General features: G+C 42.3%; 1 protein-coding gene and 1 long non-coding RNA gene across 9 annotated transcripts; one reads left to right on the top strand and one right to left on the bottom strand.

Moving 5' to 3' along the window:
* Window positions 1–38355: 38355 nt before the first annotated feature.
* On the bottom strand, window positions 38356–62373 carry ZNF326 (zinc finger protein 326). Of its 8 annotated transcripts, none has more exons than XM_053250464.1 (12): window positions 62212–62373; window positions 58746–58866; window positions 56388–56793; window positions 53794–53989; window positions 51451–51485; window positions 48795–48879; window positions 46621–46735; window positions 44864–45011; window positions 44191–44290; window positions 43517–43647; window positions 41515–41610; window positions 38356–39053 (listed from the first exon to the last, which is right to left on the bottom strand). In XM_053250464.1, exons 1-12 carry the CDS (start codon window positions 62225–62227, stop codon window positions 38883–38885), a joined length of 1620 nt encoding a protein of 539 aa, XP_053106439.1. In that variant the 5' UTR covers window positions 62228–62373; the 3' UTR covers window positions 38356–38882. The 8 variants fall into 8 exon arrangements, with proteins under 8 accessions (XP_053106439.1, XP_053106440.1, XP_053106441.1 ...); XM_053250465.1 differs by having other exon boundaries at window positions 46639–46735; XM_053250466.1 differs by having other exon boundaries at window positions 53860–53989.
* A 124-nt stretch (window positions 62374–62497) lies between these two features.
* LOC128325067 (uncharacterized) lies at window positions 62498–66609 on the top strand. Its single transcript, XR_008307243.1, has 2 exons — window positions 62498–62633; window positions 65732–66609. It is a non-coding gene; the product is annotated as an uncharacterized LOC128325067 (long non-coding RNA).
* The last annotated feature ends 5480 nt before the right edge of the window (window positions 66610–72089 follow it).

Here is a 72089-nt window from a genome sequence, read left to right as displayed (position 1 = left end):
CTTGGACAGAGTTGTCAGCAATATGCAGATGACACTCAGCTCTATCTCTCCTTGTCATCTGATCCTAGGGAGGCAGTGGATGTCCTGAATTGGGGGCTGGAGACCATAATGGGTTGAATGTAGGCTAATAAACTGAAACTGAACCAAGATGCAGGTAATGTTGATCAGTAGGAGAGCCAATCGGGATGAGGAGATTTTACCGGTTCTGGATGGGGTTGCACTCCCCTTGAAAGAGCAAGTACGCAGCGTGTGGGTATTACTGGACCTGGCTCTGCTTTTGGAAGCTCAGGTGGAGGCGGTGGCCAAGGATGCCTTTGCACGGCTTCAGCTAGTGCACCAGCTGCATCCCTTTCTCGAGAAGGCAGGTCTGGCCATGGTTACCCATGCCTTAGTCACATCATGGCTGGATTACTTTAACACACTCTACATGGGGCTGCCCTTGAAGAATATCCGGAAACTGCAGCTTGTGCAAAATGCAGCAGCTAGGGTTTTATCTGGAGCTGCCCAGTGGGATCACATCACACCCATTTTGAAAGAGCTGCACTGGCTACCAGTTTGTTTCCGGGTCCAATTCAAGGTGCTGGTTTTTACTTTAAAGCCCTTAACAGTTTGGGCCCAGGATACCTGAGGGACCACCAGCTCCCAAGGGTTGCTGCCCGCTTGACAAGGTCATCTGAGGGGGCTCTGCTCCAGAGGCCAACAATGAGGGAGTCTCAGTTGTTGTGCACACGGGACAGGGCCTTCTCTGTTGCTGCCCCCAAACTCTGGAATGCTCTCCCGGTGGCTATTTGCTCTTCGGTCTCCATCAAAGTTTTTAGAAAGCATGTTAAATCTTGCCTTTTTACCCAGGCTTTATATGATTTTCTCTACTGCTGCTTCTTTGTATTTTGTACAGTTTTTATGTTTGTATTTTAAATCGTTTTAGTCAGATTTGTTTTATATTTTAGCTTAATATTTTAATTGTGTCATTTTTTATAGTCTTGTTTTTAATTTTTGTGTAAACTGCCATGGGATTGTTTTAATGAAAGGCGGTATATAAATTTAACAAATAAATAAATAAATAAATAAATAAATAAAATGTAGGAGCCCATAACACAGTTTCGAATTCAGAGCTGCCATCAGGACCATCTGGGACTCATACACTATTTATAATCAGCCACCCAGCTGAATACAATCCCTGACTATATGTTAGTCCTCTCTGGGTTCTGCTGCCCTATCAAAACAAGACAATTGGTTACAGAACTCCCTCCAATTAGATCAAAGCATAGCCACAGGGCTTGATGCCAACCATGCACCTGACCAAGCACAGTACAACTTTAACAATGACAACAGGTGAATAGTAGATCAGCTTTTGAGTTACCTTAATCTCTGTGATGATTAAGAACCAGAACTGGTCCATCCATCTTGTACCTGTTCACCTTTTAATATGTTCACACTTTTAATTATCCTCCACTCTTTCTAGTCCTTGTGGTAAGTGCCAGCAATAGGGGTATGCACAAAACTGGTTTGCCTGATTTGATTTGAGTCCAAAGTGGACTTGAACAGAACTGGGCATGTTCGGTTTTGTGCCACTGAACAAACCCCCTGGCTTGGCTCGAATTTGAGCCAGTCCAGGGGTTCTAACTAAAAAAAAAATAGAATCATTCACCGGCCATTCAGCAGCCATGGTGGGGGGGTTTCTGCAGTCTCCCTCTCCCCCTCTGCCCTTTCCCAGTCCTCTAAGGGCCATTTGGGGTCATTCCAGCCCTTTACCCAGTGGCGGTGGCCATTTTGGAGGCTGCCCTGCATGCGCCCAGGCAATTTGCGTGGCCTGGTTCATGATAGTCTCCAAAATGTCTGCCACCGCTGGGGAAAGGGCCAGAATGGCCCAAAATAGCTCTTAGAGGACCAGGGAGAGGTTGGAAGGGGGAGAGGGAGACTGCAGAGACACTCCCCTATGGCTGCACCCGCACCCCATTGGATCTGCCAGTGAGTGATTCTTAAAAAAACAAAATCCTAATGTTAGAACCCCTGAACCAGCCCTGAGCTGGCCAAGGGGGGGGGGCTCATCTTGAGGTCAAGCTGAACTGTGCTCGACTCAAGGGTGAGCCCTTGAACTGGACCAGTTCAATGGTGAACTGGCTGTACCTCGAGATGGTTCGCATAGCCCTACCCAGCAACTGTTTTCTCTATGGCACAATTTTTTAAAAAAAATTAGTTGGTTGTTATACACATTTTAAATGAATCTATTTATCTATGTATTAATTTATCTTAGGAATAGTCAAATGAACATCTACTTAGGAATAGTTACATAAACATCTTCAGTCATTCCTTAGAGATTAGACTGAGCACTCCGTGGTACTGCTACATCATCAAAGGGAATCGGCTATCAGCCTACCTGATCTAGTTCCTGGACAAGATACTTCTTGGGAAGAGAAAGGCAAAAGTGTGATCAACAAATACATAACCCTTAAAACCACAGCTCAATGAAAAATGACTGTTTTCTGCATTATACACCACATCTATCATATGAGATTGATTTTTAATGCAAAAGAGTTAAAAAATATGCTTTCCTTTCACCAATTGTGATAGTGACTTAATCCTGATATGTCCTGTATGATTTCATTGCTTTGCTAGCTTACAAAAGCACACTTGGATGAAAACACTCAACACACACACCCAACAGAAAGTCCAGAAAGAGGCTTCTTTCTGTAACTGCAAGTAATAAGATGCAGCAGATTTCCTGTCTAAATGTGAAGTTTCCTCTTCCCTTATCTCAGCTGAGTGCCTGAACTCCACTACCTTAGTATACTAAAACTGACAAAACTCTGAGTATCACATATTTCTCAGTTATCTTGAACTGATCTTGTTAGTGCACATTAGAACTTGTTAAAGATTAATTCTTAAAGCATACTCAAGCTTTCTTTTCCAACAAAGCAAACATCAATTATAGACTCACACATAAACTTTGCCCCTTTCTTGAATACTTGCTGCCCTTTATAAATCTTAGATTTCTTCCCCTTGAGTGTGTTCAAAGGAGAGATTTCATTGCCTCCAGGGGTTGTTAAACTGATTGCAATACCACGTATTTAGAGCAGTTCAGTGGGAATTAAGCTGGTTCAGTGCTGTCAGACCTAGAATATAGCTGTCAAATAGCATTACACGTAAAACACCCTTGATAAGAAATAATGACCAAACGTCAATCTGTTATTCACTGGCGGCACTATAGACTTGGCTGGCCAATGAAAAATGCAATATTTTGCACATTATGGCAGCCATGCTTCAGAGGCATTGCATCACTGGCAAATGGTTCTATTCCACTTACATTTTTAAGCATTACAGTGTATAACATGATCTGAGATGCTTTTTCCCAAGCCAGCTGCTGCAAGACATCAGACCTTAAGCAACTGTTCCAGTGTCCATATAGAAGCTTTTTGAAATACAACTTCAAATTCCTCTCCCTCAAAAAAAAAAAAAATCCAAAAAATGAAACACATTGGATCAAACTGAAATTTTCACCCCTATAAAACAACCTTTTAAAATGGTAATGTTGCAGTATGGTCCCCTTGTCTCTGATATTTTTCCAGAAATGCAAGGCATTATATTTGAACTGAAACAAAAGAACCAAGGCTGCAATCTAATGCACACATTTCCATTGAAAAACTTACTTAGTATAACTGTGTAAAAATGTTTTTGCATCACCAATAGCTTTTTAAAATGGCAATTTAGTGTCCTAAATACAAATTTCCCAAATTAAATTAATAGAAATCTAAACATGTGCATGCTGGTGTTCTACAAAGATCAGAACTGTATCTTGAGAGCACATTTGAATTTGATGAACTATTAATTCATACTGTTCTTTCCATTCATATCAGTACCTACACTGATATTGATAATGAGTTAAAGAAATCTCTGGCATCATTACCCAGCCTATATACACGTTCATTCAAAAGACAAGAGAACAATATCACTTGGGTAAAAAAGTGGGGAGGGTTCATTATACAGGTATTGTTCGTTGGTTTTGCCTGTTGGGACAGAGATAGAAGTGGGACTGGGCAGCTCCATATTCTTGGCAATTGAGAAATTTTATTTTCAAAATATCATATGTATTTACCCAAGAGCCATTAATGTCTCAGGAGTAAATGAAACATTTACAAATACTCAGAAATATTAGTAAAATATGTAGAGTCTGCATTCTGATTGCTATTTGTGTTCACAAGGGATTCCTGTTGACAACCATGAAAGCCAATGGCACAGATCTTAGGCCAAATGGGATTCAGTCCATTGAAAACTACCTCTTAACTGTAGGATACAAGCCACGGGAAATCATATATATGGCCAGCAAATGAAAAGCACCCTGTTTTTGCTTCATATGTCAATAATGTCATATTTTTGCTTCATATGTCAATAATCCAAAGTGGCTCTTGTACAGGCGAAAGCTATCTTCTCCACCCCACTTTCTTACTGAAGCCTGCAGAGTGGCTGCAAAAGCTGTTCCCAAGAGTCAAGGGATCTTTCATAGCAATGTGAGATGTGATACGGGTGCCTGCAGGAGAATGCCAAGAAAACAGGCAGACCATGGCAGAACCCTTGTGCTGACCGCAGGCTAGTCTAGCTGTCGCCCAACATTTCAGGGGTAGTGGGTGGGATCTAAGTATGGTTCTTTTAACATTTACAAATTGACTCAGAAATCACACAGAATTTTAAAAAAAACCAAAAACCAATAGGATTCAAAGATAGATAAGCAAAACAATCTTCCTCAATTCATTTCAAAGGGGTACATCTGTGAACATGTTCCCAGTGTCCCACCTACACGGCAACACCAGCAGAAGATCAGTGCTAGTGCAAGCAACTCTCAGCATAGCTGCAGCCTCCTAAGATTGGGAAAGTGTTACTGAGATGGGGGGGAGCCCCAGCCAGTGGCTGTAGGCTCACCTCGCAGAGTTCCACTTTGTTTCTGGGCTCTCCCCTTCCCCCAGCAATCACCTGCAATGTAGTCCTTGGCAGCACCTTTTCAGAAGGTGAGCGGCTGCAGCAGCATCAAGAATATCTTGTCCTTCCTCTCTTCTCCCATTGGTCTCGTTGTGTATGTGAGCCAGTGGATCCTGCACTCAGCTAAAATCCAGAGGTTTTTCTCATGCTGCACAATCCTATGCCTGTTTGTTAGCAAGTAGGCCCCATTGGGCTAAACAGGCTTATTTCCATTTAAGGATGCATAAGCTTTAATCCCTTGGTCCACCACATCAGCTACAATATGGTGGATTCATGCCATGTTTTAACGGTTTTTCCCCCAACATAAAAGCAGATCTGAGCCCTATGTTCCTCCCACAGATGCAAGCTGTGGGATTCTTCGGATGTTCTTGAGTTTACTTTTACTGTACTATTTTATTTCTGAACTCACACACTTCCCGCCTAATGCAATTTGCTCACTTGTTTTATTTGGTTGCTGATTTATTTGCTGAAGACCAAATGACATGTTTTGCTAAATGCATTGTTAAGAGGCGGGCTTAAATCAGGAAACGTTTCTTATTTAACAAAATGAAGTCACAGAGGGCCCAGTCTGGATCAAAACTGTTGCATGTAGGGTGAGGGATTAACCTTTTCCCCTGACCTATTTCCCACCTGCTCTAAAGTATCTATTTGCTGCAACTGTACCAAATTTGGTCCAAATCTGTTCCTACTTGAGCCTCAAACATTCACATGTCTGCCATCCTGATTTTGATGACAACATCGCAAACTAAGCCATTGAGGCATCTCTACAGCTGTAGCAAATTTGGTTCAAATCTGTTAGTCAGTTCACAAGTTAGCCCTCTTGTGCTTCAAACGTTTACACATCTGCCATCTTGAATTGGGGCAGATGACATCATTACAAACTACACCACTGAGGTGTCCCTATGTGTCCCTCACTACAACTGTACCCAATATGGTTCATATTAGTCCAGGCATTGTGAAGTTGATAGAGGGACACATACGCAGATGGACTGGGACACGGACACACACACACACACACACACAGATGGCTGATCTCATAAGTTTACTTTCCTTAAGGAAAATAGGCTAAAAAGAGTCATTTCCAGAACTCCTGGAATAAGTGTACCTCTTAACGCATTTATAAGCACACCTCTTAATAACACATTTGCATAACATATAGTTTTGCTCTACTTTATTTTACTTGCTCCCCCTGTTTAGCCAATTGCCATACTTTTCTTGCTTTCTGGATTCATATACTCATTTTCCCAGCTTAACTAACTTGCTGACTCATTTTTCATGCTCACTCAATCATCTGTTTTAAAAGTTGATTATTCACTTATTTTATTCCCTATCACTTTATTCATTTATCACATTGCACAAGTTACTCACATAATAATTATATATGGTTTACAGTTCCTCCCCCAGAAGGAACAGGTACACAGCTTGGGAGTACTCCTGCACCCAGGCCTCACCCTGGTATCTCAGGTGGAGACCATGGCCAGGAGCACTTTCTATCAGCCTAGGCTGATTCGACAGCTGTGCCCATTCCTTGAAGAGAACAATCTCAAAACAGTGGTGCATCAGCTGGTAACCACCAGGCTCAACTACTGCAATGTGCTCTACGTGGGGCTGCCTTTGTACGTAGTTCAGAAACTGCAGTTAGTTCAAAATGCGGCAGCCAGATTGGTCTCTGGAGTAACCCAGAGAAACTATATTATGCCTGTCTTAAAACAACTGCACTGGCCGCCAATTTGTTTCTGGGCGAAATACAAAGTGCTGGTTATTACCTTTAAAGCTCTGAATGGCTTGGGTCTGGGTTACCTTAGAGAGCGCCTTCTTCAGTATGATCCCAGTCACTCGTTGAGGTCATCTGGAGAGTTCTGTCTCCAGTTACCACCGGTACGTCTGGAACTCGGAACCAGGCCTTTTCTGTAGCTTCTCCTGGTCTATGGAATGCACTCCCGGCAGATATCTGCAGTTTAGGCTCACTGCCGGCCTTTAAGAGAGCCCTAAAAACTTATTTGTTTGGCCTGGCCATCCAAGGCTTGGAAAGTGTTGTTGTTTTCTAAAAGTATTTTAAATGTTTTTAAATTGTTTAAATTGTTTTTGAATTGTTTTTATATTGTTTTTAGCACTATGTTTTCAATTGTGTGTTTTAATGTCTTTTAAAAGCTGTTGTACACTGCCCAGAGCCTCTGGATGGGGTGGTTTATAAATGTAATTAATAAATGAATGAATGAATGAATGAATGAATGAATGAAATCATACCCACTATATAGAGTCCCCTATTAGGACATCATTGTTGGGGCAAGCAAGTTTTGTCCCTCCTGTAGTGTCCTCACATATGAGGACCACAGCCATTTATTTTTTTATGTGGTAGAGAGTAAAATGTGCACATTGAGCTCCTACCCCCATTGGGGTAGGAGTTCAACCTACTGCTGGTGACCTCAGAGTCTAGCTTGCCTCCTTTGACACATACAACCCCATAGAAGCGACCAAGAACTAAACCAACCCCTTTGTGTATAAGCACAACCCCTTCATCTGCATATCTCTGCCCTGAATTCTATTTCTTGGTGTGACTATAAGCCCATTCACATGTTATGCTCAACATTTGAGCCCAATCCAGACATTACGCTGTACAAATATGTCTGGACACCTGTACATTTGTTTGTGTGAATGACATAAATGCATTCATTTTAAAACTGGGTACAGGCCCCTCAAATGCATGGTGCAAGTAGGAAGTGTACTGCTGTACCTGTGTTCAACATAATGCGTGAATAACTGTATCTGTGTATAGATCTGTACCTGGGTACAATGCACACTCATATGAGTGTTGAACATAATGTGTGAATGGGGCTTCGTACGAGCGTACCCAGGTACAGATCTGTATAGATTTATACCTGTACCCAGGTACAGTTATTCACATGTTATGTTAAATGCAGGTACATCTGTATACTTCCTAGCTGCACCGTGCATTTGAAGGGCCTGTATTCAGGTTCACTTTTAAAATGAACATAGGTACAGACATTCACACAAACACATATACAGGTATACAGACATCAGTTCACTTGCATAGCATAATGTCTGGATGGGAGCGCCATTAGGCATGGACCTAGAGGCCCAGGTCCACATACCTATTCTCCTAGAAGGCCCCAGGATTTTCCACAAGGGAAAATAGGATCCCTTTTATATTTCTGGGATGGCTTGGCTTAGAGTTCTGAAATTTGGTACAGATATAGGACAGGCTATCAGGACTGTGTTTTGATTTTGAAGCAGATGGCTCTATTGGTTGGTTTTTAATTATTTATTGATTTTTTAAAAACTTCAAAAAAGTCAAAGTCCTATAAGTGGCTTGTTTAAGGGCTGGAAATTACAAAAACTGAAGCCAGCCAGACACAGACACAGACACAGACACACACACACACACACACACACACTCCTGGACCTTATGTGAAGGAATCTGCCCTTTTACCCAATCCTTTACATTTCCAGAATGGCTGCTTAGAGTTCTGAAACTGGGCACACATGAAGGTCACACACATGAAGGTCAGCCAACTTAAGGAGGATGGGCAGGGAGACAGACTCCTACTTCTGAATGCTCTGCCACTCGCATTGCACATGAGCTGCATCCATGGTGAGCTGAAGCCCTCCATCATCCCACAATGCACCACGCCAGGACTACAGTGCATTGGGGGATTTCCCCACGGGCAGGTGCCCTTGCTGCCCAGCTCTGTGGACACCTGGGCTGCAGGTAGCCCAAGCATTCACACACTAGGGAGTGAGTTAGAAGGGTGTGCTTGCACCATGCAACCTCACTGTTAGCCTGGGTACAAAACCCAGGCTACCCCACTGCAGAGCACCGGGATCCCAGTACTCCCCATGACCAGCCCTACCTGGATAGGGTTGTGCAAGCCCAGGTAGAGGCAGGACTCTGTGTATCTTTATTTCAAGGAAATTGGTCCATCCTGTGATTTTTAATGATTTTTCTCCTACTGCCAAAAAGAGCTCTCCCTAACCATGGAGTACTTCACATGTAGTAAGAGTGGAACTGTTACATCAGAATAAACAAACATTTTTTAAAAATACAAACAAATGCACTATGCACAAGTTGGTTTGTGATCCAAACATTCTTCATGAGAACTGTGAATCAAGGGGCATGTGTTGTGGTTTTAATTTCTCTCTCTCCTTATGAATGCATTATATGTCCCGGTTGGTTTTATGCTTGAACTGTGGAGCAAGGGACACGTGTTGTGTCCCAGTTAGTTCATGAATGGTCAAGAAGCGATGTGAATCCATTGGGGCTTGCATACTCTTTTTTCTTTTGGCAAATGCACTCTGGCCTAAATCTGTGGGTTTGTGGTGAAATGTGTGTGTGTGTGTGTGTGTGTGTGTGTGTGTAAAGAATGCTTATTTTGCGGGGTGGGGGGGCATAAGTTCATTAGGTCTAGGGTTAAAAATTACCTAGCTGCATCTCTGTGTCTGAAATGGGCTAGTACTGATAAAATTTAATCCCACAATTCAAAACCACATTACAATCCTGAAGTTCAATAAAAGAAAACACACACCCCACTTCTTCTCCACTAAACTCCCATTTCCTTTGCAATGCAAAAGTGCAAGCAGACAGAGTTGCTTAAATAACAGTATTATAACTGCTTGGTTAGTAAAATAACTGCACTATCTCTTGTATTTAATGAAGCAAATTCTACTCTCTAATGACTAACATTCATTATTAATGGCTATAGTACTGTAAAGGATATTCCCTTTTGGAAGAAATCATAAAAATTAGCCTCCACTTAAATCTTTTTTTCTCTTTTCCCCTTTAACCATTTGTCAGGTCCTTCTGTGGAATGTTTACTGTTCAGACACTGATTGTGGAATAGTGTTTTGTTTTGAAGCCAGGCTCTTTTATTTCAGAAAGCACTTAAGGTGCATGGGAATAGAGAGTTTGGCCACTGAATAATATGAATAATTTCACACTGCTGGAGAAGTAACAAGAAGATATCCAAAAATCAATCCTATGCCGGAGGCAAGACTTTGTCCTTTTATTTTAAAGGATGCAGGAGATAGAAATACGTCCAGAATCGTTTTGCGGAATGGTGGGCAATTCACCAAGCACTGCTGTGGTACAATGCCTGTTCATTTTGATGAGGCCTGTTGCACAGCGTATAGCCTATATGCCAGCCCCACTGAAATGCATGCAGGTTACTCAGCAGCAGGGAACCAAAGATTGCCCCCACCGTTTCTGTTCTGCATCAGTCAGTACAGCCCTTATATATAACTGGGTTTTTATTTACACTTTGCAACATACCAGTTTTTCTTCACTGATGTATCGAATGGCTAATACTATCTGGCTTTGGAAAAGGATTTTGCTAAATGGCACCCTTGTAGCATCCATATTTGAAATATTTAAGCATGATCTTGGCTAAAGCTTTTAGTTGGTTAATTTTTCAATTGGTAAATTAAGTGCTACTAGCCAATGTGACGCAGCTTTGTGTAGTTAAGAATAAAGTCCTATTCTCGATTAAACAGCGGGAGATGTGTTTTTAAATGGGGCTTTGCTGCCCTCTGCCTACCATGTTAAGAAATACAAAACGGATAAGGACAAATGTACTGGAGCAACAACTTTCTGTTGGTGGAGGAAGTAAGGTTGCGGTATCATAGACTGAACTTTGGCCACTGGCCTTTTTAATCTCCAGCTAACCTGGAAGAAAAGGCAGCTGTGGATCCTCCTGCCTTGCCCTCTACAATCCCATGGGTGTCCCCTCCCTCACCTGTTGCGCCAAGTCTCTAGGTGTGATGTACAGCAGCCTAGGAAAGCGGTCAGATGACAGAACCACTGAAGAAAACGGCAGGAGGAGGAGCCATCAGTGCCTTTCTGCCACACTCACAGTGGGTTTTAAGGTGAAGACAGACATAATATAAGATGAGGGCCCACAGTATGTTCACAGTGCTATGAGGTCCCCTTCAACACTGGCCTGTCAAGTGAACAGACCAGCGAATCAAATACTGGTTCACACCGCTTGGCCTTAGTCAGCCTTACCCACTTCCTCCATCACTACTCCCACGTCCTCCTCTCCTTCCACTAGCTGGGCAAAGTTAAAGGTTCCCCAAGGAGAGATGAAGTTGTGCCACTTATATCTTCGTCACCTGGCTATGGAGTACTTTGCTAACTGTCTTCAGATAGAAGAAGTGGCAAGAGCAGGTCAGCTGAGCATGGAGTGGCATGGCTGAAGAGCTCAAACCAGGGTTTGACTTGCTACTACACTCCCCGAGTAGGTTAGTTGTGTACATGGGCTTTCACCACAGTGGAAGAATGCAGTGTGAACCTTCTTCCTATATTGCATCTTCAGGCTGAATGTGCAATGTCCAGCATCAGTGGTGACAATCCTGGCTGCAAGATGCAAGTTTTCAAGTCTCACAGGACATCCCACCCCCCACTGCCAATTCAAACAAATAAAATGATCAATAACTTAACATGTCAAGCGACTATTTCATCCATACCTTATATGTATCAGATGTGATTGGTAAGAAGACTGCAGCAAACCAGGCAGTTAAAATGCCAAATTAAGGCCAGGAATCCCAGCTTCAAATTCCCACTTGGCCACAAGGCTTGCGAGGTGATTGTGGGCCAGTTACTTTATCCCAGCCTAACCTACTTCACAGGGTTGTAGGAGTAGGAGTTGTAGGAGTAGAAAGTACTAAGAGGGAGCAAACCATGCACACTGCTTGAAGCTCCTTGGAGGAAAGGCAAAATAAACTTTTTTTAAAAAATGTGCAGTCAAAGATGAGCAAATTCTTGTTCTGCTCAATAAACAGTTCTGCATAAAAACAAATGTGGGCCCACAGAGGTGGTCCAGTATTCCCTCTAACAGGGATTCCCAGATGTTGACTACAACTCCCATAATCCCCAAGCAAAGGCTATTGCAGCTAGGGTTGCTGGGAGTTCTAGTCAAGGACATCTGGGAATGCCTGTTAGAGGGAACACTGGGTGGGTCCAGTAAAAATTATTTTCTCTTCCCCTGAGACCAGCTGTATCAAACCACTGATGCTCAGTAGCACTGCAATGTCTCCCTCATGCCTGTCCCCGCCCTCTTACTGCATTGCTTCACTGGGGCATCAACTCTGGACCTTCCATCATATGCAGCAGCCAGCAGATGAAAGGCCAGACGTCCTCCTCTCAGGCACTCAGATTTGCAAAGAGCAAGAAGGAGGATGAGGAAGTGGAGCCACCAAGTGGGCCATTCCAGCCTTGCATTGGGTAAGACATAGGGTTGCTGCCACAACCCCCAGAATAGCCGGGTATTTCGCAGAATTTAGGTGTGTCACTTGGTGCCCGTTCAGCCGGTTCCCTAGCCCAGATTCCCAGCTTTCATTTTTAAAAAGAAAGCTAAGCTCTAGCCCTTCCAGAGGAACAATTAGGGAGCAAAACATGCAGTCACTCTTTTTTGACAAAGTTGGCTGAGACAAGTGTAAGCAACTGTTGTCTCCTGTTTTTGTTTTTTCCAGCAGGAGATGCCTGGAGGCAGGCTGCTCTTAATGTACATCAAAAGGACAAAGCAAGTGCCAAGTACCTGCAATGCAGTTGGTTAGGCTTTCCCCACAACTGCCTACCTTCCAGCAGTATAATCCTATACATGCCTACTCCATTGGTTTCAATGAGACGTTCTCCCAGGGGGGAAATGCTTGACTAACAAGCAGAAGGTTGCCGGTTTGAATCCCTGCTGGTAACACCTCTATTGGGCAGCAGCAATATAGGAAGATGCTGAAAGGCATCATTTCATACTGCGCGGGAGGAGGCAATGGCAAACCCCTCCTGTATTCTACCAAAGACACCCACAGGGCACTGTGGGCGCCAGGAGTCGAAATTGACTTGACGGCACACTTTACCTTTTAAGTGTGTATAGAATTGCAACCTTAATTGGAAAACTCAGTGCATTTTGGGGGGAGGGTTCTGTTGCTGCTGTTAATATGTCAGACTTAGTGTAGTCTTTATGTGTTTTCCACAGGTAGGTAGGTAGGTAGGTAGGTTGGGGTGTGGTGTGGTGTGGTGTGGTGTGGGTGTGTGTGTGTGTGTGTGTGTGTGTGTGTGAGAGAGAGAGAGAGAGAGAGAGAGAGAGAGAGAGAGAGAGAGAGAGAGAGAGAGAGACTCCATTAATTCTCCCTCCCCACCATCGTTTCCCAGCCTTCGTGCAGGACAAGGGAAAGGACAGGGAATTTGCTAATAGGCTGCATTTCCTTCAGCATAAAAGAGACAGTATTAAGCACCCTTTTCAAGAGTGCTTAAATGGGTGCTCAATTTTTACAGTTTTCAGAGTTTTGCAATGGGTGGGCTACATTAAAGTATTCTAAATCAAAATGAGTCATTTTGGTGTTACATTTTGTGTGTTGATCTTGGGATGTAAAGGCTTAAGCATACTGAAAGCTTTGATCCCTAGTGTCAGTTTTGTAGAGGCAAGCATAGGCTGTAGTGGTGGTGAAGATGCACTGAAACAGCCCTGCTCCTCAGCATAAGCTTTGATTGAATATCTTCCCTAATAAATAGCATATTTAGGTATTGGAAAATGGAGTGGGGTGACGTCTGTAGCTGGTGAGAACTCCACGACACTACTGCTCACAGCTATGGTAATTAAAGGTAAAGTGTGCTGTCAAGTTGATTTCAACTCCTGGCACCCACAGTGCCCTGTGGTTTTCTTTGGTAGAATACAGGAGGGGTTTACCATTGCTTCCTCCCGTGCAAAATGAGATGATGCCTTTCAGCATCTTCCCATATCACTGCCGCCCGATATAGTACCAGTGGGGATTCGAACCAGCAACCTTCTGCTTGTTAGTCAAGCATTTCCCCGCTACGCCACTTACACAAGATTAAAAACTGAACTGACATATTGGGAAATGCTGGAATATAAAGTCTGAGTGTTTGATGCTGCTTGAAATGGTCAGGTAGAAAAATGCTTCCCTGTTGGTGGTAGATGTCCAGAGCAGACACAAGTCAGCTGGACAGTGCATCAGTCAATCTGCATAATATAAAAATTATTTGCAGCATAGATTCCATAATATGCAAATTTGGTAAAATAATTTACATGATATTTTTAACGTGCTGATGCTCTTTTTTTTTTTTAGCAGGGGGAGTGGTGGGACTCATGGCAAAAAAGATGTTCTCTTAAATACTCAGGGCCTAAGCAGTTTGGGGTTTTATAGATAATAAACAGCACCTTGTATTTTGCCCGGAAACTTATCTGCAGCCAGTGTAGGTCTTTCAAAACAGGAGTAATGTGGTCTCTCCGAATGACCCAGAGACCAACTTGGCTGCCGCGTTCTGAACCAACAGCAGTTTCTGGACTATGTACAAAGGCAGCCCCACATAGAGCACATTGCAGTAATCCGGCCTAGATGTTACCAGCAGATGTACCACGGTTTTGAGGTTGTTCATCTCAAGAAATGGACGCAGCTGGCGTTATCAGCCGAACCTGACAAAAAGCACTTCTGGCCACTGCCTCAACCCGGGACACCAGGGAGAGGTTCGGATCCAGGAGCATCCCCAGACTGTGTGCCTGTTCCTTCTGGGGGAGCGTGACCCCATCCAGAACCAACAGATCAAAATCATCTCCCGAGTTTCAACCCCACACAATAAGTACCTCCATCGTATCTGGATTCAGCCTCAGTTTGTTATCCCTCATCCAGACCATTACTGCCTCCAGGCAGCCATTTAGGGAGGTTGTGCCTTCTCCTGATGATGTTGACATGGAGAAATAGATTTGGGTGTCATCAGCATATTGTAACACCCTGCACCAAATCCCCTCATGATCTCTCCCAGCGGTTTCATGTAGGAGGAGGGCTGGTCTTGTGGTAGCAAGCATGACTTGTTCCCATAGCTAAGCAGGGTCCACCCTGCTGCATTTGAATGGGAGACTTGATGTGTGAGCACTGCAAAATATTCCCCTCAGGGGTTGGAGCCGCTTTGGGAAGAGCAGAAGGTTTCAAGTTCCTTCCCTGGCTTCTCCAAGATAGGGCTGAGAGAGATTCCTGCCTGCAACCTTGGAGAAGCCACTGCCAGTCTGTGAAGACAATACTGAGCTAGATAGACCAATGGTCTCACTCAGTATATGGCAGCTTCCTATGTTCCTAGATGTTAAACAACATCGGAGACAATACAGAGCCCTGAGAGACACCATATGAAAGTTCAGATTTTGAAGAACAACAGTCTCCAAGAGACACCATCTGGAATCTGCCAGTGCGGTAGGAGTGGAACCACTGCAAAGCAGTGCCTCCCAACCCCGATCCCCTCAGACATTCCAGAAGGATACTATGGTCAATAGTACTGAAAGCTGCCGAGAGATCCAAGAGGACCAACAGAGTCACACTCCTGTCAATTCCCAATTGGAGATCATCCATCAGGCTGACCAAGGCAGTCTCCACCTCATAGCCCACCCAAAAGCCAGTTTGAAATGGATCTAGATAATTCATTTCCTCCAAGACCACCTGGAGCTGGGAGGCCACCGCCTTCTCAATTACCTTGTCCAACCATGGAAGGTTGGAGACAGGCTTGTATTATTTAACTCGGAGGGATCCAAGGCAGGCTTCTTCAGAAGCAGTCTAATGATTGCCTCCTTAAGACAAGGAGGCATCCTGCCCTACCTCAGAGAAGCATTTATAATCTATACCAGGCTCTCTACAACAGCCTCCCTGCCAGATAGTTTAAGCCATGTTGGACAAGGATCAAGAGGGCAGGTGGTAGGCTGCACCATTCCAAGCAACTTGTCCACATCCTCAGGAGTCACAAACTGAAACTGATCCAGGGTCATCACATAAGAGGAGCTGCTAGACACCTCGGCATTATACTCTGTAACAATTGTGGAGTTTGAATCCAAGTTGGCCTGAATACGAGAGATTTTGTCCACAAATAATTCTTTAAAAGTGTCACAGTGAGTAATTGTTGGTTCTAAGTGTTGATTCAATAGGGAAGGGGTGCACATTAGTTCCTTAACGACCCTGAACAACTCTGCTGGACTTAACTTGCGGAGGCGATACAGGAGGAAAAGAATAACTTCTTTGTCACAGGTATTGCCTGAGCATAGATCTTCAAATGCTCTCTATGTAATAATCTGTCGGATTTGAGTCAAGTCTTCCTCCACCTGCACTCTAGTTATCTACCTCACCGCTTCAGCCCTTGTAGTTCTTCCATATACCAAGGGGCCCATTTTGAAGTGAGTCGGAGAGGACATTTAGGAGCAATCGTGTCCCCTGCCCTGGTGAGTTGATTATTCCAATTCTCCACTAGACTGTTGACAAAGTCACCAGCAGAGCCAACACTAAATCCCTCCAAGGCTTCTTGGAACCCTATTGGATCCAGTAACCTTCTCAGGCAGACCATCCTAATGGGGCCCCCGCCCCTGCGGAGGTGGGAAGTGGTCGTGAGTCCAACCTTAACCAGGTGGTGGTCCATCTATGACAAGGGGGAAATCACAGGAGTCCCCACCCACAGAACACCACCCTGTTCAGAGAAAGACCAGATCAAGCATGTGACCAGCAATATGCATCGGTCCAGAGACCACCTGGGATAGGCCCATAGTCATCATGGCTTCTATGAACTCCTGAGGCGCCCGAGACAAATTGGTCCCAAAGTAAACATTGAAGTCCCCTGGCACTTCAATGAGACTCCCACGCCAAGTCCAAGTCCGTCAACTCAGTTAAGGACACCATTGGGCAGCGGGGCTATCGGTACACCAACAGAAGTCCCAGTCTATCCCTGGTCCCCAAACTTAGGTACACACATTCAGTATGGTCAGACACTTCGACAGGGGTGCTGGCAAGGGACATATTGCTCTTGTAGACTACAGCCACTCCACCTCCCCAACCACTTCCCCTCCCCTGCTCCTCAACCGAGTACTCTGGAGGAAGAAGCCAGGACCAGACTGGGCCACCAGCCTCCCCCAACCAAGTCTCCGTCATACATATCAGATTGGCCCCTTCATCCAGAATCAAATCATGGATGGTTTCAGGTTTATTCTGGACTGACCTGGCATTACAAAGGAGCAAGATGAGATTTTGTGGGTGGTTAGCATTGCTTTCCAAGGTCAAAGACCTGGCAGGACAGCCAGAAGGGGAGACAGCAGTTAAATTTCTGATTTCCCTTCCCCTGCCACGGCCTGCTGACCTGCCAACATTACTTCTTCTATTCCCCAGCACCACTGGAATAGCTGCCCCATAATCAGTGGATACACCCCCTGTCTCCCCATCCCCAGACAGACCCAGGCACATTAAAACTCAGCTCACCCAAGATTTCAAAGAGAAGCCCAATTATAATACTCGCCCTCCTTTACACACCCATGAGGGATCTTGAGCCAAACAGCCTGGCCCTCACCCTCATTATCCCCCAAAGTGGCTCCCCCAAAGGGGCGACCTCCTTTGGTGTCGCCCCTTCAGTAGCGACCCTGCCGGTGGCAGGTCCCCCACCACAGGCATTGTTCCTATAAAGCCCAAAGCTGAGCAGATGACCAGAGGAACTGATGAGTCACTCAGGAGCTGGTCCCAACCCTGCACACACTCCCCACAGATGTTACACAGAGGCAGCAGGCAGCAGCCCCACAGGGGAAGTAGGAGCAGGCAGGTAACAGCAGAAGGAGCCCACAGCACTCATCTGGTCTCTTGCTATAGTTAACTCTGGAGTCTACTTAGCTAGAACCCCCTGCCTAGGCGGGGAAGGGTGGATCTAATACCCATTCCAATTTGCATTGTTTATATCCAAATCTAGGGGTGACTAACCCACTACCAACTAAGTGATTCCCCCCCCCCACCGCTCACATTGCGGTGCAGCTCCTGAGCATATCCAAAGTGCAATCTCCAAGCCTGGAGACGCAAGTGCCAACAGGGACGCTCCTGGAAACTGGGTAGAAAAAGCATGGCTGGTAACAACACTGTGCCTATAATTAGTATTCAGAGAAGGCATTCTTCAAGAGGAAGATGTAATGGCACACTGTACCACTGCAAACCAACAGACATTGTTATTTCTCTCAGGCTTTCGAACTGAGATTCGTGCATTGGTTCGGCGCTGTGGGGAGGGGAGGGAGATCTTTAACTAAAAGGAGAGCAGGTCCTTACCAGCTCGCTGCTGCGTGCAGCTTCCTGCTGCGGTGGGTGGTGCTTGTCTCAAGAATCTGTACACGGTGCCAGCACACACATGGCATCCTTGCATGCATGACCATGACCACCATGTTGACCACACAAATGGTGCCCATGCACACACGGATGCCATGTGCATGCTGGCACTATGTGAAGGTTCTTGGGACAAGCACTACTGCAGCAGGAAGCTGCATGCAGCAGTGGAGAGCAAATAAGGGCCAGCTCTCCTTTCATTTAAAGATCCCACTCCCCGCAGTGCCGAAGCAGTGCACGAAACTCAGTTCGAGCATCCCTATCATGCTCTTCTCATTGATTTTCCTAGCTTAAAACGTGAATAAGGGGACATATTTATGACTGGTATCCAATGCTTCAAGAGAAGTTCACTTTTTGATAACTCCACTACCGTTCTCTAGGGCATCAACAACTGCCAGCACTACAGAAGTTGCACACAATACAGTCTCCATGAGGTATTTGGCTGCTATTGATTTGGCTCAGTTTTCAGCAGATAGGAAGGAATTTGCACAGGACTGACTGGTTAGCAAATGCTCTGGGATTTACTTTTTTCCATGCCTTGTAATGTAAATCTGGCACCCTCTGCTCTGCATGTCATCCTGAAGGCCAGTTTCTGCTACAATTTTTATCTCTAACTTGCAGAGAGAGGCTGATCTGTGTAGGGAAGGGAGTTGTCAAGTTATTGAGACTAGTTAGCTTTTTAACCTCCAGACAAATTAGACTTGTATGCCTAAAAACAAACTAGATTTCACAGATGTGAGGCTTGCCGTGCAATTCTATGCAAGTTTCAATGGGACTTGCAGCCTAGTAATTGTGTTTAGAGAATTAAGTCTCACTTTTACAGAACAGAATCAAGTTTCCCTAATCACATCATCATTTGATTCCTGGAGAGAGGGGTGAGGAGAGGGTTGAATGACCTTTGGTTCTATTTATTTCATTCTTTGACTGGGAAGCCCTCTTCATTCTTGGACTTGCCTGAAAGTCATTCCTTCTTTTATTTTATTTATTTTTTAATAAGAATTTTTATTAAGACGTAAACCAAAGGAGACAGAGACAAATCACCATAAAGACAATATAAAACCAATCATTTTTCATAATGAAAAACCTCATTTTTCTAATTAATTACATCAGTAAAGAAAAGATATCTAGAACAAGATAAAGCAAAAGAAATTCAGACTCTTAAAGTTGTAAAATCTGATCAGCTTCTTGAAAGTTACATATCAAGAACACTATAAGTAAAATCCAGAAAATGGGAACAAAGTTTGACCATAACAGATATTATAATTTATAAAGGGTTCCCAAACAGACATGAATGATTCAGTAGATATACCATGTAGATAAGCCGAGGCTTTCGGAACTGAAGCATAGTCCCACACTTTCAAAAACCAATCATTTAAGGAAGGGATTTCCAAAGTACACCAATTAGAAGCATATATAATCCTAGCCACTGTAATCCTATATAAACACAATTCGTTTAATTTGCCAGGAATATAAGGTTTTATCATACTTTAAAGAAAAATTCCTGGAAGAAAGGGAATCTTAACTTCTAAGATTTGTTCAATTTTCATATGAATTTGTTTCCAAAACTGTTGAGCTTTACCGCAACTTCACCACAGATGGTAGAATGAGCCTGAATGTGAGTTACATTTCCTACATTTCTTAGAAAAAGAATCATCTATTTTATTAATAGTCAAAGGAGTTATATACCATCTGAAGAACATCTTATACCAGTTTTCCCTTAGATTGGTACACAAAGTAAATTTCACATTCTTTTTCCATTGGTATTCCCAATCAGAGAGATTGATCGATTTATTAAAGTTCTGCATCCATTTTATCATACATTCTTTTATCTGCTCATTCTCCATTTCATACTTCAGTAATAGCTTGCAAATTCTGCCTAATAAATGATCAGTGTTTCATGTGATTAATTATTAAAAGTCAGTTAGATATCTAAGTTTCCCACCCTGTAACTGTAACTCTTTCTGAACTATTGAGCTGATCCGAGCTTGTTGGAACCAGGATGATTGTTGAATTGTTTGCCCAGAGGAAACTGGTTTGTCCAGAGCTAAATACTGGGCCAAACTTTGTAAGGAGTATAGACCGCCTCTCCAAAAATTATACTTGGAAGAAAATTCTTCTTCATGGAAGTAAACATTCAGTATTGAGGCCAAGGGTGATAACCTAGCACCTATTCTTTTCTGATATTTATACCAGACATTAAAAAGACTATGTCGGATACTATGTTGTTGTATCTCCAACTCTTTCCTCGAACCAGAAATCTATAAGTAATTATGCAATCCTCTAGTAAGACCAAATTCCTCCATACGAGTAAAACTTCCGTAAGGGGATAAAATCCATTTCGAGATCCAAGTCAAGCTACTACCGTGATAATAAAGTTTCAAGGTAGGAACACCTCTTTCTTTGGAATCTTGCATCACCTTAAATTGGATCCTGGGTTTTTTATAATTCCAGATGAATGAATTGATCTGACTCTGCCAATTATTCAATATCTTGTCATCTATCTTTATAAGGATCATTTGAAAAAGAAAGTTGATCTTAGGTAATATGTTCATTTTTACTGCAGAGATTCTTCCAAGTCAAGATAGAGTCAGCCTCTTCCATCTATCCAGATTAGGGATGTGCAAACCGGTTCGAACTCAAACCGGTTCGAATTTGAACCAAACCAGCCATCAGGTTTGAGCTGCAGGTTCAAATTTGAACCAAACTGGGGGTGGTTTGATTTGAACTTGTTTGAACCAGTTGGAACCTCCAAAATGTGTGGGATGGTAGCTGGCACACATGGGTACCTACCACCCAAACCCCAAAGCAATCGGACACTCGTACAATTTTTTATGAATTTTTGAAATGTATTTTTATTTTTCTCTCATAGCGTATAATGGGACTCAAACCAGCTCATTATTCCCTATTGTGGAGCACCCATGGCTGCCAACAACCACCCAAACCCCGAAGCAATCATTCACTCATACAATTTTTTATGAATATTTGAAATATTTTTAATTATTTTTCTCATAGGGTATAATGGGACTCAAACCAGCCCATTATACCCTATTGTGGAGCACCTAGGGGCACAAAAGTGGGGTGGGTGGCAAGTACCCAGGGATGCCTACCACCGACAAAACCCCAAGGCAATCGGACACTCCTCCAATTATTGGTGAATTTTAAAAGTATTTTTGAATTTCTCATAGGGAATAATGAAGATTGCAGCAAATGTATAGCTTCACATCGGGGGCAAATGGGGTGTCCTAGAGTGGATTGTGGTGGGTGGTAGTGCCCAAGGGGGGCAAGGAAGCTATCAGAATTATTTGAAAGGAATTGGGCAAAAGGCTGATTTTAAAGTGATTTTTGAAGTTTATGCATCTTTAAGATTTTTTTCTATAAAGAAGCATGGAGGTGACAGCAAATGTATAGCTTCACGTCGGGGGCAAAGGGGTTACCTACAGCAGAGTGTGGTGGGTGGTAGTGCCCAAGGGGGGCAAGGAAGCTATCAGAATTATTTAAAAGGAATTGTGAAACGGGCTGATTTTTAAGTGATTTTTGAAGTTTATGTGTCTTTAAGGTTAGCAGATGAGAGTGGATTCATGGTTTGTCATTGAAAATCTCATATGCTACCTCATAATCTCATAATCTACACTCAGAACACTTCAGAAACAACAAAACCCAGTACCCCAAGGGTTAGCAAACCATGGGGGTGGTTGGCACCCTCTGTGCACTACACCACCACTCACTCTGGGCCACCCCAGCACCCCACAAGTGGCTTTAAGGTTTTTATCCATAGGGAAGAATGGAGGTTTCAGCAGCCCCATAACTGCACTTGGGGGGGGTGCTGGGGTGGCCCAGAGTGAGGGTGCCAACCAACCCCATGGGTTGCTAACCCATGGGGTGATGGGTTTTGTTGTTTCTGAGATTTTCTGAGTCAATACATCATCAGCATATAGTTTTATTTTATGTTCACAATCACCTATTTTGATACCTTGAATCTGCTGTTCTTGTCTAATTTTAGCTGCCAAAGGTTCAAGAGCAAGTATAAACAGCAATGGAGAAAGCGGACATCCTTGTCTAGTACCTTTATTGATGATACATTTTGAAGACAAGGATCCATTGACAATAATTTTTGCTGATTGCTGTTGATATATACTACGAATCCAGGATAAAAAGTGAGGGCCACAGTTCAATTGCATTCAATACATACCTTATATTATCTTTCATAAGTCTTTTCAGGATAAAACCAGATTGGTCAGTATGGACTATTTCAGACAAGAAATTTCTTAATCTTGCCACCAAGATTGAAGTAAAAATTTTGTAATCCATATTTAAAAGGGATATAGGTCTGTATGATTCTGGTTCTGTTAGGTCTTTCCCTTCTTTATGAATTAATTAAATGAATGCTTCTTGCCGAGAAACCGGTAAAGTGTAATGAGATAATATCGCATTCATTACTTCTGTTAAAGGTCCAATTAATTTGTCCTGAAACATTTTGTAGTACAATGAAGATAATCCATCTTTAGCAGGGGGAGAGTAACTGGCCCTGCCCCCACCCACCCCCAGCACAGTACCTCCAGTGACTGTTGCTGGTGTCTATCTTACATTTCATTTTAGATTGTGAGCCCTTTGGGGACAGAGATCCATCTTATTTATTATTGCTCTATGTAAACTGCTTTGGAAACTTTTGTTGAAAAGTGGTATATAAATATTTGTTGTTGCTGCTGCTAACCAAAGTAGCCACACCCAGTGCGAGTGCAATAGCATGAGTCTGTTAAAGATTAAATATCTGAACTAGATTTGCATTAGGCATAACTATTCAAGAGCAGAAATAAAAACAATGATAATATTTCAGGTCTACGTTATATGTGTGTGTGTGTGTTGGTCACAGGGCAGCTTTTCATATTCATTTCTCCCAACTGTTTTTATAAGAGTTGGGAAAGGCAGGTTTCTTGCCTTTAACTGTAGTTCTTTGAGTCACCTTCTGTGCATTCAGGGGTGTAACTACCATTGGGCAAGGGGAGACATTTGTCTCCAGGCCTGCTGCCTTGAGGGGCGGCCCAGAGGCAAGTCACATGATCATCATCTGGGCTCCGCAGCGCCCACGCTTCCTTCGGTGTTTCGGAGGTATTCCTTTGCTCTCTGTCTCTCTCGAGTCCCCTCCCTCCTTTCCCCATCTCTCTTTTTCTCCTCCTTCCCGACCCCATCCTGGCCCCGTCCAGCCTGCCTTCTCTGGCGTCGGTCAGGGCTCCCATTGGCTGGCGAGTGGATGTGTCAGAGCCCTCTGCACGTGGATGCAGAAAAAGCAAGCAAGAGAGATTGCTGTGTATGAGGGATTCCCACTCCACGTTTATCGAGGCCACTATTCCCACATTCCCGCCGTGCTGCTGGTTTAAGCGTCTGGCCACTGCTTCGTTTGTAGGCAGGGAGGGTGGCTGGCTGCTGTGTGTTTGTGTGCTGAGGAGGACAGACAGACATGGAGCCTGACTCCTCAGGTGAGCGCTGGGTCCGACGGGCTCCTTTCTCCATTTTCTTGGGGCAGTGGGAGAATTGAGGGGCTTGTGCTGCTGCCACAGCCAAAAGGAACACCTGGAACTGTGCTTTAACAAAAGCCATTACTGCATGTTAGAGAGCCTCCAGTTTTTTGCATTTCTTCCTAATAAACACACGGATAATTTGTGGGGGGGGGGCGGCGGGGGAGAGGCAACAATATGGTCTGTGTATGGCCACTCTCAGCGTTTTTACAGAGGTAGCAGCATGGTGGCGGCCGCAGCAACCCTACCCCGCCTCCCTCCCTCCCGCACTTGCTTGCTTGCTCTCCCTGGGCATCTGTGCCTTTCCTTGCTCTTGGATGATTCCTCTCTTTCTGGTTTAAGCGTACGTCTGGCCACTGTTTTGTAGGGAGGGTGGCTGCTGTGTGTTTGTGTGCTGAGGAGGAGGAAAGACATGCAGCCTGTCTCCTCAGGTGAGCACTGGCTCTGATGGGCTCCTTCCTGCTTTTTCTCGGGGCGTGGGAGAGTTGAGGGGGCTTGTGCTGCTGCCGCAGCCAAAAGGAACGCCCAGAACTGTGCTTTAACAAAAGCCATTACTGCATGCAAGAGAGCCTCCAGTTTATTTGCATTTCGTCCTAATAAGTAAGCAGATAATTTGTAAGAGGGGGTGGGCAGGGAGGCAACAACATGGTCTGTGTATGGCTGTTCTCTGCATTTTAACAGAGGCTGTGGCTCATGGACTTTTAAAAGTAATATAGGACCTATTCTTTTGTCTCCTGACAGAACTTCCGGGTTATTTTTGATGATATATTTCCCCACCCCCTCCGCCTCCCCCGAGTTAGGTTGGTAAAAAGTAATGGCAAAGACTTCATTACATTTCTAACTCAGATCAATGGTTTAGACTTCATTACATTTCTAACTCAGATCAAAGAGCCCCTGGTGGCGCAGTGGTAAAACTGCCGCCCTGTAACCAGCAGGTTAGAAGTTCGATCCTGACCAGGGGCTCAAGGTTGACTCAGCCTTCAATCCTTCCGAGGTCGGTAAAATGAGTACCCAGAATGTTGGGGGCAATATGCTAAATCATTGTAAACCGCTTAGAGAGCTCCGGCTATAGGGCAGTATATAAATGTAAGTGCTATTGCTATTGCTATTGCTATTAGTTGGCATTTATTGTATCTTCCCATTCCCTTCTCTCTCACCTTAATGAGTTCATATTTAATTTCCAATAATATTTATAATTCTAAAAGGGACAGGCTTTATCTGAAATATTACAGAGGGCTAACATGTTTCTTTTTCTGTGGTAATCTCTGCTTTCTATACATTTATGTACTACACATGCTGACTATAGAAATCATCCTTTTAAAGAATACTTCATTTACACAAAACACCAATTCAAATCTAACAGGGATAAATACTTGTCTTTCTCTAGTACCAGTCAATGACTTACATCGTCCACAATTTACAAAACCTTTTAAAAAATAATTTAGGATGATGTTCTATTGTGGCACGTAGGTCTCTCTCTCTCTCTCTCTCTCTCTCTCTCACACACACACACACACACACACACACACACACACCTATTATTTAACTATGCTTTTTGTTACCACTATTCAGCCTCATTAAAGATTTCTTTACCTCATGAGCTGAGCTTCAGTGAGGAGGGGGGCATTTTAAAATCTCATCTCTGGGCCCAGTCCAACCTTGCTATGCCCCCGTGTGCATTCACACTTGGGTCTGTGCCTGCGAGAGCCATCTTCTGGACCATTCTAAAGCTTTGCCATATAAGGAAAAAAAGAGCAGGAAAAGCTCCCCCATCTGAAAGTTTACCTACAGTAATTCCCTGTCTAAGCAACCACCACATTCCTGAAGGACCAAAGAATATTGATATCTGCCTACAGTGGGGAGCCCGGGTGGTTTGTGAAGACGACCACAGAAGTCCACTCAAAGAACTACGGTTACAGGCAAGAAACCTGCCTTTCTTCTTTGTGGTCTCTGTGCATCACATTGGGGATAACAGCGAGCATATTTACCTGGATGGTGGGTGCAGACTTAGTGGAGAGTAAAACCCAGGACAGAAGCATCAAAGGAAGCCTGAGATCTCGAATGAAGATCCAGAGCGTAGTGGAGAATAAACGTGGCCGGACAGGACCATGTGGCTGCCTTGCAAATGTCACACACACACCCTTGTAGAATGCCATGGAGATTGCCATAGCTTGGATAAGCATAGGCCAGGGTTCCAAGGCAAGCTTAGCTGGTAGGACAGTGATATAGTTGCCTTGACCCAAGCGGCAATCCTCTGTGCCAAGATTGGTTCCGATTAGAGATAAACAAGGACTGCAATTTGAGAAAGGTCTTCATTCTATTTAACTAAAAGGCCAATGCCCTCTGCACATCCAGGGAGCCTTGGTCGGCCTGAACAGTGCCTCGCCATCAAAGGGTAAGTCCTCAATGTGTGCCCTGGCCTCTTGAGACAGAGAAGACCTCAACCAGGCATGCCTCCTCAAAAGAGATTGCTGTAGACATAGAGCGAGATCTGTGATCTGCACAATGTCTAGAGGCATGTAATTGCTGCTTAGCCACACAGAGGCCTTCATTCAGAAAAAAACAGGGCAGCATCCTTCTGGTCTTGTTGGAGTTGATTGAGAAATGGTGCCAATTTCTTTGGATGAAGTACTGATAGCATGCCCTGCAGGCTTGATGGTTTGCAAGACATTCAAGAAGCCTAGCCGCTGAATAAAACTTTTTGCCCAACTTGTCTAGTTTCTTCCCTTCCTTTTCACAGGGGGTAGATAATAGTCATTGCCTGTTTCGAGTCTGGGCAGACTCAATGACCACAGAGTTAGGCACAGGATGTTTTGTCAGGAAACCAGTATCTCTCTGCTGCACTTTATACATGGGTTTTTTTTTCAATTTCTTGGAGGTGGCTGAGATAGATGCAGGCTTTCCCCAAGCTACTCTTTGAGCCAGTACAGGTATCAGGGGTAATGCCACTGAAACATGGGTGTCAGCCTGGATAAGATCAAAAATTTTGTCCTCCAGAAGAGGTATCTGCTGATGAATCTCAAGGCACAAGGAAGAGGCCATGGGCATTAACTGTTCTGAATAATGCTTGGACTCTTCTGGTGACTGGTCTTCTATGTCCTTGGATGTCAAAGTATCTGAATCCACATCAGAGATAGAACCTGAGACCTCTGGCAATGATTTAGGAACAGGATGGTTAGCCACAGATACAATTGGAGGCTGTTGTGGTACCACATGAAGCGCAACTGGAGTTGAATGGAGTGCTGGTGGAGGTTGTTCATTGCATGTGGGAGTCTGGGCCCATGTGGATTCAGAGATCTGTTTTTGATCGAGACCGAGATAGGGATCTAGAGCGGGTCCTAGACATCGACCTACGCCGAGACCTGTACTTATTATGAGAGGAACAGTGTGTCTCCCTGTTGTGGTATTGTCACAACATCCTCTGTCCACAAAAGCATAATGTGATAGATACCACATGGACTAGTGTGGTTCCAGTTGGTAGATATCATAATAAGGGGCAAAATGATGTCTAGATGCTCTTAGCCCTCATGATCATGGGAAGAATAGCCATCCTCAGGAGAGGAAGAGTATCTTGAGTGAAGAGAAGTGTGCCTTTCCCTTAGGGAGTAGGAGCCGTCTCGTGAATGTCTGCATTTCTTGTACCCCAGTTTGTCTGGTCTGGGTGATTGGCTGAGGCTTCTGTTTCATGAGTTGAACGAGAAAGATTGTATGTTTTTGGGAGAGTTCAGTGGGTCAGCACCTAAAGTAACTGAGTCAGAGGGCATGTATGGGTCCTCAGATAAGTTCCCCTCAGGGTGCTGGGACAAAACTGGAGCTGGTGCTTGAAGAAAAGGTGCCTCGGGGACTACTGGCTCCACATGCTGCTGCTTTTTCTTTTTATGTTGTGACTCAGCAGGGGCAGGCTGTTCTGGTGCTTTCGGTTTCTTTTTCTGTTTCGGTACTGAAGTCACCGGTACCGTCAATAGCTCTGGTGCCATGGCAACAGTGATCTTTGTTGGTTTAGCTTCCACAACCAGGGGCCCCACCCTCCTCTTAGGCTTTGAGGGATCCCTAATAGGGGAGGATGGCTCTGCCCCCCCACCAACTCAGGGTAGGATGAACAAGCACAGCCATGTTAGGGATCAGCTGCGGTGAAGCATTAGAACCCGATGATTCCAGCATTGGCTGCTGCTTCAGAATTGAGGGTGTGGCACAAGCTATCAGCATACTTGCCGAGGCTTGAGGTGGGAGTGCTGTGGGGCCCGATTGGGCATAACCTGCAGACTGCATATCAGCCCCAGGATGAGGAGTGTTTAAATTGGGCGTGCTGGCAACAGAAGAGCTCGCTAACAGAGCCCTCTCCCACAAAAGAGCGTAGAAGCACACTGCCCAATTATGACGGGCCTGCTTGGTGAATCTCCAGCAGATAGAGCAGGAGTCAGGACAGTGTGATTCCCCTAAGCAAGAGAGGGGCAGGGAATGACTGTATGCAGGGGTGGGGATCTTTGCCAGGCACTGGGCACAACATTTAAACAAAATTCTTGTGGCCATAAGAGGTCCTGGGGAAAGGTGGCCTGGGGGGGGAGGGACAAAAAAGAGATCAAGATGCATAACTGATAAGAGTAAAGAAATGAATGAGAAGGGTCTTGTCAAGCAAGAGAAAGTCACTGAGGTGCAGCTATGGTGGTAAATGGCAAAAGACTGAGGGAATGAAGTAAGATGTCAGATAGAGGGAGCTTTCTCCCCAATCTTTTTTCCTTATAGGCAAAGCTTTAGAATAGGCTGGAAGGTGAAACCCAAGTGTGATGCACAGAGATCACGAAGAACTAGATGAGTCCTATACCAGTGGTTCCCAACCTGGGGGCCTCCAAATGTTGAACAACTCCATCAGCCCCAGCTACAGTTTGTGGCTGGGAATGATGGGAGTTGTAGTTTGGCAACATTTGGAGGCCCCCAAATTGGGAAACACTGCCCTATAGAGAAGTCTAGCTTCATACAAAACTCTCAAAAGTTTTTGCCATCCTTCATACAGATCAAACTAGCATCTTATTCACATATTCAGAAAACAGGCATCATCTTTAGCCATTTTTGCCCACTTCCCTAAAAGCATTCCACAAACTGAGCAGGTTATTGGGTGCCCAGGGCAGGGAAGAGTTAATATCAATTTTCAGTTGTCTAACAGCCACAGAACTGTGAGAAGTAAACTTGAAACAGTTCTGCACAGAGATTCATATTATTATTTCTTGTTTACACAGTCAGACAGGTGTTATTGACTGGTTTGTTTTATCCAGACATCGAGTACTTCCCAAGGACCTGGGATGGCTGAATTTTATTGTCAATTGTTATAGATATCGTCACAGAACATAGGCTGTTCCCAGTAAAGCTGCTTTTTGTAATTGGCTGATGGTGATTTCTGTGACCCCTATGGTGTTGAGGTGCTCTTCAAGGTCTTTTGGAACTGCACCCAGGGCGCCAATTACCACTGGGATTATTTGGGTCTTTTTCTGCCACAGCCTTTCCATTTCAATTTGTAGATCTTTGTATTTGGTAATTTTTTCTATTTCTTTTTCTTCTATTCTGCTATCCCCTGGTATTGCTATGTCGATTATTTTCACTTGTTTTTCTTTCTTCTCAACTACAGTTATATCTGGTGTATTGTGTGGCAGATGTTTGTCTGTTTGTAGTCGGAAGTCCCATAATATTTTTACATCTTCATTTTCTTCAACTTTTTCAATTTTATGGTCCCACCAATTTTTGGCTACAGGTAGCTTGTATTTTTTGCAGATGTTCCAGTGTATCATCCCTGCCACCTTGTCATGCCTTTGTTTGTAGTCAGTCTGTGTGATCTTTTGACAACAGCTGATTAGGTGGTCCACGGTTTCATCTGCTTCTTTACAAAGGCGGCACTTGCTGTTCGTTGTTGACTTTTCTACTTTTGCTCTTATTGCATTTGTTCTTAGTGCCTGTTCTTGCGCAGCCGGTATTAAACCCTCTGTTTCTTTCTTCAAGTTGCCATTTTTAAGCCATTGCCAGGTCTTGGTGATGTCTGATTTTCCAGTTATATTGTGCAAATATTGACCATGCAGGGGCTTCTTTTTCCATTTTTCTGCTCGGTTCTTGACTTGTTCTTTCTTGTAGGCCTGTTTTGTTTCATTGGTGTTGAATAGTTTCGCATCATTGACCATTTGAAGTGCATCTTCTTCACTGTCCTTGATTTATTCTTCAAGGCCTCTTTTCTCCTCCTCTGCTGTTTGATGGACTTGCAGCATTCCTCTTCCACCTGAGCTGCGAGGGAGGTACAGCCTATCTACATCACTGCGGGGGTGCAGAGCATGATTGATGGTCATTATTTTCCTGGTCTTACAATCCAGCGTCTCTAGCTTTGCCTGGGTCCAGTCTATTATTCCTGCAGTGTATCTGATAACAGGTATAGCCCAGGTCTTTATGGCTTGTATGGTGTTCCCGCCATTGAGTTTGGACTTCAGGGTTTTTCTAACTCTCCTGATGTATTCTCATGCCATTTTTCTTATAACTTCAGTGTGTGCGATGTTATCAGCCTGGAGAATGCCCAAATATTTGTAATGTTCTTTCTCTTCCAGGTTCTTGATCTTGCTTCCATTGGGCAGTTCTATTCCTTCTGTTTTTGTTATTTTCCCTCTGTTCATTATTAATGCAGCACACTTGTCTAGTCCAAACTCCATTGCTATATCGCTACTGAATATACGGACAGTGTTTAGCAGTGATTCAATTTCTTACTGGGACTTTCCATACAACTTCAGATTGTCCATGTACAGCAGATGGTTTATTTGACTTGATGTTTTAGATGTTTGGTATCCGAGGCCTGTTTTGTTTAGTATTTGTGAAAGTGGGGTCATGGCGATTACAAACAACAGAGGGGATAGTGGAAAATGGAAAATTTCCCTTGGAAAATGCCTCTTCTCATGCTAACCTGTCCAAATGTCTCGCCATTGATTGTTAACTGTGTACTCCACATGCTCATTGCTTTTTTATAAATATCTGAATGTTTTTGCTGACACCAATTGTTTCTAAACATTTTAGTATCCATGTGTGAGGCAATGAATCGAAGGCTTTCTTGTAGTCAATCCATGCAACACTTAGATTTGTTTTTCTTCTCTTGCAGTTTTCTAAAATCATTTTGTCAATCAGCAGCTGGTCTTTTGTGCCTCTGGTGTTCGGACAATTTCCTTTCTGTTCAACTGGAAGCTGTTTGTTAGTTAATAAGTCTTGCATCACTTCATCTGCTATTATTCCAGTTAATAATTTGAACATGGTTGGCAGGCAGGTTATCGGTCTATAATTACTTGGAACTGCACCTTTTGCTGGGTCTTTCATGATGAGATGAGTTTTCCCAGTTGTTAGCCATTGTTCAATATCACCTCCTTGCAAAATGTGATTGAACTGTTTTGATAGTTGTTTATGAAGGCTTGTTAGGTGTTTAAGCCAAAAGCCATGCAATTTATTGTCGCCTGGCGCAGTCCAATTTTTAATTTTCTTTGCTCTTTCACTTATTAATTCTGGTGTTATTATTAGATCTTGCATTTGTTGGTTACATTTTTTGACCTCTTTCATCCAGCCTGCTTTTTTATTATAATCTATTGGATTGTCCCATAATTTCCCCCAGAATTGCACTGTTTCTTCTTTATTTGGTGTTTCTAGGTTTCTTGCAGTTTCTCCTTCTATGCTTTGGTAGAAACGTCTCTGATTTGACTGGAATTGGAGATTCTGCCTGTGTTGTGTAGTTCTGGCTTCATATCTGCTAATCTTCTTTGACACTGCTGTTATTTGCTGCTTTATTATTTCCAGGACTTCTCTAATTTTCCTTGAATCTAGGTGGTATTTTTGGATCAGATATTGTTTGGTGTTTTCATTCTTCAGCTTCTTGTCTTTCATATCTTTCAATTTACTAGCATCTGATCTAAGCCTGGAGATTTTATTTTCTAATCGAATCTTCCATTTAGGTGATGTACTGCTTTTTTTTTTACAGGTCCACTGATCTTATATCTGAGCTCTTGTGCTGTTATTGTTGCTGCACTGTACGTTAGTTGGTTTGTTTCTTGCAAATTATTGGTTGTTATTTCTGCAAGTGCAGCATTGACATCTTTTAATGCCTGAGCAAGTTGTTTTTTGGCAACTTTAGAGCTGGAAGTCGAACCCTGGTGGTTGTTTGGTTCATGTGCTCAGTTATTTTTTGCTTTAGTTCTTGTTGCTTTTCTGTTAAACGGCATTCGGGTTTTTGAGGTGAAGGCAAAGGTGCGGTTGCCTGGTTTTGATTTTGAAACTGTTCAGCAACAGTGGCATCCTCGATTTCCAACACCTCCTCCACCTGCGCCTGAGCAACTTCTTCCATTGGTGGTAATTCTTCTTCCATATCTTGAGCCTGTGTTGCTCTTTGCAGTTCTTCCAGCTCAACTCCTGTGAATACTTTATTTCTTATTATGAATCTTCTCTGGTCTGCTAGCCTTTGTTCTGTTATCTCTGTATCTGGATGCTTCTCTTTCCAAATTTGGTACATTCTTTTTAAATAAACTCTTCTAGTTGGACTAGACTTGTAATAGCAGATCATTATTTCCTTGTTGGCATTTTTCGTATATTTTTTTTGGTTAAGCGACGTTTCTTCCAGTAACTTTGCTGTCTTCATCCCTGGTTGCTCAACTGAAGATCCTGAGTCCTGTTGCCCACTTGCCACCAGATGTCCAGGGACTATAGCACCTGGCACGGTCCTTGTTGACCCGGGCGACGACCGATCCAGTATAGATTTATTAAAGTTATGTCTCACTATATTGTTGATGGGAGAGGCACTCTTTGTCTGGCTCCTCTGGTGAGACCTGTCCAGTATGGTTGGACCTCTGGCATAGCGCTCACCTTCCTCAGAGCACACAAGCCCCATGCCAAGGTAGTGCCTCACTGGGGGCATTTTATTTATTTATTTATTTATTTATTTATACATACATACATTTATATCCTGCTCTTCCTCCAAGGAGCCTAAAGCGGTGTACTACATACTTGAATTTCTCCTCACAACAACCCTGTGAAGCAGGTTAGGTTGAGAGAAGTGACTGGTCCGAAGTCACCCAGCTAGTTGCATGGCTGAATGGGGATTTGAACTCGGGTCTCCCCAGTCCTAGTCCAGCACTCTAACCACTACACCATGCTGGCTCATATTTCATCATGCTGGATGATCTGTGCCCCCCCCACACACACACGCCCCATTTTTTTCATTATACAACTAATAATAAGTTCGTGCTATTGAAATGAAATCCTATTAACACTAATCTGGAATTATTTAATCAGCAAATGTTCTTTATGCACCACCCTCAGGCAAGCATTCATTATGTTTGGAAAATATTAACTTAGTTGGTAAGTTGTTTATGCTAGCAGCCTGCAAGAAAAGACAAGCGAATAGAAAGGGGAAAGAAATCAACCATGAAAGAATGCACAGTTACTTTCTTGAAGGTAAATTAAATAACCACTACTAATTCAAGGGGAAAGAATAGAAGAATATTGCCCAGAAATTACAACTTAAAAGGTGTAAAATGAGTAGGTGGTGCTTTCTTTGATGGTAAACACTTTTTACATACAATTCTTTTGTTGAAAAACCATACCAGAGAGAGGCAAGGAGAGGAGAGACTGACTCTAAAAAGGAAGCCCCATTTTCACAACATACACATTCCAAGCCCTTCAGTGAAGGAGAAATTAAGGGATCCATAGAGAAATTATGAAAAAGCTGCCCTCCAAATTGCTTAACTTGGAATATTATGTCTTGTGTCTTTGAGGCAGCAAGATGAAAGAAATTAACAGCATTATTCATGGACTACAGGTTTAAGCAGTGTCCTAAACTCTGAAGCCAATTTTTCATAGTACTTCTCTGAATGGGAAGAGAATACCCTTCCAAGTATACAGTCTGGCTACCCTCACAGTAAGAAAGAGACATCCATGTTTAAGCATTTCAAATATTTCTCCAGGAAGAACATAGTACAATCAGGAAAACTTGGGAGCAAAATAAAAATAATTCCTATATGACTACTGCCCGATATAGGTGTATCCCATAGTCTGGGAACATACCAGCGGGGATTCGAACCAGCAACCTCTTGTTCCCTAGGCACGTTACTTCCCCACTGCACCATTAGGTGGCTTGGGTCAAATTTGTAGTGGTCTTTTAAAAGCTTTTAGAAGTTTTAACACAAAAAACTACTGTAGAATTTTATCGATGTCAGGGGAATTGAAATAAAAATCAGCAGCAATATGCTCCAACGATTACTCCATGGAGAGTATAACCATTGGTTTGTTACCCTAACTCTAACCCTTTCCGCTGTGCAGAAATAACTGCAGTTTTACCCTGATCGTTTGGGGGATAGGGATAAATAAGAGGCAATAACACAGCTGTCTATGAGTGCAACAATGCTATCGCCTATTTTTCATCTCTAGGGTTTGCCAAAAAATCTTTATGAGCATTCATCCCGAGGTGGTACCGATGCCCAAAAATTGTAGGTCTGGCTTGTGGACTATTTCTGGTGCATAATGCATGCACAGATCTGCAGACCTATATTCAGCTATCAAAGTTGCATGTATGGTTTTAGAACATGATGCCAAAATGAACAGATTGCCAACACGAGTAGCGCTGTCGGCTTCAACCCTATATTCAGTGGTACTCAGTCTAATACCACAGCTTGCACTGGAGGCAGTCTTCATCCTTTCCCTTATCAAGAAAATGAAGCACCATTTCAAGGTGCTTTTAAAAGGAGTAGCAGTGGCCACCAGTGGCATAGGGAGGGCATTGGTGGCCCATGCTCTTGTGGGCAGCCCCCTAGAAGCAGCAGCAACAGCACGCTCCCTACCCTGATAGTGACACATCCCCTCTTCCTGCGGTGGCAGCAGTTTCCCCACAGACCCCCACGACGATGTGCCCTACCAGCCATATGGTGTACCGCTGGGGATGCGTAGTGTATAGGAGGAGGAGTCTGACAGCAGAGCAAAACAGCCCCAGGAGTGGCTGGCCTGCAGGTGATGAAAGGCAAGCAAAGTGGCCCCAAAGGCAGGATGGCACAGGTCCTTAGAACCTATGCACCCTCTTCTAGCTTTGGCCCTGGTGGACACTTTTTGGTGCATGAAAGGCAGTTAAAATACGACATTCTACAGCAGTTCAGGAGAACCGCTCTGTTTGCAAAGTATCTTTAAATACATTAGCTGTGCACCGTCCAGAGCCTTTGGATGGGGTGGTATATAAATGTAAGTAATAAATAAGAACATTATATAGTGTTAGTAAAGATAAACTCTCTGCCATTTTTGAAGTGTACTGCTGCTTAGGTTGGGGGCTGTAACTAACAGAAACAGCTTCATCATGCACAAGTTCCACTGAAATTCGTGGGGCTTTCGTCATGACTAACTTGTCTCCATAGTGATTTGAGACAACGGATTTCAATAGTGCTTAGTGATGACGAACTAGTCTGTATGTGGCACATTAACTGAAGCATAGTTTATGCAGAAACCTGGCTCCTCTAATACGAATGTATACCACAGTCACGATGGTACTCCAAGCAACTATCACTCCAGTATGGAAAGGGGTTTTCTGGAGAATACAAACAGGAAGCATTAGATAATTACATCTTGGGGATTGCCTACTTCTCTGAGCTTCATCATTTAAAGTGACACAGAGTCTCACGATTGGTCATTCTATCCACCCCACAGGGGCTGTCTGGAATTACAGATCAGGGACCTTATTGTCATACCCCAGCTGCTGCACAGAGCTGCTAGAAGAAAAGAGATTTATGAGCATTTCAGCAGCATTGAACCAAGGCTACAGAAGCTGTACAACTGGGAGTACAGTGACTCTAAATCTACAGGCATTATGCAAAAAGAAAATGCAGAGTCTGGTACCAAGGGAGTCCTCTAGGAGCAATAGAACATTTTTGCCAAATCTCTAAAGAATAAATTTAACAGTTATTAGAGAACACCACCCTGTTATTGCAGTTGCTGAACTTTACATCACAAGAGAAGATGCAAGGGATTTTCAGGAAGACATCTGTCATTTAAGAGTGTCAATGACCTCAGCACAGACAGACAATCCAAACCCCCAGGGGTGGAAACAAATTAACCCCTTAGTGGATAGTAGGACAAGAGCCTTAGCACACAAAAGGTTTCCAGAAGTTTCAAAAGCAACACACTGCATTTAGCATGACAGAGAGAGAAGTGATGATTTGAATGAAAGTCAACACATACAACAAGCAGGCATTTTACATAGTTGCTAAAGTTTAGAGAAGAAATGCTTTTTTAAGACAGTTGTTTAAAGATGAAGTTTCAAGTGCATCCCAATTACAGCAACAGCAGTTATTCCAGTAAAGACTAACAGCTGTACCCTAAACACATTTAACCCTAATCTAGACAAACGTTATCTGGCAGCAAAGCAGTTTCTAGAGTGTGCCCTTTCCGATGGCAAGCCGCAAGTCACATGACCAAAAACTCAGATAAAAATGCTCCTTGAACACAGAACTAAATGCAGCTGAATGCCTGGATACAGCTTGGCCCATCTCCCTGGTATCACTTTTAAGTGCAAATAGTATAGGGATGTGGGGCTGGGAAGAATTAAACTATTTAGTCAACAATACCCAGTCTGAAATTGTACTTTTTATAGTAAGAGCTGTTTATATAGCCTGGACCCCCTTAGAAGCAGCTTCTGGAATTATCTGCACCTGCACTAGAATGGTTATACACCTTAATCAAGTGGTGCTCTAAGACTTCACTAACATCTCACTCCTGTAGTGTTTCCCACAAAGCAGTACAAACAGCAGTACAGGAACCTGACAGAACTCCTGGGGCAGGTTGCACACGTTACAATACTGCTCACATGTGAAATAATCCATGCAACCTGTGCAGAATCGTAATTTAATAGAGGTGCTAAGAGGACAATGTGATACAGGAGCAATTTAAAGTTGACTGCAGGGCAATCAATCATGTGACTGCAAATCAAACAGAGGCAGGGCAAGTTAGCAGAGATTGGTAACAATGCACTAGTACTACCAGTTAGAACCACCAGCCACAGCAAGTGACTTAAATCCACAGGCTATATGGAAATACTGATCTTAGCAGTAGAATATTCCGAGTTGAGCGAGAACCATATGCAAATAGCACTCAACACCTCCACCTATGAGGGCTGCCATTAACAAGTTTGTGCCATTGGACTAGTTTAGCACAAAAACGCCAATACCCATTTGCAGCGATGGAAAGGACTGAGGGAGGACTAGACCTCAGAGCAAATGCTGGGTGGGTGGGCGTTTGCTAATAAGGGGGAAAGCCCAGGAAAATCAGAACAGAAGGACCAATCCAGAGGACTGGGTGGGAACTACACTCACAGCCACCAGCAGAAGAGAAAGCTTTGTTCTGTTCCAAAAGTGCCGAGGAATCTGCTGGCTGAGAAACTGCTGGGAAATTGGGAGACCACAGCCTGGAGACAATAGAAAGGCCCTTGCCTGGGAGTAATAAGATAGGGATCAGTCCAGTTACACATGCAAGGGAAGTCACTTTCCTTTAATGTTTTGTAGGAGCCCCTGGTGGCGCAGTGGTAAAACTGCTGCCCTGTAACCAGAAGGTTGCAAGTTTGATCCTGACCAAGGGCTCAAGGTTGACTCAGCCTTCCATCCTTCCGAGGTCGGTAAAATGAGTACCCAGAATGTTGGGGGGCAATATGCTAAATCATTGTAAACCGCTTAGAGAGCTTCCAGCTATAGAGTGGTATATAAATGTAAGTGCTATTGCTATTGCTAGTGATGCGTGAAACGATACAGGTACAAAACAATTTGTACCCAAATCAGGCCGATTTGGGTGATTCATAGACAAAACAAATCACCCCAAATTCGGACCTAAAAACTTGAGATTCTGACCTCCATTTTGTGGCTGGGCTGGGTAGTAGTGCCCAATGGGAGGAAGCTACCACCTAAATTTCAAAAAAAATTGGGCAGAGAGCTTAAAGATGCACCAACTCCACCCCTTTGCCTAGTTTCTTTGAAATTTGGGTGGTAGCTTCCACTCATTGAGCACTACCACCCACCCCACTCTTTTGCCCCCGGGACCCCTTTGCCCCGAATTGATTTGGAAAATCCAGGTACAAATCAAATCTGAGGAGATTCAGAGGGGCAGATTCGGACCCAAAACTAATCAAGGGCGATTCAATTCGGATACAAATCAAAATGAAAAAATCAATTTGTGTACATCCTTATTGTGTTGCTTGAATCTGAGTTGCCTGATTAGTGAACACTTTTCTCTTACAATCTGCTCTATGTAAAGAATTGTTCTTATTGCATACCTTTTTCTTTTAAAGGTGGTAATAAATCATTGATGAAGTGTGCCACTCTTTATTTTGCATCTGCCTTAGTCATATGCCTTTGGAGGACTAGGACTGCTCAGCTCTTCTAGGGAGGGTTTTGCCACTTTACCCCCCACCCCTAGAAATCTTATATGGACGAAGTAGTTTGTCTCACATTAAAATAAAGTGGATGGTGACAACCTACTGTGATTCCTTCACAGTCAAGGATTCACCCCAGTGCATTCCCCACTCCTCCTCTGGCTATGACACCATTTAAATGGCAGAGTCAGAAAAGTAGTGCAACTACCTTGACAGTACACATACTGTTGGTGTGCAAACACTCATTGCATCATTCTGTTTAAAATCAAATATGCCAAAAACCATAATCTTCAGTCAAGGAAAATCTAACAAATTCTGTTGGACCTTAGCTTAAAAATGACATGACACTAAGATTTCTAAAAGATTTTATTGCTACAAACATGTACATTGTTATCACAAAAAAAGCTACAAGGTATATCAACGTACTTTACAATGAGTGATGCAGTCCAGAAGACAGCCACACTCACAGCATAATTTGTTTAAAGTTTACGCATTCTAGAACTAAGTATGCCATAGTAGTAACACAGCATTTACTTGAACTACCTCTGTGTTGAAATGATTGAACTTTCTACTTGCACTTTATTAATATCCAATTCTCAACATCAAGAAGGGAAGCTCAATGCTTAAAAACATACACAGTACTTTATCAGTTCTAACAGCTGGGTTACTATAAAAACCTAAACTAAAAACTGTTTTACCTTCATTATAAGCAAAGCTGAAAAACAAATTACATAAACACATTCTTCAATTTTAATGGAATGCATGCACAGGGTGGGGAGAACATAAGCCTCTTATTTTTTAACTATTAAAAATGTTACACTTAGCCACCTTAACAAAACAATACATTTTCCTCTACTTGTATTAATTTGTTGTATTCAATTATCTTCTGTTTGGTCAAGAGTGAAGTCAGTTTGTTCTTCAGCTTCTGCCTCTTCCTCCTCCTCTGCTGCCTCCTCCTCTTCCTCCTCCTCCACAGGTTCATCCGCCTTGTCTTCTTCTGCTTGCTGCTCTGGATTCTGATCAGTAATTTCAAATGGATTTTCACCCTAAAAATACATTTTAAAAACAATCTTAGAGAAAGCATGTTAACTGGGTAAAGTGGCACTTTTTAAAGTGGTGGCTCTTTAGAGGTAGAGGGAGAGCAACTGTCCCTATTCAACCCCAGCACAGCATCCCTGCAGTGGCTACCTCATTTGTTTGTTTTTAGATGGTCAGCCCTTTTGAACAGGGAACCCATCTTGCTAACTTTTCTATGGAGACCGCTTTGAAGTTTATTTAAATATTTCTTAATCATAATAACATGGTAGGCTGCATGTAAAGTTTACAAGCAGGGACAAGCACAAATTCTACTCTGTAACATATATTTTGTATTTAAATCTAATAAAATCATACTTCATAAAACTCTATATAGACACCAAGCCATCCAGCAATTTATAGCTACAATTAAATGGTATGCATGCAGCAATCAGTGGCTGATATTCATTGCAGACTAACATGGGCAGTACTAACCACGTGTGCTGCTGTGGGTGTCTACAGTAATGCCCATGCTGTTGTGCAAGAGCGTTCTTGCATCAATACTGAAAACAGCATAATAGCCGTTGCATGATGCTACATCAATTAAACATTTGATGCACCACAGTAGTAGTGCACAGTAGACACAAAGTTGTGCCTCATGTGGTTCTGCTATGCCTAGTCCTGGATCAGTTCAACAAGGCAGCACTGTTATGGACTGGCAGTGCTCCAGGGGCTTTAATTATTTTATTTATTATTTGCTTTTCTAGCCCACCCCATACCCAAAGGTCTCAGAGCAGGTTACAATAAAACGAATATAAAACATAATTAAAATACATCATAACATCAAAAATACAGTTAAAAAAAAATACAGTGCCTGAGAAGGGAAGAACCACGACATCTCTAGTCAAAGGCCAGGTAAAGAGGTGTGTCTTCACCATTCTCCTTAACGTGCACAATGTTGGAGCTTGGCACACCTCAGAGGGGAGAGCATTCCACAACCTAGGGGCCACCACAGAGAAAGTCCTCTCACGTGCCCCTACCCCTTTAACTGCTGACAATGGTGGCACCACCAAGAGGGACTCTCCTACAGATCTTAACTGACGGGCAGATCTATATGGGAGAAGGCGTTCTTTCAGGTATTTGGGGCCCAGGTTCAGGGCTTTATAAGTCAGTGTTAAAACCTTGAATTGGGCTCGGTGGCTAATTTCCAACCAGTACAGTTCCTTTAAGACTGGCGTGTTGTGCATCTGGCCAGAAGTGCCCATCAGCAGTCTTGCTACTCCATTCTGCACTAGTTGCAGCCTCCGAACCGTCTTCGGGGCAGACTCACATAGAGCGCATTACAACAGCGCTCCAATCTGGAGGTTACCAGAGCATGGATCACTGTGGCCACACTATCTCTGTCCAGAAAGGGCCATAGCTAACGGACAAGGCTGAATTGAAAACAGGCACTCCCAGCCACTGCTGCCACCTGGGCATCCAGCGACAGCAATGAATCCAGGAGTACCCCCAAGCTATGCACATGTTCCTTCCGGGGTACTACCACCCCCTCAAGAATAGGCTATCTCCCCACTTCCTGGACTCGAGAGCCCCCGACACATAGCACCTCCGACTTATCTGGATTCAGCTTATTTATTTATTGGTCCACAGCCAGCCCATTAGCGCCTCCAGGCAATGGTCAAGCACCTCAACCGTCTCTCCTGGTTGAGATGGAATAGAGATATAGAGCTGAGTGTCATCAGCATACCGATGGCACCTCACTCCAAATCTCCTGATGACCTCTCCCAGCAGCTTCATATAGATGTTAAAAGCATAGGCTTTACAGACAACACTAATGGTTCTTTCTTGTGGGAAGCAAGAACCGACTACCTCTCCTTATTGCTCTGCCACTCTACTGCTATTGCTCCACACTGAACTCAAGACTCATTCCTTCTAGTTAGTCTAATGAGGTCTGGCTTTGTTGTAGACATCTGAAATTTGAATGACTTAAATCAGGGCTGCATAACTTTGGCTCTTGGACTACAACAGCCATCATCCCCAGCCACAATGGCCAACAGCCAGGGATGATGGTCGTTTGCTTAAACTTTAAGTTCTCTTCCAAGCTAGAGCTTACACAGCTTCAGCCTTCAAGCTGAACTATCATCATCCCTAACTACCAGCCACTGGGGCTGGGGATGATGGGAGTTGTAGTCCAACAGCTGGGGGGCTTAACTTGTGAGCCCTAGCTTAAACTGTTAGTTCTCTGTCATTTCACTCAATTTAGAGTAAATTAAGATTGAAGCTAAATGATACCAAGTGATGTTGAGAACTGGCACTCTAGATGAAATTCACGTTTCTGTCCGTGCCTAGAAGCACTTGGGAGCAAATTGTTATAACTAAAGGATGTAAAGATTATTTATCTTACAAAGAATAAAGTTGACAGAATACACAGGAGCCAATTTTATGGCTTCATATCAGTGACTGATGCTAAAAAATTCTATGTTGCAAGCTTACCTTGACATAGCGCTCATACCGTGCCTTCACAATTGGATTATTCAAGATGCTGGTAGCAGTTAGTACACTCTCTCTTTTAATTTGTTCTTTGTAAGTCTGTGAACAAGATTATATTGTAAAGCAAATATTACAAAGGGACAAATACAGGTAGTGACAAATGCTGTATTAGGCGGATGCATTTGTTACTGAAGATTTTTTAAAAGGAAAAGAACGTTCAGAAGAAGCTAAATCATTGCTGACAGTTCTATGTACGAATTTAAACATTAGTACAACCACAAGGCTATTGCTTTGGTCTCTATGTAACTTGTTTTTCTGGTGGATTTTCAATACCACTGAAGACTTCTAGTTTTCCAAACACTACAGGGCAATTTCCTTTTTAAAATTCTAAGGAACTGGAAAAAGCTCTTTTAATCTAACAGTATCTCAAATAGGCGATGATGGTGGGGGCACATCATCTGACCCACTCTGCACTTCCACACACCAAACACTCAAACTCATTTTAGAAAAGAGCCAAAACCACTTGCATAGGTCCATCCCACCCACCCCACCCACCTAAAGGGTTTTTTTAAAATTAGTAGTACCTTTTTGCCACCCTCAACCATCTAACAGGATTACAGTATCCCCGAGCAAGTACAAGCCATTCTGCAGCCCTGATGCAGTGAACTTAAAAGATATATGCACCAAATGCTCATTCTGTGCCATGGGTAAAAATAAGACAATCTGCCTCAGAAATGGTAAACTTTTGATGCAAAAATTGATATGTACAAAAATGCAGCTCAAATTTAATAATTATTCAACAAGGAATTAGGATTCTTGGATAAAATAATTTCCTGATGCTATTAGAGCTACTCCCAATCAACAGACATCTGGCTTGTATGATCACCCCTTGGAATTGGGGTAGACACACAGTGGGAGGATGAGATCCCTCTCTTCCTCAGCATGCAGAGAGGCAGTGCATCCATGGCTGTGTATGCAGCTGCATGTGTGGCTACTCTAGGTTAACTTCCATCACTATTTATAAACAAAGTCTAATTAATTCTCTCCACCTAAGGTTAAGGTAGAGAGGCTAAGATTAATTCTTACCTCTCTTTGATTTTCAAATATTTGGAGATATAAAGCAGGATCAGGTAAGGTGACAAAGCAAAGATGTAATCAAGGAGTAGTGCTAAACACGATTCCGGCATTAGTGTTCAATGAATATTTTTTACTGATTTCCAGCCTTCCCTTCGTGATTAGGAAACTGGCCCAATTTAAACACTACACAAGTGGTGTGGCCAAGAATAGAGGCTTTCCCTGCCACAGTTAAACTGCTCAATCTATGTGAATGTCTATTCATATAAGAAATACTGCAAACTGCTTTGGGACTGTGTTAGTCACACTACTGTGGCTTAAGGATGTGCACAAGCCTGCCCGGAGGCCCTTTTACAGGCCTCTGAACAGGTTCGAAAGAACGGTGGTTAAGCCAGTTTGAAAGCGGGGAGGAATACCTTTAAGGGTGGGGGAGGGTGCTCTTACCTCTCCTGCCGCATTTTCCCTGCCGGCGCTGCACTTTAAGAAGGTTCGGCAGGGCGGCAGTGTACCTCCCAGCCGCCCTGTTGGACCGAAAGTGACTGGAAGTACCCGGCACGCATGTGCACGTCACATGCACCCAACGTGCGCTGGGTACTGCAGGTCCGAAGAGGCAACAGGGCGGCACCCACCGGACCCCTTTAAGGTATAGCACCAGCAGGGGAAAACCAACAGGAAGGGTAAGAGCAGCCTCCCCTGCCCTTAAAGGTATCCCCCCCCCCCTCCACCCGCCGGTTCTGTGCACATCTCTACTGTGGCCACCCACACATCCCCAGTCAGGTTGCTTATGTTTGCATCTGGACTCAATACATCAAAACGGTTATGCAACCTTATGAAATACTCTCCCTCTCTTGTGGCGGTCTTAGTGTTGCATAGAATGCATACTACCCATTCCCCTATAGCTTCAGTAGTTAACTGGATAGCCAAATCTTACCTGCTTTCCCTTTGCATGCTCAGGAGATTTTAAGTGCTGCTGTACAGAGCTATGCAGTGCTGGAACATACACACTGCATGCAGAGCAGAGAACTGTCTCAACCTTCATCATATGGTCATCGGCTGTAACACCTGGCAAATACAGATGTTTCAGTATGGATGAACAAGCATGCCAAGGGAAAAACCCATGGAGTAAACCATAAAGATGATATAAAAACAAAATATATGTGACCAACAGCGAGGCAAAGATAAGGCATTTAAGTGTATATTTCCAAGTTCAATCAAACTATTGCTTAATGTGAGAAAGGAATTTGATAGAAGAGAGGTAGAAGTTGGAAGGGCGGTATAGAAATTGAAACAACAACAACAACAAGTAGTAGTAGCAGCAGCTCAGCATGGAAGCTTTGGCCAGTTGCTAAGCTGCTGGAAGTGTAAGTTGGACAGGACATCAAGTGTGGGGAAAGATGGGTGGAAGAGAAGGTGCAGGAAAAAAGAAGTGGATCTGGGAAGCATTAAGCACCTCATCTGCTGCCCACTGCCGTCTCTGAACTGCCCCTTCCCCCTTTGCAGCAAAATGACAGTCACGGTTTGGAAACATGATAGGCCATGTAATGTAGAGTTCCAGGCTGAACTTGCATGACCAAACAGCTCTGACGACATGCAATTGACACTTGCCTTCCATTACATCTTTCTCAGTGATCTGGGCAGCTTCCATTTGGCTAGTGGTCTGCTGCTTACGCATAGCTGTCTTCTTGAATTTATTCACCATACATTCCTAAAATGCAAGTAACATACCAGTTTTAACTAATCAGATGTCATCTTCATTAATCCCAAATTCACCTTCCATACTTTGAAGCTATCAGATTTGCTGGCCAAGATCCAAACTGTGAAGTTAAGTTTGCTGAGCCCGAGGAAAGTTCAGACGTTTCCCTAAGTCAGCAATACAAACTGCACTGCAACTGCTTTTGAAACTGCAAGGAGTTTCAAACGCCATTTGCAATATAGGAGAGTGGTCAGCTATGCAAACTCAAACATTCCAGTGGGCATGCGCAAGCTCCCTGCACAAAAACAAGCTGCTCTCTGGATCCTGGTAGCCATCATTATTCCTAGTCAAATGATTTTGGTATACATGCAACACAATGAAAAATGTATTCAGCAGATATTCGACACTATCCACATTTATGTTTAGAAATTTGTCTGCATCACTTTTTTTAAAAGCGATCAAGCTGCTCTTTGTTTAACTTCCCCGTTTGAAGACTAAGACCATTGCAACTTTTTGTTTTTTTTAATGAACCAGTGTACTCATCTACAGCCACATTAACAGGTCTTACACAAGATAGCTACTTACATGCAGAAACTCCATCACAACTTTGTCAAATTTGGTTTGTTTCTGAATGTGATCTAAGGTGTCCTGGTGAACAGCACTTTCCAGATGAGCTTCAATATCTTTTTCTTCAAATGTCCGAAACTTACAGAATGAGCAGGTGAATGCCATTCTAGCAGAAGATATATGCATATTATTTAGATACATAAGTTTTCTTAGAATCAGGTCATATTTAAACTTGTTTCATTCATATCAAAGTCTATATTTTAAAATGTCATGTTTCTAGCACAAATAATGTAAATAGTACAAACTGATTTACAATATATTTTGTACTCCAAGGATGTTATCCATAGCACACTTACTTGGGAATAAATCCCACAGAACTCAGTGGGACTTATTTCTGAGTAAAAATGCATACAATTGCACTGTAGGACTAGGTTCCAAAGACATCCACACACAATTCCATGAACTCCTGGGGCTTTCTCCACCATACCACACAGCAAACTGCTTTGGAAGCCGAGAGGAGTTTCAAAATCAGCCTTAGGTAAGGTATAGAGTTTGTTGTATGAAAAATTACAAAGATCCCACTTGATATATGTTCTTTGGACCTTGGGATGTTTATAAATATTTTTTTTTAAAGGTGAGGAAAAAGTTTAAATCTTTTCGACCTTGACAATAAAGGCAAGCATTAACAGTAGGAAAACATGGGGTCCTTGTCTTTCCAGGCAATGAACACTACTTGTTTTCCTCCACACTGGGGAAACATAACACCACACCAGAATTTGAGGTTTTCCCCAAAACAATCTTTTTTAAAAAACCTAAAGGATCAACTATGTAAAGGATTAAAATACCCTTTACATAGTAAATAAAGTGTGATTTTCAGCTTCAGAAGAACTCTTCTGCTTTTTTCATCTTTAGAAGAACTATCTGCAGTTTTCACAATTTGGAAAAAACCCTACAAATATAGGTTAAGAAAATTCTGTGGCACCCTAAAAAACAAAATTTATCGTAGCATATTTTTATGGACTATCCCACACTTCATCAAATGCATCTTCTTAGTTGGCACTAATCCACAAAAACTTATACCACAATACATCTGTTAAGATTAAGATGCCACAAGTTGCTGATTTTGTTGCAACACATACAGTTCCCCCTTCTGAGCCCAAGAAAGGTACAGAGTAAAAAGCATTTGCACCTAATCATGCATCATAAGCACAGGGTCACTATACAGTAGAAACTAACAACTAGTGTTACAAGTTGACTTAATATCCATTTGCATCTTGTTATGTAATCAGCTAAAGTTTGAGGGGTTTTTTAAAAAAACACAACACTTATTTGTATGCTTAGCTTGTCAACAGAACACACAGATTGTGATGAATGATTCAAGCTTATGTGGAATGAAATATAATGGCAGGTAACATTTCAGTATTGAATAAAAAATTTCTTGTCCAACATTCAGCAGAGTAAAATGCTAAACATTTTAGTATCACATTAAATTATCCAAAATGCTGTGTTAGTTCATCTCATTAATCCCTACAATCAGGTAGGACCATTTTATTATTCCCATATTGCAGCTGAGAGATTGAAAACTAGCAGCTTTTATTAAAGTTGCAACAAGTTCATGATGGCCAAAATGAAATTTGAATCAGTCACTTTTCAGCTCTCAGCATACATTGTGGGGAGGCAAAGCAAAGGCAGCTTGGGGAGATAGTATTGCAATGGTGCATGCCTATGAATGAGGGCAGGGGACAAAACTAATTCATGACATTTGCACCACAAACCTGTAACCATCACCATACTTTTCACTGTTTTTCTCTCTCCTGCGCCTTTGCTTCTCTCTTCTTGCTTCAATCCGACGTTTTTCTTCCTCTTCATTTTTCACTTCTGGCTTGACACCTAAAAATAATTAAGAGCTAAAATTACTACTTGAGAGTTCTAAAAGCCAACAAGGGGGAAATGTGAAGTTCAACTTACCCTATCACTCCCTCTCAACCATCATTTACGGTCTTATAAGGAGTAATATATTCAAGCCATGTATGCTAAATGCCTCTATAGGAGTGTTGTTTAAGTCAAAATAAACAGTATCACAAACATTTTGGTGTAGATTTGTAATTAAGCATTATGCTTATAAAACTCAGATCCAGAATTAAAGGCAACCCAACCTCATTGTGCCTAAATACAAATGACATTTTTTAAAGGGACAAGCAGAAGCAATAGGGAAATCACAGTAGTTCTATACCCTAAAATGTATTGTTTATAAAGATATTTAAGTTAGATGCTTGCTGGTTTTATTGTGAAGACAGCCTACAAGAGATCTTAAAAAACCTGATAAATAGGAGATCAACTTTTATCCTCAAGTATTATGAATAGTAACAGCTACCTATTCAGCTTGTATCACTGACAATCTGATGGGCCTGAACACAAATATCAGAATTCATGAATGTTCGCTATCCTTATTCTTTTAAAAAAAAAAAAAACCTTGTGACTAAATAGCAGAAAAAGTAACCTTAACAAATTATGGTCCAAACATGATGTTATGGATTCCCTCCATCTATCGGAGAGGCAGGCTTTCAATCCATGTGTTAAATGGGCTTTAAAATATCAATCTGGACATGATTTTCAAGCAGCCAAACAGCTGTTCTCTCCTTTGCATGTCACTTTGAAAGAAAAATCTGCCTTATTAAAAACAGGTACCCAGTGAACTGTCAGTTTCTGACTAAATAGCATCCAATGTAACTAAACATCAGAACAGCCTACAATTACCTTTGGAAGTAATGAGCAGCAATGAAGTAGTATTATCCTATTTTACAGAAAAGCATTCATTCCTTACCACCCACCCCCACACCCCATACATACTCTACTCCATCCTACAAGGAAGAACACCGGCCCCCTCCAAACCATTCCACAGGGACAAACTTGAGTGTGGCACCTTACCTCCAAAGCCCAAAGGACAGGCAAGTGAGTCCTTGTTTAATTGCTGTATAAGCCATCTGACATGGCGTTCCGGAGAGAAACACAGTCTGCATCTTGCCTTTCAAGATAAGCAGACACCTTTACATCCCTAGCCTATAACACTCAAGGGGAGTGGAAGCCCAAGTCCAGGTAAGAACTTGAAACTGCTAATTTTTAGCATGATGCTTGATTTGAAGAGTTGAGTGGGGAAAAATTGTGCCATTATTGATGAATTCATGGATGTAATGCTACACTGGATTTCAAAACAGACAAGTTGTAACCTGGTGCAATTTAGAGATCAAAAAAGATTCCACTTGGCCTTATAATCAAAGCAGCACAAACAAAACAGTGCACAGTAGTTTAATGGAAAGCCAATTACACAGTATGAGATATGCCCACAGTTTTTCAAAACAAGAGAACTCCATACAATTGTAGCACGTTCCCAGCATTCCTCAAATCATACAGACCGTACAGAATAGCAAGGCACATCAGGGAAAGAGGTTTAGGACAAAATTTCAGCCACAATGTTGAATTTCCTTGCTTGTGGGTTTGAAGATATAGTTTAGCAACTGAAACTTCTGTCTCCTAGAAAGATAGTTTACCTGTTTTAATAAGCAGCATGTAAAACACAACAGATTTATGGTAAAGAACAGCTGATAATTGGTCTACTTTAAAATCAATACCTAATTAAATATTCAGTAACTACAAGGTAAGGATGATCAATGCTAAGCACTAGGGCTAAAGAAAACAAAGAGTAAAATTAAGTGCAGTATACACGTGATCCGGATGTAGAGAAGGATGTGTTAGCACAAGAAAGAAATGAAACAAATTTTTCACAATTAATAGCCATTGCTATATAGAAGTTACCTGCTTTGAAAATGACACACACAATATACTGCAGGAGAGAACATACAACCAAGTGGAGCTTTTCCAGAGAAATTTCACCAGGTGAAACTGTAGCACTGTAATTTTGAGTTTTACCTGATAAAATAAGCAGGCTTACCTTCAAAGGCCTGATAGACGCCATCATAGGCATCTTTTGTAAAATCTTCATCCGTAATTGGGTCACCTGCTTCAGCTTCTTTATCCTAATGAAAGGTCAAATGCACAAGTATCCAAAGTAAACAGAAGAGCTGACAAAATGAGCCACAATAATTCCAGTAAAGGAGGAAAATATTCATTTTACTCCAGTTAGCTCATGTGATTAACTTGAACTGAGAAGTTTACATGGAATTAGTCAGTCAAACCTTCAAATGTTGTGCTTTTTATCTATGACCTTGTATTGGAAGCTGTATTTAATTAGCTAATCTAAACATCTGGAGTGTTTAAAAGATAGTGATGTGCACGGAACAGACACCATTGGGGGGTCTCTCTTTAAGGGTGGAGGGTTGCACTTATCCCTCCCACCGCTCTTCCTCCGCCGACGCTCCGTTTTTTTAAAAGGGGGGGGTGGCAGCAGCGTTCTTCACTGCCATACATGCCCCTGTTGTTGCCTGGAAATACAGGATGTACGGGCTGCATGCTTGTGCGCCACTTCCGCACACGTCACGCATGCCATGTGCGCACGCAATGTGCTACGTGCACACAGCGGCAAGCATACGCGCAGCCCATACTTCCTTATTTCCGAGCAACAATGGGGGCAGGGGCGGCAGGGAGGAGGAACACTGTGACCCCCAAAACATTTTTTAAAAAACAGAGCACCGGCAGGGGAAGTAAGTGCAAACCCACCCACCCTGCCCTTAAAGGGAGACACCTCCCACCAGCGAACTTTGAACCGGCACCAGCATGAACCAGTTCGCAGGCCTCTTGCATGGCCTTTGGACTGGTTCATGCACATCCCAATTAAGAGAATGAGCTAAAAGAATAATTACTTGAAAAAATATTCTGGTTAGTTGAGCAGGGCAGATACAAGAACATTTGTATCTCACTCAGAAGTCAAGGTCTGACTTGTGGCTACTATTTTTGTTCTGCAGTCTTTTCAGATAGTTGTTTTCATCTCACCACCATGCATATATGCTTTGCTAACCTTCTTCCATTATTTTTCCATCTAACATTCTTCACTCTTTCCATCTGACTGGTCACCTCAATGCTGTTGCTGTATCAGTCTCAGAAGTATATCAGAGAGGACATCTTGCCATATGTGGAGCACCTTGCACAGGGAGTCATGTTGAGCTCCCAGTCTGCCTGCTTTCCGTTGCTCATTGAAGACCTGGCTACTTTAAATAGAGTTTTATGAGCTGGCTCTCCACTGTTATTGTCTTGGCTTTTTCTTTTTTTGCTTGATTGTTTATCTTTTAACATACCCCACTTTGAGCATTCTCTGAAAGGAAAGGCGGGGTAAAAAAAATCTCCTAAAATAAATAAATATGCTGTAATCTCACATAAGGCCCTGTTCCAAATCCCTTCATCATCTGAAGGAAGTTTTGAATCCTATTGGAAGTAGGGTCTGTCTCCTGGAGCACAAGCCTCATTCCTCTAGAGCTTCAATGGAAACTCATTAAAACATCCTTATTCTAACAGGCTTCGAGTAGGGGAGGGCTAATAAGTTGTATCATGTTCAAACTGCCATTTTGATTATTATGCTTTTATGCTAGGTTTTAGTTGTTGCAGTTTTATGTTATGAGTACCCTGTGTGTTGCTATTTTAAAGTTGTCAGCCACCTAGAGGCTTTTTTTGAGTGTATCTGAACTAAAAGGTTTTTCACAGACATACCATCAAAACAGAACTGGGAAATACTTCAGGGTTCCTGATGCAGATATCAAATGTTAAGATAGTATATTCACACGATCTAGAATGACTTCAAATTCAATGTGCCTTGGCAACGAGGTACACCTTGAAATTCTAGCTGTAATCTAGACTGCTCACTTAAATGGACAATTCAGCAAAATTAAATCAAATTGACTGTTAAGAGATCCTGGGTGACATACAGACCTTTAGCAGAGTGGCACTCAGTAAGCTGAAGCCTCTTACAAGAGAGGAAAGTGTCTCTGTGCAAGCAGAAGGAGCGTCTGTCAATGCAGTACACTATACTGGAGGTCTGGATGCTACCCTCTGTGTATACAAACTGAAAATATCTAGATAAAATCAGCTGTAATGAACTACAGCTAGTAGTTCTTTTCTAGTAAGCTACTACTAACTCAAAAGTATTTCCCTAAACACCTTGACTGTTTTACTAGAAGTTACATTAAGCAATCGAGAATTACTCTTCATGACTAAAATTTGGAAACAGATCAACAATGGCCTTTTAAAAAATCCCTTAAAACTAAAGACACATACAATGTATGTAAAAAAGCCTACCAGTTTCCTATCCTACATTTTCATAAGCTTATTTCTTAGTGGAATAAGACTACTAAAATATATAAAGTGTTAACTAAATTGTTCTGGACTGCAATCCCAGATCCATACAAGATATTCTCAGTCTTGTTTCCAACAGCATTTTCCTACGGTATCCAAAGCCACTGTGCAAGTTCTTCTAGGTCAGTGCTGCTGGAAAAAGTGAATGAGAGTGAAAAAACCCTAACGTGCATGCAGAGATCACTTCTAAATCTGGGCCTTCTGGGTCACAATTATAAAGTATGTTGATTACAACTGTAATAATCAAGACAAGGTGTACTCTAATGCTTGCTTTAAATTTATTTTGCAAATCTAGAGATTTTTACCTCTGTAGTGGTTTTCTTGCTTGGTGTCCTTGGGTCTATTAGCATGAAAGGAGGAAGAAATTTAAAGAGAATCAAACTGTAATGTAATGTTTTATCCCACCTAGCACGGTTAAATCCTTGGGAAACCAGGAAAACAGGAAGTTTGGTTATAGAAAACTGGAAGCTACATCAGAGAAACTGGCATGCAGAAAATTGTATCAAATACTAAAAGAAAAATACATATAATTTGATTTAGCCAAGTTCTCTTTCACAGGCACTGGAATTATACCCAAAAAGCAGTCAATAAAACTAAAGAAAATGCAGTAAAACAAGTGGGATTATATCATCATACTGTGTAATTGGTTTTCCATTCGGACCTTTTAATTTCAACTCGCAAGGTTGCTTATATTACACTCAAGTTTTGTCTTAAAGCTGTTGTATGTGAGAAGATCAGTGGAATTTTCCATGTTTACTCTCAGACTCCCAGTAACATAGCATACTTGAGCGATTAAAGGCATTTCAATAGCCCACCAAGCCCAGTAAGAACAGGTAACAAAACAGGTTGTGAACAAGAATTTCAATTAGCTAGCCAATTCGATGAGGAAAACAAGCCCATATGTAGTGGTAGCAGAAAATCCATTTTAAAAGTTACAATGCATTCAAATTCAAGGCAATTTTAAAATCTAAGATCAAAGCTTGGCAACTAGCTCCTAATGCAATGAGATAAATTTAAGCCAAAATTTGAAGATGTTTTCAGTAGGGGAGTTTTGCTGACAATTTATTACCATTTTTTAAAACCACAGTTACAAAACATAGGAAATTTGGGGGGGGAGGGGTTATTTGAGAAAGGGAAAAATTGGGCTAAAATCAAGAAAATAGGACGACGTAACAAACACTGCCTCCTATAAAAGGAAACCCCTATGCTACAAGAGGAAATACGATTTTCTGAAGTTTTCTTGTTTCTGTATTTGATACTTTTGTATGTCTCCATTATACAGGCCACCCATAACTAAGTTATCCCTGATGTGTAGCACACATGGACAACAGAAAACCAAACTTATCTGCAATACCCAAATGCTTAAAAAAGAAGAAGGTGGTGGCTGAATTTGGTAGTTTAGTTCCTATATCATCAACCTCAGTATCCCTTTACTTTCTCAAATGGCAGCCATTCATTGATATTACAAGGATGATATTACAGTGGGTGGCAAAAGCTGTTCAACAACCAAGATAGTTGGTGGTTCAGCCTCCAATAACAAGGGATCCATGAGGAGGTGCCATGCAACATATTGCAAAGTATATAAAAACACACACACACACACACACACACACACACACACACACACACACACTTTTCATATCAACAATCTTAGAAGTTAGGAGAATCTGAAGGCTTATTTCATCTGAGGAAACTTAACTTTTCAGGATTCTCTAAAATACACAATTTTAATTTTCAGATAACTACATTTTTCTGTAGTGAGTACAGTAATGTCACAGCAATAGTTTGCAGGCATTGTTTCAACTCATCTTACACTAGGTCTCCACCATCCCCATGTTAAACAAAAGCAAACAGTTGGGAGGACAGTTTGCCTGCGTTAAATAGACCACCCCTTATAGGATTTAATCCCTCTAGTTGAACTGGAACAGACATTTCTGAATAGTTCCACCCTAGATACTCCAAATGTACAAAAACAGTAAAATAACCTGCAATATCCTCCTCGAAGATTATAACCTTTTTAGCTTTCTAATAGATTTGCTACAGTGAAGTCAGTGTAAACCACTAAGAACTTTTTTTTGTTGTTTAATGAAAAGCAAAGTCCACACCAGAGCGAGCTAGTAGTTGGTCCTATGTGATAGCATACTATATAATGTTTTCAGAAGGAAATGGAAGAGGATGAGACATTTGCCTATCATCATCATCTGGATACATCAGATCTCAATATCAGATTTCCATAAACAGACATTAAGATCTGAGCTTACTAATAATTATTTTCTTGGTGTTAATACTAATCCTGTACTTGACAGTCTTACTATAGCATTTCATTTAGCAAGCAGTCTTCACAATAAAAGAAACTAGAAAAGGTTTCAAAACATATGCATAAATTCATGTCTAAAAATGACTGACTTTCCAAAGTGTTTGACGCATGAGCATAGTATATAGGCACAAAGCTGATACCGTAGCTTCACTTTCTAAGTACCAGATTAAAATGTCTAATTTGTGCCAAGATCAATTGCTATTATGACGAGCTGGTTCCAGAGGGGATTTTGAGGCTGGAAAATGAAGAATGGCAAAGCATCATAAATGTGTCCTCTCAGGGGAAAAAAGTACATAGCGCTATAATTCGCACCTTTCATTCAATTACTTACTAGGTTTGTTTTGGTTCATCTTCACATTAGGTTTTGTCAGTTTGGGTTTCTTGATAAATGTCCCACCTGGTTTATTATATGGCTGCTGTATCATTTTTCTCTTTATTCCTCGTGCAGCTACTGCTGCAGAACTGGGTTTGTTATGATAGTCTACCACAATTCCAGGTCTATGCATGCCTCCAAAGTCTCCCATGTACTGTAAACGGGTGAAGAGCAAGTATTAGAAAGTGATGTGATTGGATTGAAACAACCTAATTACTACATGGACATATTTCCAAACATTTTAACCTGTACATTACACTAGTAAGTTAACACACATCAGAACTGCAAGCTTATTAGTTTTCTCAGTTACTCAACCACAAAGTGTTTATATCAAATTGATTTCTGCTTATTCAAAATCATTAGTCCAGCTCATGAGTCTTATTAGAACTTTGTGTTCCCTCTTTTCAGAATCTCCAGATAATGCCTTTAAACACACACATTTCTACAGGACTCTCAGCTGAGAGCCACACACAATCAATACTGCTTATGGATCTTGAGACAAGAACTACATACATTCAATGTTGAAAGCAATGTCTTTACTGATAACCCACATTAGACCACCAGCCACTAGAATATTCCTTTCCAATTCTCATCTCAGGACAGGAGGATTGTGGCAGTGAGCACAGCAAAACATAAGACTTTCTTATATTAAGTTCTCTCTGAAGCAGAAGAATCTTTATAAGAATCAAACTATGCCAGCCACAGGTTTGAAAAGGCTATTTCTCTTCCTGCTCCTACCTAAGACATCTACATAATGACACAAAAGCTCAAAGTGGCTAACTTCATGGATTTAAAAGCATTGAATACTGGAGCAAACTGAAGAGAACGAACCAGCAGAATGCCAAAATGCAAACTCGCTTTCCCACTGGTACACTGAACTGAAAGTCGTATCTGCTAGCAGGCTCATCTGACTGAATGAGTGAAATCATATAAGCAGAAATGTTTACTGCCATAAAATCCAAACTATAATATTAAAAGGAAAACACATTAAAGGCAGTAGAGTCTTAAATTTCCCCCTACTTTGACTAAAACCTTTAACCCTACTAGACCAGAATATGTTAGAAATAATAAATAATAATTATGCTAATGAAATCCATGCATAATTTCTAAATTTCAGTTTGTCTACAAATTGGGCCCTAGTAAAGAACAATCTAGCAATATATCTCCACACTGCATGTACATAAATCAAAAGGACACTTTCTAGGCGATTTACATTTGCAAGAGCAGATATTTCCATAATCTATTAAAGGTGCAATGCATTTTAAATACAGTAATTAACTTACATATTCCTCAGGGTATTCAGAGATCAAGAGAGGCACACTAAGCTTTAAAAAGTAAGCTTGTCAGTACTCCCTACTTTTTTTGCATTAACTTTTTAACTCAAAACTATTTTTTTAAGAAGTCTGACAACCAAGAACTACGCTGAACTGCACAGTAGTTGATTACCAAACTACAATAAGCCTCCTATTCTGCTCATGTCGCTGGATCAAATCTAATCATGCCAATTGTACCCTTAAGAATGCCACATGGGGTAAAGCCATTTTTTAAACAACAGATTAGACAAGTAGACAGCCTAATAAGTAATTTCCCCCTCTAAGTTATAAATAAGATCGTTGGTTTTCTTTAAGACCAGCTTTTTGAAAAAATAGACTTATGCTTATGAGTTTTAAGATAACATATATAAGATCAAGATAAGTTTCACTAACTGAATTATTTATACTAAAACTAGGTACAAAATTATAAAATATAAATTAATGGGACATCATCATCTTATAACCGGGATTATTTGCATGATGAATATAGCAGCTTTTGTGCCAATTAATTTTTTAAATATTTGAGCCTACTGACTTTATTCACAACCTGTCAATTGCAATATTTGAAGCTGCCATGAAATATCACATCCAGCATGTAACATCACATAAGGAATTATAATTGTCAGACAAAACTGAAACATGCGTGAAGATTTTTATTGAGTTGATGGCATCCCTTTAACCATGGTTTTAAGTCATCTTATTTCTTATTAAGACCCCTCCCCTATGTAAGCTTGGTGATCTCACGTTTGGTTAATGGGTATGAAAAACTGATTACCTACCTACCTGGACAAAATCTGCTTTATGGCATTCACCCTCTAAAGATCAATTATTATTTATACATTGCACCTTTAACCTACTCAAAACCAAGAAAGGTTCTAATTAACCTTTACAGTGATTCAAGACTTCTCCCACTAGCCAAGATGCTAGTGTTAACAAGGAAAAATGCAATTCCTTTTAACCCCTTTTAGACCAAACCCATTGCCTTCATCTTCACCTTTCAAACAAAAGGAGAGATTTGATCAACCTTAGCAACTAATCTCTTAGTGTTTTTACTTGCAAATGAAAAGAGACTGGGTACTGTGTTCTAGATAAACACCAAATGGGATTGGAAGGTCATCAACCCTAACAGTTTGGCCAAAAGTGCAATGATGTACAGCATCATTTGTTTTAAATGCTATGGTCTTGAAAGGGTTTAAAAGAGTGACTAGTGAAAAGAATCTGAAAAGATTCTGTACTTACTCCTCGGCCACGGCCTCTGCCTGTTGATGGTCCTCCAAAAGCATCATAGTTTCTGCTTCCAAATCCACTGTCAGGGTAAGCAGGCGTTCCTCTCCCCCGAGAGCCTACAGGTGCAGGCTTCATATGGGGTGAAGAAAAACTGCTGTAGGAAGAGTAAGTCTCTCTTCCTCTGTCCTCCATAAACCCAGGCCTCAACTTTGAGCGTGAGTAAGGTGCTTCCCAGCTAGACCCGCCCTGGTTTCTACCTCCGAAAGAGTCAAGGCTATTCCGGTAGTTGCTGTCAAATCGACCACCATAACTACCTCCGAAGCGGCTTTGTTCGGGTTCATTATAACCATAGCCAGATCTGTACAGATCTCGCCCACCCAGAGAAGACCCGGAGTCGTAAGACTCATAAGGTCCAAACCTGGAAAAGTTGCAGTGAGGAAAAAAAAAGTAAGCTTACTAAAGTTAAACATTTCAAAAGACAAGTTATCAGTTGACATTTATCAACTAAAATCAATGTATATTTTACTTTGGTAGGGTTTGTCCTGATTAGGGCTGGGCAATTCCAAGCGGTGACCAGACAGAAAGCTATCTGAGCCACTTTTCTGTAAACATAACATTAAAGTTCAGAATTCCTGAACTTTGCTAAAATTTAGTTTTTCATTAGTAGTTAAACCTCATTATTTGTGCCCAGACCTAGTCTTACGGATGCAGGCACCTGCACAGTTTTACAAGTTAACAAAAGGTTCTCTTTTTAAAAGCATGCCTAACAACAGTTTAACAACATTTAAAAAGGCTTTGCCTTCAACTGGGAAAGTTGTGACACAATCAACAATGAAAAGCAATCACTACAGCTTGATACTTTTTTTCTTTTAAACCTTCAAATGTTCACATCTTATTTGTATTTTAGATCTATTGCTTTCTGAAGGGCATAATTTTCCAAAAGTAAGGGTAACAATTGCCAACTTGCCCCATCTTCTATCATTACTACATTTAGCATGTTAGCGAAAAGGAACATAGGAAGCTGCCATATACTGAGTCATAAAGGCATGTACCCCATTATAGAACTGAAGAGACAATACGTCTTCAGTATCAATGTACTACGGAGTTAACCCTTGCAAGAGGGAAAGGCTGTGCATTACAGGCAATACCTATTGCCAAGAAGTCATATGCAACAACATTTTACTTAATTCACTGAGGAATAGAAAAAGGGAAAGTGCAAGGGGACATCACTGTCATGTGTAACTGCACTGAAGAGGGGAGATCATTTGACTCCCCAAAGTATTAGAATGCAGTAACTTAGAAATGGGAAATATAAGCCTTTAATTAGACAGAAGTACAAGCTAACAAGACTATATGTATTGCCTCTGCCCACAAAAGTACAAGCAATTTTATTTTTCATTTTAAAAAAAACTTTAGGCACATAAGACTTGCATATTATAATGCAATACACAAAATACAGCAGCAAGGAACTTTAATAAATTCATTGAGATCAGTGAACAATCATATGCAGATTATTAAATGGTAGGTACAGTACAGGTTATTTCTGATTCTTGGGGCTGAAAATTATGCATACCCCAAAACATTAAATATATAAAGCAATTGTTGATCAACACTGTGCAGTTATACACACATTTTTCTGCTTCCCTAGTTATCACTATCGCAACATAACTTATGGATTCAGAGTTGCCAACTTGCAGTTTTATATTGTCATGCAAGAATTGGAATACCCAATGAGAACACCATCAGGTTTAATTTTTCATCCAGTTAATATGTTTAAAATACACAAGTCTGGGGGGGGGGGACTATTTTGCATAAGAATTACAACCTGATGTTAGTAAGACATGAACTGCAGGCACAGTGCAAATCCAGAAGCTTGTTAAAAATATCACTACAGTGCTAAGAATATAAATCTGTAATATCACGGCACCTAAAATTTGCAGAATAGCCCAAACACACATATTTTAGTTTAATTAGTACCTGCCAATAAAATAATGTGGACATGACAATCCGTCTATCAGGGAACATTCTTGCAAAACATATTAGCATTAAACAAATGAAATTTAAGCATTCCTTGCAAACAATGCTGATCGAAACTGAGTCCACTTTAGCATTATGAGTTCAGAGTTTAGAGCTAAAGATGTCTTTCAGTGGAAAAGGTTTTATAATTCACACAAATTTTAAAAAGTAGCTGCAACAGAATATTCGAGACAATATTGTCTACATTAAAAGAAATCAATTTTTAAAAATAAAATCAGTAACTTTCTGTGACTCAATGCAGCACATCCAAGGAACACTTAAATGAGCTAAGGAAATACTATAAGTTTAATTATGTTTTGTCTGATACATAAGGCAACTGATTCAGTATTTTACCTGTTACCACCACCACCTCCACCGCCGCCTCCATGACTTTCCATTCCATATGACTGGTTTATATAGGAGTCCATAGCTCTAGGACCACCATAGGCGCCATGCCCATAGTCACGGTCCATTTCTGAGAAAGAAAGAAATTAGATTTTATTAAAAGCCCCACATCTCTCCTCTAGTGGGTCAGTGAAATAATGAGATGTTTGAACACAGCACTAAATAAAAGGCTGCATACAATAGGAAGACACTGCTGAGATTTTGACCCCCACATAGCACAACTTCCTATATGTTTTTGGACAAGATGCCAGGTGATTTATGTTCAAGCCAGTCTGATTTTTGTTGTTGCCAAATCTTACTTTCTTTCTTTTTAAATATTCACTTGGGTGCATAGATCTGCAGGACTCAAGCCTGCCAACCAGAAACGCCTGCCACCACGGTTAGGGTATTTGCCTTTTTAAACAAAATCTGCCCCATCAAGAGTGTGGGACAGAGTGTGAGTGATACATGAGGCAGGACTTCCAGAGCCCTTTGGGACAGCTGTACTTGCATATAGCTTTTGTAGAAAACAACTTCCAAATGGAGCTTTTGACTTCCACTGTAGAAAGCAGTATGACTGTGATAGGCATGGAGCAGACTAAGGGAATATTGAATTAATTGTATCCCAAAGTGCCTGTATGTGAATTTTGTGGGGACGGTGTGTGTGTGTGATTTTTACCGATTCACCAATTTCTTGGCAGCCCCCATGCAGCATGCCATTTTGCATCAAGGCATCTCCCAAACTTCAGGAATACATTTTCAGGGACTGCAGTGGGAAAGACGGGGCAGAGGAATTCTATCTATGTATGCACCTTAGGTTACTACCCAATACTATCCTCCTAAAATAATAATGAAGCACATATTTGATTCCCCTTCTGTTCATTTTGAAATGTTAAAGATAGGAGACTGTCTTCCAGTAAAATTAGCTTGGAGAGGCGTACACCAAACCACCATCCTTGTTTTTGGAAAGAACAGCATCTTCTCAAGAAAACAAAACAAAAAGATGTGGCTCAGGACAGTTTACACGAAAACAAATACATAATTACAATAAAAAACTAATTAAAAGCTGATTAAAATTACAACTAAAACTAAATAAAATATTAAAAGCCATGCTAAAAAGATGGGTCTTTAAGGCTCTCCTGAAGAACAGCAATTGTGCAGGGCACTGTAATAGTAAGCAAATGCTCCTAAACAAGAGGCTTGTGCCTGTACGAGGACATGCGCCACCAATTCTTTACTGGTCAAGTAACTGGTACAGTATCCCAAACATAAAAGTACAGGCAGATTTTCTATTCTGTTGTGTGTGCTGGATTGCCACCTACTGGACAAAAGTAATATCACTTTTACTGCAAAGGGAGTTTTTTCACATAGAAAGGATGAGGGAAAAGAGACTGAGCGGAAGCAACCCTATGCCTTCCCTGGAAATCAGCATGAGGATTAAAACTCCATCTGCCTGTGCCAGGTTCAACACACCTGTTTCCATAACCACACACAAAAGTGATTAGCAATAAAAACAAGAAATACGAGTTACCACATTAGGATAATACAGCATTGCTGCAGATACTATTAATATACATGAGCTTTTACAGGAGAAGATATTTTAAGGCCAAGGTCTTCACTTATGAGAAACAGACAAACCAACTACTTTTGATGACTGGGATTTCCAATCCCAGTCTTGCTTCACAGAGGGGATGATAAGGCTAGTAAGACACCTTGAGGTTAAATAGTAAACAGGTTTTCCAATTGCAGAGGAGTAAGACATCAAGGAGAATAATAGATATAGAAATACAACCACCCCTTATTTTCTAAACTGAGCCAGAGTAGTGGTTAGACTAAGGCTGGGGAGACTCAGGTTCAAATCCTCACTCACCAGGTGGCCTTGGGCCAGTCACTCTCTCTCAGCCTAATCTGCTTCACATGGTTGTTGTTGGGGGGGGGGGAGGAGAAAAACCAGACCCCAAGCTCCTCAAAAAAAAAGGCAGAATACACAATGCCTTAAATAAATGATTAATAAAAAGACATTATTCTGAGCTAATAAAGTCAAGCTTAAGAGAGTCACTCTTCTCCATCTAGAATGAGCTAGTTTTCACTATGGATTAAGTGCCATCTGATGAAGTAGCAATGATCCCAAGACGCAACTAAAACTGCAATCTTATGCACAGTAGGTAAACCCCATTAGTCACACCAAGATTGACTTCTAAGTAAACATGTGAATGATAGAGGAGACCTGGTCTTGTGGGTAGCAAGCATGATTTGTCCCCTTAAGCTAAGCAGGGTCCACCCTGGTTGCATCTGAATGGGAGACTAAATGTGCGAGTACTGTAAGATCTTCCCCTCAGGGGATGGAGCCGCTCAGGGAAGAGCAGAAGGTTCCAAGTTCCCTCCCTGTCATCTCCAAGATAGGGCTGAGAGAGATTCCTGCCTGCAATATTGGAGAAGCCGCGGCCAGTCTGTGAAGCCAGTACTGAGCTAGATAGACCAATGGTCTGACTCAGTATGTGGCAGCTTCCTACGTTCCTCTGATTTGACTGCAAACAGGTCTAGTTATTGCTTCCGCCTCCGTTCCCCAATGAAGCAAGTCTATGACAACATAGTGAGAAACAAGTAGCAGCATTTTTGACACTAGCAATGCAATTAAGTTATGCCTGGGATTCAAGGCTCCTCAATACAGTCGGGGCGGGATGAAATGAGGCAGGGAAAGGTAACCTTCCGCTATCCAGCGGGGAGCTGCTGCTGCTGTTGCGCGCCCCAGTTGGTTGGTGGGCGTCGCCCTACAGCTTCACAAGGTCTAAAACATCGTTTTGAAGCGTCCTGGCCATTGGCTCTAGAACAAGAGACGGAACAAGCCAATGCAGCGGAAACAACAAGCAAAGACCGCGGAGGCCATTCGGCCTCGTGCGCTCTTCCCCAGCGGGCCTCCCAGAAGCGCTGCGTGATTCCAGAACCTTCCGCAGCAGAACGCGGGCGCCTCCCTGCGCTCCGCCCAGCGTGGGAACAGGCCCCCTGCTCGCCCCTCCGCCAGCTCAGCTGACTTGGGAGCCCGTCCGCTGCGATCGATGCCCGAGGGAACAGCCGACACAGAGTCGGGGCAGACGGACAGCCCGAGGGCCGCCTCTCGCCAGACAGGCCGCACGAAGGCCTCTCTCGCAAGGAGAGGCCCGCTCCAGCCCCCTCGCCAGGAGGGAGGCGCTCGGGAGAGGAGCGGCGGACGATATGAAGGAAGGCGGTTGCCAGGAGCCCAGCCCCACGGTCGCCGCAGCCAACATGGCGCGCCCGGCCAGGCTCTCCTCGGCAGCGGAGGCCCCGCAAGGAGCGCCCGCGCTGGCCGCCCGTTTCCCGCCTCCGCAGCAGCACCCGCCGCCATTTTGTACCAGAGCCCATCCCCGGCCACTCTGAATCTCCGCGGCAGTCTCGGGCCGCAGCTGAGGGCACTTACCTTCCCCGTAATCCATGGCGGCGACGGCCCTGGGGGTGCGTGCGCGGGTGGGATCGAGGGGTGGTGGGGGGGAGTCGTCGTCGCCTACTCACGGCGGCGCCTGCTGCTTCCTCGCTTGCCTTAGTGACGCCGCTTCCTCCACGCAGTGCACAACCAGGCTGGGAGGAGCGCGGCAGGACAGGCGGCGACCGCCCGCACGATTCCTGGTTCGCTGATTGGCTGCGTCCTCCGCCTCGGCTGAGCGTCACGGAGACTATAGAGACGTTGCAAGCCTGTGGCGAAAGGAAGCGCCTCGAAGCAGCTCCGCGCATGGCAGTAGCGCCTTTCTTGTCTCCTTTTTTGTCTGCGGCTGCTGTTACTTAATGGCGTAGTTTCTAGCTAGCTTCTATTGACCGCCACCGCCACCTAGAGGACAAAGAGCTGTAAGTCCGGTCGCCCGCACCCAACACAAAGCCTTCAAACTTCTGTCCTTTCTTTCCTCCATTTCAGGAAATAACTTCAGAAGTGGGGAATTTGATGCCAAGATCATAACATGTTATAATTTAAGACCGCCGTGCTTGTGGGATTATATTTACCGCAGTCCCACTGTACAAAGCACACTCTCCACTGTCTACTCCCAGGCCAGGACCAAGTTAGAAATGGTCGACAAACACGTGGTCACATTGAACTAACCCCACTGCTTGCAGGGAATGAAGAGGAGGATCAGTTCGAGGGCGGGGGAAAGTGCTTGACTTCTCCTGTGTCTATTTATTGTCCCCTGCAAATGCCACTCTAAAGCTATTTTTTCCTTACCTTTGGAAATTCTTAAAAGGAGGGTAGGATCTTTTGAAAGGACGCAGGAATCATTTGCATAGGATAATCAGTGGGCAGGGTAGCCCCCGCCCTCCTCCCACCGCCATTGATTCTCCCCTGCAAATCCCACCCCACCTCCACAATATTATAAGAACAAATATAGTTGTGGACATTATATTTTTCTCGTAACATCTGGTTTGGCGTTTACACCGTGTATTGTAGATCAAGGACTGGAAGTCTGGGCCTTTAAAATAAAAAAAAAAACCTAACTTGAATCCCCTTAGTCCACTAAAGTGTTTTAAATGTACATGGCAAGAAGGCATAGTCAGGATCTCAGAGCAGTCACCAGTTATGGCATAATTAATCTGTATTAAGTGATCCAGAAGAGCATGTACTATTTGCTAAAGAACATAAGAAGTGCTTCGCTGAACCAGAACAAGATCCAGGTAGTCAGCATTGTTTGCAAGAATTCTACCACTAGGCAATCCACAAGAAACTGACCAGGAATTCACTGATAGATAGCAATCTACCCTTGTCCCGCCCCTGCAGTTAAGGTTATGGCACAAACACAGTGGCTGACATCCTGGCTAACGAAACACCAGTGCAATGGGAGAAGCACCAGTATCGCACCTGTGCTCCAAAATAGTTCCAGCCTGCTACACTGGTGCTAGTGTGTGAGAGGAAATTTCAGCTAAGTCCCCTTTCTCCCAGAAGCTGTGAGTCACCTGAAAATATGCGAGAAATAAATTTAGCGGTGTCGCCAGGAGGTTTTTCACACCAGGCTTTGTGCCTCGGGGTTTCTGAAGAGTCTGCTTTGCAGCAGATTCACAAGATGTTTACTTCGGGGGATAAAATTGACAGTCCACATAGCTGTCTGATCCTCCCGCACTCCTTGCAATCTTTCTCCTATGTGTATTCCCACTGTTGGTTTCAATCTTTTTCCTCCAACCAATTACATCCCAGGAGAAGGCAAAAGACGCCTCCCTTCAATATTCCTTTTTTTTTTTAGTTTGACAACCAGCATCATGGGTATCACTGTTATTTCTGAGCCTGGTTCAGTAAGCATCACGTGCTGCTTGGTTTAGAAAAGAAGGGGGGGGAGAGGGGGGAAACGTTTAATTTAGAATAGCAAAAGCAGCGGCAGCAGGTGAGAATTTATCATGGTGCGTATTTGTGTGTGCATGTCTGGGTAAATACAAATAATATGTGGACTGGCACACTCCAATCTGGAGTGGATTTGAATTAAAAGCCATGTGTGTAAAGCCTCCAGGCTGAAAATATGGCCCTAAGGGCTGCACGACTGTCAGAGACATATTTTTTATGTGGTACACTGCGCTTCCTGGGGAAGGGGAGATTGTCGAAAGCCACTGCTAAGCCAGCAGTGGAGCTGAATTAGTTGAACTATCCAGAAGCACCGGTGCTTCATTATTCAGGAGGCGATCTGGAAAAGGACTGCCAAATTGGTTCATGCACATCCCTAGTTATGGGCATTCAAAGAGCTGACAGGAAAGTCAAGACTATAGTTGCTCATGGGATTTTAGATCTGGGTCTCCCTTTCAGAAATCAAAGAGGTAAAAGTAGGCAGGAGTGTTGTCAAAATAGGTCAGCTGGGATGAGAGTTTATGGATTTTAGCCAAATGTTTGAAATCCAGTGTTTTACGCAGCTCAGCTGAGTAAATGAACAGTCAGGGTGCTGATGGGGCACTGGTTGACACCAGTTGACCTATTTTGACAACACTCCTGCCTACTTTTACCTCTTATTTCTGATATCTCCAAAAGGAGGCCCAGATCTAAAAACCCATGAGCAACTATAGTCTTGACTTTCCTGTCAGCTCTTTGAATGCCCATAACTAGGGATGTGTATGAAACAGTTTGGCAGTCCTTTTCCAGATCGCTGAGTAGGTTTGGAGGTGTGGCTGTGGCGTTACCTTTAAGGAGCAGGGAGGGTACTCCCGCCAGTGCTGTGCCCAAAATTGCTGCCACCCCATGCCAGCTATTTGGGGCACAGCACCAGTGGGGAAAACGCAGTGGGGGAGTAAGAGCACCTCCCCTGCTCCTTAAAGGTAACTCCTCCGCCACCAAACTGGCCATCTGCCAGTTTGTGCACATCCCTACCCATAACTTCCACATGAAGTGGATCTTAAGGAAGAAAAAATATATTAACCATATACACATTTACTTAAGTTGCAGATAAGATAAACAAAATCTCATTAACCAAATCACCTTTTAATTTCAGTCATGTATTTTTAATTGCCAATAACCCAGGCTTTGAATCAGATAAATGAGCGCATTGAGGTTGTACATTATATTTGGCTGGTAATGATTACGGATAAACTTTCCCATATTGGCCTGGATCCTGAATTTTTATTAGAAACTGACCTAGTGAATGCCAAAAAATTAGTTCATCAACATCTAAATGATATGGAGCTTCAGAACGAGTTGGCTTGTCTGCCGGCATGTTACAGTCAGTTTAAGGCCAGGGTGGGGTTTTCCCCCGGCTTCATATTTGTCCATCATAACTGTTAGGAAGTTCTGCTGGGCTTTTTCAAGAGCACGCTTTAATGCCTTTCCTTCAGCTATATTAATGTGGCGGTTTCAACATCTTGCCCCCGGAGGCTCACTTGTGCCCTTGTGGTTCAGGTGAACCTGAATCAATCACTCACATTTTACTACGCTGTAGATTTTACAGTAATATTAGATGTCATTTGATTCTGCCGCTTCCTTCTAGGTTTCAACATCAATCGGATGATTTGCTGGTGACATTTTTACTTGAAGATAATGCACTCTGCATCTCTCATGGTGTAGCAAAATTTTGTTTCATCGCAATTAGAATTCGTAGTTCACTGACTGATACTAACGTTAATAAGTAAGTTAACGTTGAATGCTGGAATAATGTTTATTGTTTGTGTTGTTGTTTTGTTTTGGCCATTGGCTGTAAATAAAGTATCTATCTAATTATCTATCTATCTTTTTGTCCACATTTCCTCTCTTTGCTTTTGTTGTTCATGGCCATTTTGGAAACTGGCTGCACTGTCCCCAAAAGAGCCATTTTAGACTGGTTTCGAGGCTGCAATGCAGATAACATTCATAGAATGATAGTTTTTTTATTTACTTCACTGCTGCTTCATAATGTAGATTCTTTATTATTTTGTTTATTATTCATTAAAATTTTGTCCCACCTTTCCTCCAAGTATTCATTGGCTAGTGCCTGTGCCATATCTATTCTATTTACTAAAGGGGCATGTCTACTCTATTTACTAAAAAGGTGGGGAGAAGGAGATATTGCCAGTACCACTCTATTTTGTGCTGCAAAGCACCCCTCTATTCGATGTCTCAGCAGCACTGCATCATGGGCTCTTGATCAGGGAACAGGGAACTTTTCACCCTACCTAAACTAAAAAGGCAGTATTGCATTCACAAGTGGTTGCTTGTAAGAGCAAGTGTGGGGCAATGTGCCTCAGATCAAACTTGCAAGCTGACTGAATAGGACACACCTCACCCCTTTCTCTTACAGAGAGGCATCAGCCTCCAAGCAGACTCTATTTCACCTAACCTGATTTTTGCTTCCTGTACCCCATTTTGTCCTTAATAAAGCTTTAAACTGTATTTCTACCTCCTCATTTCCAATACACCAAGACCTGCTTCTATTAAAACGAACCAAACTGCTCCCCAAAGCAAGCTAATTTCCCCACTTTAAGTCAAAAGCATAGTTGGAGTGTCTAGCCAGTGCTCCGGGGCAATTCTGCTAACAGAGAACACACAATCCTCCACAGAAAGAGTAGGTTGCAGGCAGGACATTTCTATGGTTCTGCTCTACTAGTATTGCATAACATCTGGCAACTCTTACACGTCCAGCCAGAGTCAGTGGAGTATGTGATTACACTCTAAGTTCAGTAGGTAGACTCCAATTACATTCAGCAAGTCTATGAAAACAAGTTTCCAAAAAGCACCTCAGTATAAAGAAATAAGGCTTCTCTATGGAATTATGCGTATGCCCTTCAATGTTGATGTTTTGATTGTTGATGCTGGCTGACATTTCTAAGGAACCACCAATGCAATTGGATAAGCACCAGTGTTTCTGAAAGGTTCAACTAACTCATCTACACTGCTGACTTGGGAATGGGGGCAAATTTTGTTGACATCCCCTTCCCCAGGAAGTGCTCTCTGAAAATATGCCCCAGAGGGTCACACAGGCCTCAAGTATATATTTTAGGATAACATAGAGGGCTTTAGCAGAAAGGGAAGGTTGCTTAAATTCACACATGCATGCATACACGCACTGGTGCAGCATTAGCACTAGTGCAGCATTAGTCTGGGACTCTTCAGAAGCTGGAACTATACTGGTGCTTCTCCCATTGCTCTTGTACTTCATTAGGATTCCACTGAGAATGTTTTTCTCGTGACTTTTAGAATATTGGAGTCGACCTGCATACATTTAATAAGGAATATTGTCAGGATTAATGTCCTCTGCCCTAATTCTAGTGTGATAAGACTGTGTGCATTGTTAATATATGAAGAGATCTTTCTACTGATAGTCTCAGTTTTGCATCAAGAGGGAAACGATACAGCATTCTCCTGGATATGCTCACTAGAGACAATTTGCTAATACCAGAAAGACTGGTAGACATACTACTACTGGTGATCAAAATAGATAATAGAAATGCAGAGGAACATTTTAAAAAATGAAGTCTTATCTGTCTCTCAGGATTATCCTTGACTACTTTCTCCTTCCTCTGCAGTGCATAAATATATGCATTTCATTATCTCCAATGTCATAACTCTGTACATTGTCAAATTATATACTTGGTCAAATCCTTTCAGGTTTATCAATATTCATCTGAGAAAGAAGGAGAGTCAGCCTTCAAACAAAAAGTATAACAGCATGTTCACCTGCAAGGTCCAATCAGAGCTCTGACAAAGTCATTGGGAATATACCTCCCATTCACCTGGATGGGAAAATAGGGACATGTTGGTAGGTATGTGGGAAGACCTGTTATCACTGGCTTCTTTCCAATGAGTTGAGTTCCATACATGTAAACAAAGCAATTTTAAAAGTATCAGATATGAAGCACAAAGCTAAAGGTGATGATTAGATCAGTGTTATGTGCGTCTGTTTCCGTTGAGATGGCATTTCTGACAAGACTGACATAAGGAAATGAGAGCCTCATTAGGAATAGGTGGTGGAATAACTAGCAAATAATCTAAAGGTTCACAAACAGAAAACATGCTGCAAAAATAAGCAATACATACACAGCATAGTTCAGGACAAGATGCAGTTTCATCTCCACAGTAACCAGCACACAGAATAGCAAGAACATATGTGGGCTTTGGTATTAAGTGTTGTTATCCGAGATAAGCAGAAACTTGCAAAGGAAGTGAGAAGAAACTGGATCCACAGACAGACAGAGGGCGTAGGAAGTGTGTGGTCTGAGACAAACAGGTCAGCAAAATGGTATTATTTTAGCCTTCGGAACTGTCAGCAGGTTTCTTCTGGTTTGAATCTGTTTAAAACAAAGGGTCCTTCTTTTCTCCCTGCAGGACTTCACAAAGTGAAAGGCAAAAGAGGAAAAGAAGGAGGTGGGGAATGAAGGAAAGAAACAAAGGAAAACAACAGTGCTGGGTTGTATTAGACAGGAGGGAAAAGGATCCCATTCCCAACCAGAAATGATTCAATGCAAAATCCTCGTTCAAATTTTGCTTTTGCTTTTGCACTGGAGTCCTAGTCTTTTCTAGTAATAGTTGGAATTTCTTCACTTCCCCTGTAAATTTTCTGGTCCAGAATAAAACAATCTTGTCTTTATTTTGAACTTTGGAGCACTATAACTATTGATCTGAACAGTGCTGAGACTATTCATTCATTGAAATTATGGCCTGTGTTTATGTGCTATTGTCCTGTTCTGAGAAATGTCTGTCTCACATCTTCAGATCGAATTAGAAGTATCCCATTTTATAGCACTATTCAGACATTTTGTTGTATGAGTGTACAGATTATCTGTAAACTCATACGTGTTTTTGTATGAATGACTGCAGCTGCATTCATTTTAAAAGTTAAGCTGGTTACAAACCCCTTCAAATGCATGGTTTGTTGTTTTTGATTAATCCATTCCTTGATCCAGGCCAACTTTTGAATGGTGCTTTAGTTACTTTTAGTAGAGTCCTGGAGTAGACTGGGGGGGTTTTTTTTAGCCCCACGGTGGGGCTAAAAAAAAAACACCCAGCAGCAAGAGCATTGAAAAGCAGTCTGCACTTGTCTCTCTGTAAATAATATCTATTTCATTAAACCATTAATATTCTTGATTCTACTCCACTGCCTTATCCTTGCATGCCACAAATCTTCCCTCTTTAAAAAAAATTTTTTAAAAACTTTATTAGAAGAAAATTTACAATGCAAAACAAAATTAATCCAAACACAAATGGCAAAACATCATGCAACAAACCCCAATTCAGCTACCCATCCACATTCTAATAGTACCTGGGGTAAGAAGATAACCATAATTCTCCCAATTGATGTAATTGAATAAAATCTGACCATATGACATAAAAAGAATTATTTGTGGTCTGATTTGCACGAGACCGAATAGTATGAGATAACTTTTCTGATATTACGATATGCCATAGATGCTTATACCAGTTATCCATCAACATGGTTTGATTTTTCCAGTGCTTGGCTATAGCTAACCTGGCCGCAGTTACCATAAACACCATTAATTTTTTGATGACACATCTTTCCCCTTGATTCTAGACTGGTAACGAGAGTGGCTAAGAACCCCTCCAACCATAAACCAACCAACAAACAAAACTCCAACCAACAAACAAAACTGAATAGCAGAAAGCAACAGAGAGAGGAAAAAGCCTACAATACACAGACATGAAGGCAAGGAGCAGAAACAAAGACACACCATTCTTCTAACCAGGTATTTCTGTCTCTCCCTCACTTGGAATTCTGATTCATCAAAATAACATACTGTGTAACACAAGCTTTTTGTAGTAGCCTGCTTTTGAGTGCAGCAACCATCTTATCTACTGTATAAGCTCTGCCTGAACGAGTGGAGTGACAGCCATTTTGAGGGCTTCTTTTATTCAGTGGCACAACATACTTTTCCAACATTGACTGGTCCCTCTTCCAGTTTTATGAGCTTCTGCCTTCGTTGTTATCAATATGCTTCCTGCTTTTACTGAATTTGCTATTAATGACTTCCACTCAACGTTAGGTCCTACATGGGACCTCTGGCTTGAAAGACTGGAAAATTTTATTTCTTGAGATAAAGGAAAATGACCCTACTGCCAAGCAGGCAATGCTGTTACATTCTGTAGGCAGTGAGGTCCACCAGATTTTCAAAATATTTCCCGATACTGAAAATATTGACTATTATGAAAAGGCAAAGCTAGCACACACCAAGAATTTTAAGCCCTGCAAAAAAAACCACCACAGACTTTGAGCAGCATATGTTCCGGCAAGCACACCAAAAGGAAGGAGAAAGTACTGATGCATATCACATCTGTTTTCACCACCTTGCACAATCCTGTGCATTCACAAATACAGACAGTAAGATAAGGGCACAGATAATACAAGTATGTTCCTCAGCCAAGCTTCGGTGACAAATTCTACATGAACCCAATAAGAACATAAGAGCAGCCCAACTGGATCAGGCCCAAGGCCCATCTAGTCCAGCATCCTGTTTCACACAGTAGCCGACAGTGGCCTCATCAAAACCCCTGATGACCTCTCCCCCCCCCGATGACCCTCAACAAAGTACTAGACATGGCTCAAGCAAATGAAATGTCTGAACAACATACCCAATTGATTGAGCAAGGCAGCCATGCCCAATAATGGAAACTGTACAAAAGCTTCAGAGACAGCCCAGTGGCAAGCAGCCAACACTTTCTCGAGCTATCCATCCATTTTCAACCATGCAGCATATTTATTTATTTATTTATCATATTTTTACACCACCCAAAACTTACATCTCTGGGCAGTTCACAACATATGTGCCTGAGCAGATGACCCAATTATTTTCTTACAACTGTGGTGGATCTTATCCCCACAAGGGTGTTTGCCCTGCCAGGGGCACAACTGGCCATGCCTGTGGGGAAAAGAACCGCCATGCAAGAGTCTGCAGATCCTCACAGATTACCTCATGTAATCGCCAGCAGGGTCATGGGCAGGCAAAAGCTCTCCAGGCTGATCTTCCTGGGGATGAGAACTCATACATCTACACTGTCTGTTCTCCAGCCCCAACTACTCCTGACCATAAGAGTCTGCCTCATCGCTATGTTTTCATAGGAGGATACAAAGTTCGTGTTTTAATTGATCCCAGTGCAACTAAAAATGTGATGGTCCAGTGTGACTATGATGTACTTCCTCAGAAACCACTGCTGCTGCACTCAACCATGAAAGTGTACCACTATGCAACTCCAACTCCATTGCCTCTGTGTGGCATGTTCCGTGCATATTTTACCTTCCAGGACACATCTGTTATAAGTTGCATGTATGTTGCACCTAGTGGTGATATCTTGATCAACGATGACATGGCCAGCACCTTGGGATTCATCACCATGCTCCCTGATCCACTTCCTTTAAACCTCCACCAGTATGAGCACATTTCAAGGCATCAGAAAGTTGAAAAGGAAGCAAGTAAAACTTCACATTGATGAAACAGTTCAACCAGTTGCCCAATATTCATTTCTATATTAGGAAGCTGGTTGAAGAAGAGTTGAAACACTTGGAAGATTTCCCACGATCACTAGAAAGTGGGCTAAGGGAGCCTAGCCTGCTTCCTAGTGATCATCAGAGCCACCAGGCGAGCCCAGTGATTCCAAGGTGGCTAGCCCACCTAAGTCCCCCTCCCCTTAAATGAGCTTAGCAGAGCAAGTGCTCCATTAACCTTGGGTTTTTTGCTTGTGTGCCGCTGCAAACAACACACAAGTAGGCCTCCAATCTGGAGGCTACAAGCAGCCTCCTGGCCTCGGGAGTCTCTCCAGAATGCCCTGTGCACTCACGTGGGGCATCCTGGGACTTCTGGGGGCCAGGCGGTCCCCAATCTCTGCAGCCCTTACCAGCTCCATGACGGAGCCAGTAGTCGTGT

The sequence above is a fragment of the Hemicordylus capensis genome, chromosome 4 (assembly GCF_027244095.1).
Source record: "Hemicordylus capensis ecotype Gifberg chromosome 4, rHemCap1.1.pri, whole genome shotgun sequence".
Taxonomy (NCBI): Eukaryota; Metazoa; Chordata; class Lepidosauria; order Squamata; family Cordylidae; genus Hemicordylus; species Hemicordylus capensis.
Note: the sequence above shows the minus strand (reverse complement) of the source record. Positions and strands in the feature narration are given on the sequence as shown.

Bases quoted from the DNA above. Each gene is read 5' to 3' on its own strand.
- ZNF326 (XM_053250464.1), bottom strand. The intron at 53,990-56,387 runs GTAAGTACAGAA...ACCCGTTTACAG, and splicing joins GCAGAGGCCGTGGCCGAGGA to TACATGGGAGACTTTGGAGG. The intron at 44,291-44,863 runs GTAAGTAGCTAT...CTTGCATTTTAG, and splicing joins TTGTGATGGAGTTTCTGCAT to GAATGTATGGTGAATAAATT.